The 61,098-nt window shown below is 45.2% G+C and overlaps 1 protein-coding gene across 1 annotated transcript; it reads left to right on the top strand.

Annotated features, from left to right (window-relative positions):
* Nucleotides 1–1,648: 1,648 nt before the first annotated feature.
* Nucleotides 1,649–37,431, top strand: LOC149455646 (cytochrome P450 2K1-like). Its single transcript, XM_089686037.1, has 10 exons — nt 1,649–1,790; nt 5,788–5,980; nt 7,659–7,821; nt 12,767–12,916; nt 20,651–20,811; nt 23,499–23,675; nt 27,957–28,098; nt 31,561–31,745; nt 36,100–36,241; nt 36,748–37,431. The coding sequence occupies exons 2-10, from the start codon at nt 5,807–5,809 to the stop codon at nt 36,924–36,926; spliced, it is 1,473 nt and encodes a 490-aa protein (XP_089542163.1). The 5' UTR covers nt 1,649–1,790; nt 5,788–5,806; the 3' UTR covers nt 36,927–37,431.
* Nucleotides 37,432–61,098: the final 23,667 nt, after the last annotated feature.

Genomic DNA, 61,098 nt, shown 5'->3' on the forward strand with positions numbered 1-61,098 from the left:
GGGTGAAGATTTTCCCTAGCGTGGCACCAAAGAGGGTTTAGGATCCCTAAAAATTCCTTAAAGGTCTTTTACTCACCAAGTTCTGGTGAGTGTATTCGATGTTGGTGTGTGCACTGGTGGAAGGTGAAAGTATTTTTTGAAGAAAAGAAGTTGGCACTTTTATTTTTATTTTTATTTGCATTTTTACTTCTACAATTCAATTATGTCTTCAGCACATGGACTTTTGGGTGTTTTTGTTTAATTTTAAGGGGAAACACGAATAATTTATGCACTTATTTTATATGATTTATTATACTGATTAATGATCTAAATTTGCGCTGTTTATTTATTTTTATATTGTGTAAGAAATATGCATAGACTTACCTATTTGCAGGCCGCTTTGGCACAGTCACATCCTGTATTAGCCAGTGCAGGGGAGAGGAGGAATACCAACAATGGATGAGCCATTGAAGCCTATGGGTAATGTCACTGCTTCAGGCATTCCGAGCCATTTCGGAGTGCTCTTTCCTCTCCCCTGCAGAGCCAATGGCAGACACATGGGAGATCATGTGACTAGACTAGAGTGGACTAAAAATAGGCAAGTATATACATCTTTCTTACACAGGGTAGAAATTATAGGTGTTAGGAGAGGGGAGAGGACAATTTTAAGATTAGTTAGGGTTAAATTGGTTCTAAAGCCTTTTTGCAGAGGATCCCCCCAGCCTCCCCTATACTTACCTGAGCCTGATCTCGATGCAGCAATGTGCAGAAGAGCAGCAGCTCTCACAGCTCTGTCCCTCCTCAGTGAGCAGATTGAAAGCAGCTAGACTCAGGAGAGACTTCCTATGGTGGAACACGGAGAAGAGGAGGAGCCCAGAACACCAGCAGGTGAAGAGGAGGATCAGGCCTGTTCTGCGCAAAACCATTACTCATAGCAGGTAAGTATAAAATGGTTGTTATTTTAATTGAAAAAAAATGGAAGCTTTATTATCACTTTAAGTTTTAATTCCACTTAAACTTGGAATAAGTTCTTTTATGCTTATAGGCAACAATACAAATATTCACATAGTGAAAAAGTATACCTTATGGTGCCACTCCAAGCTATGGATGGAAGGAAAAGGGTCACCCCACTGGCAAGTGAGAAGAGGGGAGAATGAGACCAAGTGACTCCAGTGTCAGCCAATACAAGAGAAGAGATGGATGCTGCTCAACCGAGCCTAGGAGTCCAATATTGAGGAATGGCCTCAGCCACCGTTCTGGCCACTCACTCTGATGACCTCTGTGACCATGCTTTGGTGGGCGGGGTGAAATGTAGAATGGTGGCTGAGGCCATTCCTCAATATTGGACTCCTGGGGTTGGTTGAGCAGCGCCCATCCCTTCATAAATATTCACGTTATTATATATACAACTATAGATTTCAACTAAGAAAAGAGAACAATAAAAACACATTCACCATATATATATATATATATATATATCTGACATTGCACACCTTGCAGATATAGAGAAACACTGTTTTCTTATAACTTTTATCAGATTTTAACATTTACAGTTTGAAAGGTTAAATAAAAATGCAGTAAAAAAAGAATGGAACATTAACCAATATTCTGCATGGCTATCTTCCTGTCTCTGAGGACACTATATAGCATGGTGTGTGTTTATTGCAGCAGGGGAGGAGAGGAGGCGTAGCCGTGGAATTTGTGAAGATATCAACAGACTCTGTAAAGCTCCATACACTGGTGTACAAAGCAGAATAGCAGATAAGGACATAAGAAGATACCAACCTGTTTCCAGAACACCAGCAGTGAAGGTTAGAATCTCTAAAATTGTTGCTTTTATTTATTTTTGTGTGTTTTCTATTCAACTTGTACATAGACATGTAACACTGTCAAATATGGATGTACTATGACTATCTTCACCTAGAAGATATGTTTTAGTTGTAATCTGTAACTCAGCTAGGGAGGGTTTCTATGTTACAGATGGATATTTGGGTAATGTTGTGTTTGCTGTAGTTGCTTTCTTCTATCTTACTATGTCATGTAGTACTGTAGATTTGTAAAGTGGCTAGGGGGGAGGAGGAAATGGGAGGGAAAACCGGTCATGCAGACAGAGACTGTAGTGTTTAAAGCTTTAAAGGACACCAGTTTTATAGGAGAAAACCAAGCTTCAACTGGAAACAGACATCGTAGAATTGCAATAACATGACAATGACAATCTTTGCAAGCAGCTTCTAAACTGAGAGCACTTCCCGGGTTTCCCCATGTAAGATTCAAGAATAAAGAATGTATTAATTATCATTCTATAATAAAAAAAATCATAAAATGAAATACAGATATAGTCCCATCCTGCATCCTACATAAAACATGCAATGTTACATACTAAAACAAACACAACTATATAAAACACACAACAAACACACTACAAATTAGAGACACACCCTGCCCAGTCTACGTCTTTATAAACCCTCACCCCCTCCCTCTGGAATTCAACAGCCGTATATCTCAGGGTTGCAAAAACTATTATGAAGCCTGGTGGTAATCAAGACACAGATCATAGAATATGGGTCTCTCGAGATGAACGATATTAGCAATAATTTTGCAGATTCTTACTTATATTCTGAATAAATTGCTGGTTGATCTACCACAGTCTTCCTTAACCCTCTGAACTTGTATAAACCTTTGAAAATGTTATGGTCTCAGGGAACCCATGCTACTAATTCCCATAACTACAGCTTACTGTAGTAATTGTAGTTCCATCAGGTACTTGGCTTTATAAAAGATGATCCCTGGGGGCTATATCCCCCATTGTTTCAGTCGGCCTCCCAGAAGTATTTTTCCTTTTGCCAGGCTGCACAGCAGATAAAAACATAAACCAGAGCTACATTTGTATGATAGTCATAGGGAAAAATGCTTAATACTTAAGATTGTGGTGATTGGTAGAAATTCTCCTCTAATGAATAGCTAAAAAGATCATTGGTGTCACTGGGAACATATCTGAGAGGAAGACATTGCTCCTTGGTCAAGGAATCCCTGGCAACCTGTGATGGAACCCTAGTATTCTACAGAACCTTGGGTGAGAAACGTTGATCTACCATGTTCAATTTGTAAATGGGGACCACAATATCTTGCTAATGTAATGAGAAAAAAATGTCTCTAAATACATCTAGAAAAAAAAAACCTTAGAAGGCATTACTAAAACTTTTAATTATTCCCATTGAATTGGATGCTTGAGATTTTACTAGCAGAAAAATGCCTTTGTCAATACAGTTATTGGTCATGGAGTTATAGGGGCAAAGAGAGAATCCTTATGCAAGGGAAAACTGGGAGCCTTTGGCTTGAGGAGGAAATACATTAAGTGGTCAAGTCTTGGCAGGGAAATGTGGGCTTAAGAAAGTGTATCACACAAAGGGGGAATTTACTAAAACTGGAGCACATAGATTTTGGTGCTGATTTGCATAGTAACTAATCAGCTTCTAAGTTTTATTGTCAAAGCTTAATTGAACAAGCTGAAGTTGGAAGCCTATTAGTTACTATAAACAGCTGCATCAGATTCTGTGTGCTCCATTTTTAGTAAATCCCCCCCAAAGCGTGCCTTGGTGCCTCACTGATTTGTGGGCAAGGCGAAAGGTAGGTGTTCCTGAAGGTGTATGGTGATACACCCTTCCACATCTTCCAGCATCAGCTTCCATTGTGGCTCTGAGCATTTAGTCACATGACATTATCTTTTAAGGAAGTTGGTGGACTTCCCCATGCCAGATGTTGGAATTACAGGTCTGAATGGGCAGGTATCTATATAATGCCCTGCATGTGTCACTGACTGTGGGTCCCCCTCTGATTGGTGTACTGCTATAAAAAGCTAAGGGGTTGATTTACTAAATGCAAATAAGCTGTGTACTTTGCAAAGTGCAGTTGCACTCTACAAGAGCAGTTGCTCCAGAGCTTAGTAAATGAGCAGACACTTTGTTCACTTCAATCATCCAATCATGTGCAACCAAAAATGCTGTTTTTTCTCTTTTTCTTGCATGTGATTTGGTATTCTTTGCAAGCGAAATGTAAAGTGCACAGTCTATTTGCCTTTGGAAAATCAACCCCTGTGACGTGCAATGAGCTTGGGTTTGCTCCAAATGGAGCCATATCAGGTCAATGATGTCACCAGCATTCCTTCCTCTTTGTGTACATACAGCTGCAGAACTGAGAATGCGTTAGCTGCAGTTGATTGGGAGACAGTGGGCAGGAGTCACAGCCTCCTTCCAGGTTTGCTATTTACTTACTTATTTACTTATTTAAGTTTACACCAAACCTGAGCTCATTCTTTGCTAAGACCCTGTTGGCTATTTATTGTTATCTGTCATTAATTATTTAGTAAACCGAAAGTACAAACAAAACCAGTGCTCAAATCTTCATGCAGACTAGGAGAAATATTGAATATCTGACGTTGAGGTGCAGCCCTTCAAAGATCGGGAAATCTTGATACTGGTTAACAAAAGCAAACAAGGGATCACTCTCATCGTGCATTACCATGGTATACCACGAATTTAATAAAAAATCATAAAGATGTATACTCACAAACCAAAGAGGATAAAAACAGAGAAGTTGTATCCGTAATGTCAGACCAATGAAATAATAGACCCTTATAGGAATAGGCTAATGTGTTTCAGGAGCCGGACTCTCTTCATCAAAGCTTTGATGAAGTGAGTCCGACTCCTGAAACTCGTTAGCCTATTCCTAGAAGGGTTTATTATTCCATTGGTCTGACATTACGGATACATCTGCTCTGTTTTTATCCTCTTTGGTTTGTGGGTATACATCTTTATGATTTTGATTAAATTTATGGTATACCACGGTAATGCACGATGAGAGTGCGCCCTTGTTTGCTTTTGTTCACCAGTATTAAATATTTAGTGCCTTTCCATAAAACTATTGCCTCACATATAATTGACCTCAAAAGCAAGTATATGCTAACAATCGCACATTGATCAGATATGTAAAAATATAATCTAAAAGCTAACCCCTTTTTAAAACCCTTTACGGAAACAGACACGTTAACCAGGGGTCCAATATTAAAGTTTAAGGTAGAGTCAGAAAGCGCTAAATCTTCTGTTAACTTTTGCTAACTATCTACTGCATTTGTCAGCATTTAGGAGATTCCTTTTTATTTCTAGTCTATGGTTTATCTGTTGGAAAGAACAGGAGAGAAAACCCTCTAATAGGGACATAGGTACTAATAAAATCACATTTTCTAGTAGCGTGCAGAAGGGTTAAAACCCTTGTCAGGATTTCACCTCACTTCCCACCCAATGGCTGGTGTCAGACAGATTAGGGTAAATTACCTCAATGTGGATAAAAACAACTCTGTTTAAGGTTTCAGTGACACCTGTGCAAGAAATGTGGTGTAGTTGTCATCTTGACAAGCCAGCAAAGATATCAATAAAAAAATATTGTGAGAAGTTCTGACCAAGTCTCACTTTACAAAAAAAAGTTTTATTTTATGTTTGTCTCCATCCCTATTGGATATTTTCTATCTCTATCTGTCCTAACAACAAAAACCTGACAAAAGCAGCAATTCTTCCCTGGTCTATCCAAAACAAAAAAAATGGCTGGAAATTACCTTAATATCTAGGCAGAAGAATCTCATCAATGGGATACTTACAGCATATAAAATATAAAAGGGTTCTAATTTTTCTCTGCTCTGTCCTAACCAAAACATATTTTTGGTTGTTTACATGCAAACAAGTAAACTATTTTTTGTGTATTATAATACGCTATTCGTTGTGTTAAATATTTATGTTGATTTTCTATGATCTCTAGACTTGAATACACATCTGCCATGGATCCTGTGACAATTCTTCTGTCCATCATATTCATCTTGTTTTTGATCAAAACTTATAATGACAAAAAACAACAAAAGTACAAAAACTACCCTCCAGGGCCAAAGCCTCTACCATTAATTGGAAGCTTGCATTTGATTGAAACAAAAAAACCTCACTATGCCCTTATGAAGGTAATAAAACAATTGCTCTGCTATTTTTGTAAATGGAAAAGTAAATGGAAAACATACAGATTGTGGTGGAAGCAACTGACAAATGGAAAAAGGAAAAAATATGGATTGTGGTGGAAGAAACTGAAAATACAAAAGCGTGTTGTCAAATTAGTTGAATTCTAATCCACATCGGTGGTGTTTTAGTTGAAGGCAGTACTATGACGATTGTAGAGTAAATTGCACAACAGCACAGCCACAAAAATACCAGTATGACTATGGTATATAAAAATGCTTAGTACGCACTCCAGGTAGACATTGTGTAGTTGGCAGCTGAACACTGAACTGGCAAAAAGTTGTCCAAACTTGTCTAAGTCCAGTTTTCAAAGCGGTTTAATTGCACTAGGTCTTCAAACTTGGAGGCCTCTAGGTCTTAGACTGGTATTTTTGGTCCTAAGCCAAAATAAACTAAAACTCTTTCCTAACCTCCACTACCTGCTGAAAAAATTGGATGAGGGTTCAGGATCAATGCTGCTCACCTTTAGGCAAGATGCACACAGAAACCTTGTTCCTTAGGCATTGTTTCTACCCATAGGAAAGCTATAGATTTAAATGGCCATCTGCTTTCTGAAAGTTTCATATAGAGTACAGATTGCTATATTACACTGCACAGCCCACTGACCTTCTACATGTGTACTGAGCAATTTGGCCCAGTACAATAAATTGGATCTAACATTTAGGAGGTTTTTATCAATGGTCAAGGCAGACCAGCAAATAATCAATTTTACTGACCATGTGAATTCAGTCATTGAGGACAATCAGTATCAGTCTCTGCTGCTGCTGTTCTGTCTTCCCTTTGTTTCCAGTTCAGTTGCCTTCATTATTTTCTGCTCTTTAAAATAATACTACTACTACTAAAAGGACTACACTATTTATGGGACTTTTATTGGTTTAAAATATTTTTTGGAATTTAATGTAAATTTTTTATCATATTGAATAGATTATATACACAGTTGTGTGGTAATTTGATGACACATATGAGTTTGGGGATATTAGTATTTTAAGGAGAAAACTCGGCACAATTTTTGAGTTTAAAGTGTTACTAAACCCAAAACAGTAAAATCAGTATATATATTCAGTAAAGCATACTTGTTATACTCACTGTGGAACCTAAGGGGTTAATCTTCTGCATTGTATAAAAAGGCTGTTTAATCCTTTCTTCTCTGTTCCTCCCCTACTTATCTCTAGACTAAATTGTAGGCATGCACATGCTCAATTTGGTGTGTATTGCTAGAGAGGTTTTTTTGTTTTTCTTGGGAGAGTGCATATGATCAGCACAGGGACAATCAGCACTGTCCAGACAGAGGTCAGGGGATTTTTATCCTCCTAGAGCAGAAAGAAAACTCCTAAAAGCTTTAGCTAGTGCTTGGCTGGATACTGATAGAAGTCACAACACTGTTCTCACTTCTGATGAGAAAAGGTATTTAACAGTTTATATTTACTAAAATAATTGCACTTCCATGTTCTGTGTACTGCGGGAGACCAGATATAGTGGATGCAGGGGCCTGGGTTTAGTAACTCTTTAAGACCTGACTTCTGCCTCTATTGAAATCCCCCTATGGGTACCTAACAACATATACGTATTATAGTTTCCATGATTGTTTCTGTATATCTAATTTGTTTTGTTGGATTGTTTTCATAGCTGTCTGAGAAGTACGGCTCTGTATTTAGCATCCAGTTGGCCATGGAGAAGATGGTTATCCTATGTGGTTATGACACTGTGAAAGATGCACTTATTAACCATGCCGAAGAATTTTATGAAAGACCAGATAATCCACTGACTGCTAGAATAGCACATGGAAATGGTAAATCATAGAATGTTTTAAAATGAATCCTTACAGTTTTAAAATAAGCAGATGAACTGCATGTGTTACATATCAGAAAGAACTCCATTCATAATAGAACTATCCAGAAAAGTTATATTATGTTGCATAGGCAGCTAAAGCTCAGCTCAAGCCAAAACTTTCAATTCCATTTTAGGTAATATTGTGATGAGGTTGAGCCTCTGTCGGGTTTTTATTACTTTATGTCACTCATTCACTCTGCTTGGGAAATTTTCCTTAACAGGTCCCTCCACTTGCTCCAGAATCCACTAAGTCTGATTAGTTCTTCAAGGCCAGTTGGATTTGGACCAAAGCTTTGTGAAGTTTTTAAACACTCTAGAATGGCACTTGTAATGTAGCAAAAAATAAGTGATAATAGTCATTTGGTGGGACAAAAGTTAGAAACATTGGTTTGCTTTCCAACGTATTTAACATTTTTCTGAAAGAGTTAACATTGGGGCTGATTTACTAAAGTCCAATAGACTTTTTATTTGCAAAGCACATTGCACTTTGCAAGGGAATTGTCCCTAGAACTCAGTGAATGAGGTTAAGTTCTCCTGATTTCCATCATTCAATCACATGCAGACAAAAATGCTGTTTTTTTAAATTTGCCGTGCACATGATTGGGCATTCTTTGCAAAGTGAAATTTCTCCACATTCACTAGGGAAAATACCCTTGCAAAGTGTAACTTCCCTTGAAAAGTGGATAGCCTATTTGCCTTTAGTAAATTAACCACATTATTTTACTCTCCATGTGAAACAGTAAATGATATCTTAGGGAGATATAAAGGTTGAAGATCTTATTATCGATTAGGATAATAAAGCAGCACATTCCAGCACAGATCTTGTGCACCTGGCCCATCCCAGTACAGATCCAATGAATATGGCACCTAAAAGAATCTGGGTAGAAGATGCCGCCACTAGGCCATTGAAGGAGAGTTAAGTACTGCTTACTTTAATTCCACTTTAAGGGTGGAGTACAGACAGAGGAAGGGCTTACAGTCTATTATGGTTTATTGAAGTAATACAGAAGGGGGGAGATATTACACTCTATTATGGTATATGCCCATGGACAACAAGTTTAAAAGGCTAAAAACTAAACCTATGTGGCTTATGGCCAAAGTTAAAAAAGCTATGAATAATAAGAAAATAGCTTTTATTAAATATATAAACGAAGGAACACTATCATTGTTTAAACATTACAAAGAATAGAACAGAATATGCATAAAGGAAAAAAAAGCTGCAAAAATTGAAAACGAATGACAGATGGCAAAAGATAGCAGGACCAACCCCAAAAAATTCTTCAAATATATTAATAGTAAAAAGGTCCGGTCCGAGCATGTAGGCCCTTTACAGATACATCTAGAGTGGGTGACTGGTGAGAGAGAAGGCAAATTTATTAAATACCTTCTTCAGCTCTGTGTATACAAAGGAGCATGGGGGAGCTCTTGTACATAATAAGCACGGTATTGACACAGGTCCAGATGATTCACATTGGCTCACAATTGATATGATCCAGAAATATTTAGACAGAATAAAGGTGAATAAAGCCTGGATGGCATACACCCACGGGTCCTTAAAGAATTGAGCTCTGTCATTTCAAAGCCATTGTTTCTAATTTTTAGGGACTCTTTAATGAATGGCATAGTACCACTGGATTGGTCTAAGGCCAATGCGGCGCCTATATTTAAAAAGGGATCAAAATTTTTACCAAGTAATTATAGTCCTGTTAGTTTAACTTCTATAGTTGGGAAGATACTGGAGAGTTTAATAAAAGACCACATAGATGAGTTCTTGCTGCTAAAAAATATTTTAAGCAACAGAAAGCATGGATTCATAAAAGGCAGAAGTTACCAAACAAATCAAATTTCTTTTTATGAGGAGGTAAGCAAAACCTTGGACAGAGGGGTGGTTGTGGACGTGGTATACTTGGACAGAGGGGTGGCGGTGGATGTAGTATACTTGGACAGAGGGGTGGCGGTGGACGTGGTATACTTGGATTTTGCAAAAGCTATTGACACAGTTCCCCATACACTGCTAATGTGTAAGGCAAAGTCTACAGGCTTGGAAAAATCTGTATGTAAATGGATAGAAAACTGGCTAAAAGATGGTATTCAGAGAGTAGTGGTTAATGATTCATACTCTGAATGGTCTAGGGTTGTCAGTGGTGTACCCCAAGGTTCAGTGTTGTGACCATTACTTTTTAATATATATATAAAGGATATAGGGTCTGGGATTAAAAATCCCATTTCAGTCTTTGCAGATGACACCAAGCTATGCATTGGAATAACGTCCTTACAGCATTTCTACAATTTACAAGCCGACCTCAATGCACTGTGTAATTGGGCAACCATGTGGCAAATGAGGTTTAATGTTGATAAATGTAAGGTTCTGCACTTGGGGGCTAAGAATATGCATGCATCATACATACTAGGGGGGTACAACTGGGGGAATCAATGGTGGGGAAGGATCTGGGTGTAGATCACAAGCTTAATAATGGCATGCAATGCCAAGCTGCGGTTTCTAAAGCGAGCAAAATCCTCTCTTGTATTAAAAGAGGTATAGACTCCAGAGAGAGAGATATCATATTACCCCGGTACAAATCATTAGTAAGACCTCATCTGGAATATGCAGTTCAGTTTGGGCACCAATTCACAAAAAGAACATTGGGGAACTGGAGAAAGTACAGAGAAGGGCAACCAAACTGATAAGAGGCATGGAGGAGCTCAGCTATGAGGAAAGATTAGAGGAACTGAATTTATTCTCTCTTGAGAAGAGGAGATTAAGGGGGGATATGATCAACATGTATAAATACATTTAGTGGTTCATATAGTGAACTCGGTGTAGAGTTATTCACCTTGAGGTCATCACAGAGGACAAGGGGACACGCTTTACATCTGGAGGAAAAGAAATTTAATCTCCAAATATGGAAAGGTTTCTTCACAGTAAGAGCTGTGAAAATGTGGAATAGACTCCCTCAAGAGTTGGTTCTGGCAAGCTCAGTGGTTTGCTTTAAAAAAAGCCTGGATTATTTCTTGGATACACAGAATATAGCTGGTTACTAACATTTATAGGTAAAGTGTATCCAGGGAATATCTGATTGCCTCTCGGGGGATCAGGAAGGAAGTTTTTCCCCGCAGGAGCAAATTGGATCATGCTTTGCTGGGTTTTTATGCCTTCCTCTGGATCAACTGTGGGTATAGGATTATAACTTTTTCTTATGGTTGAACTAGATAGACGTTTGTCTTTCTTCAGCCAGACTAACTATATAACTATGTACAAAGATGGAACAGCTTAAAATTTGTTTCAGAAGAGACTGTGGTCTATTGGGGTGTAAGAGAGCAATACAGAAGTTGAAACAGCTTACAGTTTATTAGGGTATAAGGCACTAATAGAGAAGGTCAATGAGCTTAGTATCTATTATGATACAAGGCAGTAATAAGGAACGTGGCAAAGCTTACAATTGATTACTTACAATCTGTTAGGATAAATGGTAATTAAAATAAATTACAAACCAAAGAAAATTTAATATATTTTAATTTACTAGTTCTTAGATGCGGTGGCTACTTCAGTTTTCCCTTCTTTTTTTTTTGCATACAGAAAAATACCTTCTAGAAATTCAGTGTCCTCGTAACTTCCTGTACGATAAATTGAAATCTCTAACAATGTTATTATCTTTTCCAGTACTCTTTTGCAGGTGACAACACTTCTTCTCTATAGATACAGTACAGTGAGTAAGCATTGTCACCCTAAGACAGGAAGTGTGTTACTGGCAGAATCCTCAATTGAACATAAAGGGAAAAAGCATGAATAAAACCAATGCTGCTACCACATCTAAGGACCGGTAAAATGCAACATATAGCATTTTTTGGGGGGGTTAACTATGTTTTATTATAGAAAATGGAGGAGCTTACAGTCTTTTGAGCTTTAACCTCCCTGGCGGTATTCCTGAGTGTAGCTCGGGGAAAGTTTCAGTACCACAAGCGGTAACCCCTTACCATGTGGCGCTGCTCACTGATCCCTCGATCTCTTACCTTGTCCTGCATGTCCCTCCTGCAGTGTCCCCGGCAATGTAATCTGGCGGATGCCGGCATCTGTCACCTGGGATCCGTCCCCTGCGAGCGTCGGGATGTATGGGGGACGGAACGGCGAGAAATTTGAAAATGACAAAAAGTGACATTTACTAAAATCACTAAAATCACATAGTAAAACATTACTGTATCAAACCATTTCACATACATTTTGTCCCGAGTGCTTTGTCCTGTGCCCTGCCTGCATTTTTACTGTTCTTTCTGCCTGGAAACTGAGAAATGTCCATGGTGTCCAAAAAGCGTCCTTTTAGGTCAAAAGCGGTTTTAGATCAGCTAGAGAACAGTGATAGTAAATTAGAATCACTTGCAGAATTGAGTGATAATGATTCGTGGGGAAATTCGTCATCAGACACGATTTTGCGACTTTGCTCAGTGATGTGCGAACTTGGCGCTATATTTCAAATTTCAGTGTTTTTGGTTTGATTATATTACTGAATTACATTTAGTATTATTATATTATTATTTTTATGATTATGTATTAAATTATAATTTATGATTTCGTGTTTCAAGTTTTATCCTACCTGGGATGTTTACTAGACTCTTGTTCAGACAGATTTCAGTGAGTTATTCCTAAAAATTACAGGCCTACAATAAAAAAAATACATATTTCCATGCAAAAAAAGTACCACTTTGAGCACAGAAATATGGACATATTCAGACCGCTAGGGAGGTTAAGGGATACAAAAGATGGAGAAATTTACAATCATAGAGTTAACAGTTTATTAGGGTATGTGCAATTAAAATAAAGGATACTTAGTGACTTATAAAGTAATTCAGTAAAGAGAACTAAAAGTTGCCTATCCTAAATTAATTGTTAAAAATGTAAATTCTTACAGGAATAATTTGTGCCAATGGAGAGAACTGGAAGATAATGAGGAGGTTTACACTTTCCACATTACGGGATTTTGGAATGGGAAAGAGATCTATAGAAAATAAAATTCAAGAGGAAGCACAATGTTTAATGCAAGAATTCAGATCCTACAAAGGTGAGTATATACCGGTATACCAGTCCTTTGTAATCCCAGTAAAGTCCCACTCCTAATCTGTTCCCCAGTGGGGAGATTTTCCTTCAGTTTCTTTTTTCTCAAGTTCATCATTGAAGTTACATTTAAAAAGCTCTCCAATCAACCCTCAAACAGTAGTTTAGCGTACTCAATTCCTACTTCTTCTGTTTTCTTCAGCTGCACCGTGCCTTTTGCACGCAATTTGGCAGTTCCCCTCTGAATGGACCACTGTTTGACATGGAATTACTCCTTCAGGATGAGTCTCTTGAGAAACCTCTATCAACTACAATTTTATGGTTGAACTGGATGCACTTTTGTATTTTTTCAGCCAGACTAACTATGTAACTATGTAACTACCTACAAGGCCTTGCAGCCTAATGTGTATCATGGTCTAGACAAACTAAGGTCTTCTTGGCTGGCAGAGCTGCTGGAGCTGCATGGCAAGGATTGAGAGGACATTTGGGAATACTCATTATCCCAAAATGTGTCTTCCAGGGATCAGCTGGTCCAGTTTAAAATCTTGCAAAGGTTCTATCTGATGCCCCACAGACTCCATAGGATTTATCTGAATTCTCCTCCACATTGATGGTATTGCCAAGTGGAGACAGCTGATCATTTCCATGTGATTTAATACAGCTCACACCTCCAAACTTTCTGGTCAATGGTTCTCCAATTTGTTACACAGTTAACTGCTATCCCAGACCAGGCAGATATATGGCTTCTTGGTCTGGAGGAGCTCTGGCCTCCACCAAGACTGTTTTTATGCTGTTGGGGTATGATTGTTTTATGTTAAAAAATCCATCGTTATTCAGTAGAAGTCAGGAACTGCTCCCACCCTGGAATTATGGAAATCACTATTGAATTCTGCTATACCCCTTTACAAGGAGACGTACACTATGTGTCTTGAGGCTGCCCAAAAACATTCCACAAGGTATGGGATATCTGGCTGGACTCAAATACTACTACTGTAGATCAACACTGCCAGTCTATCCTAATGATTGCCTATTTTTGGTCTCTAACTCGAATAATTCCAATTATATCCCCTTTCCTTGTATAGGTTGCTAATGTGCTGTTTTGCCCCATGGTTTACTGTGTTTTTGGACAGCGGGGGAGGGGACAAGGTATTTCAGGACAAACTACTCCTCCATTTTGATTAGTCTTCATGGCAGACTGTATGCTCTATGAGTAGCAAGGACATGTTTAACTGTAGTTCTACTTGTTCACTATTTTTGTTTTATGTGATTGTTATTGTATTATCTTGAGCTGGTCCAGAAGCTCTGATTTGCATTCATACCTTTTGATTGATTAAAAATCAATTAAAAAAAGCTTAAAAACCTAAAAAGAATCTGAAACCTGTCCCATGTTTGGCTGCTGCTCCATTCAGTAAAACGTTTACTTTCCTTCAGCCTCCACAGTACTGCAAGAGACGAACATTTGGTGCCAGTACTTGTCGTTTCAGTTGTAGTGCACTACTCATGCCAGGTTGCTCATTGTTCACTATGACGGAGCGTAGGCAGGACAGAACACACAGAGCAGGTGATAAACACACAAAGCTTTATTGAAAGATGACAGTCACTCAATTGGGGTCTGAAGGTAGCGTCCCAGTACTCGGTGCAGGGGAAGAGCAGGGATGGGGGCCCAAAACAATTGTAATCCGGCCCCGGGGGGCAAGGTTGGAGTCTCTGGTAAATTGTAATCCAGACAGGGAAGCGTAAGGGGGGAGAGTTCATGGACAGTCCATAGAGGGATAAAAACAGGGGTGCAGACACTCACAGTTCCAACAGGGATGTCCTGGCTCACAGCAGATGACAGCAGATGGGGCGACCCTTCTCAGCACACAGCAGAGGGTCCACACAGCAGGCACTAGTCCTGATACTCCAGCACACAGCAGCACAAGCAATCCTGGCCCCGCAGTATTTGTCAGTATAGCAGCAGGTAATCCTCCAGAGCCCCGAGTATTAGCAGAGTGTTCAGCGGGTGATAGTCTCCAATCTCCCTGGTGTATTGCCGAGTACTCAGCGGGTAATTATTATTATTATTATTATTATTACTACGAGTTTATATAGCGCCAAAGGGTTTGCTCAGCGCTGTACAATAGGGGGGACAATACATGGCACAGTACAACAACAACAAACAACGTACGAGGGGTAAGAGGGCCCTACTCTTACGAGCTTACAATCTATCCCCTGGTGTATTGTAGAGTGCTCAGCAGGTAATAATCCTCTATTCCCTGGTGTATCGGGCAGCACAGTGGCTAAATGGTTAGCACTTCCGCCTGGCAGTACTAGGGTCGTTGGTTTGAATCCCAACCACGGCACCACCTGCCTGGAGTTTGCATGTTCTCCCTGTGCCTGCGTGGGTTTCCTCTGTGTACTCTGGTTTCCTCCCACACTCCAAAGACATGCTGGTAGGTTAATTGGCTCCTATCTAAATTGTCCTTAGCATGTAGAGTAAAAGTGGTTCAGCAAGCGCTAAAGCAATAATAACATAAGCAGCTGATACACTAAAAGGAAACCATATAACCTCTCAAGCATACAAAATATGAAAAAGTGCAGCGTTAATAAACAATATGTCTATACTGGATCTGAGGCTGACCACAACCTCAAATAGACAGTATGAAGTCCAAAGAAACAATGTCCAATAATAGTGACAAGTGGATGAAATGGTGACTTCATTACTCCCAGTGAGGCACTCACTAAAAACCATGCAGGAAATATAGGAAATGCTCACTCACCAGATGCGCGATATGAAAAGGCAATAATATAAGCCAGAGGTCCCCTTTTGTCCTATGGAAGATGCAGCTCACACTGGGTAGGCTTTCCCACAATACTGGCGCCTTTAGAGGTCTTCTCTACTGGTGGAAGCTGCGGTGGGGGTCAGCACACATGAGTCACTCTCCTCTGGGCCTCAGGGTGGTCACCATAGGGTCCTGGGGGATTAAATGCTCGATGTGGAGCAGAGAATAGTGGCTATAGTGTAGTAGGTCAAAATCTCAGATTTTTATTAATAATTCAAAGTAGTGAACATACATAAAAAAGAACTTGGAGGCCTTCGCCAATCAAGTATATATAAGGCATACAGCAAAACCATTCAAAACTGTTCAGAACACTAACCATCTGGATAGTTATGGAGGCGACCGGACCTTCTTGATCCGGTGGCGTGACGTCTCAGGCGTGTGTGGCTCCTGTTTAACGCGTTTCGCACACAAAGTGCATTCTCAAAAAGGGGTGATGCCAAAACATAACTATCCAGCTGGTTAGTGTTCATCCACTTTCACTATTATTGCACATTGTTTCTTTGGACTTCATACTGTCTATTTGAGGTTGTGGTCAGCCTCAGATCCAGTAAAGACATATTGTTTATTAGCGCTGCACTTTTTCATATTTTGTCCTTAGCATGTGTATGTATGAATGTGACTTAGGGACCTTAGATTGTACACCCCTTGAGGGTTAGGGACTGATGTGAATGTACAATATATATGTAAAAGTGCTGTATAAATTGACGGCGCTATATAAGTACCTGAAATAAATAAATAAATATTGCAGAGTGGCTGCGGGGGTCTCGCCTCAGCGTAGACCTCCCAGCAGCTGGCAGCGGACAGAACAACCAGGAGAGCCCTGCATCAGCCTTCTTAAGGCTTTGCAGGACGCTCATGGTTGTCCTTGCAATGTCAGGTGGCGTGCCTCGTTGCCCAGGCAAGGCAAGCCCCCTTGACACGGGTCGTGCACTCGAGAGCGCGGCCTTTGTCTCCAGCGGGTGCAGGCGCGGGAAGCCTTGTGCCCGTGCCGCACCCGCCGGGGGGGAACGTGGCATCAAGCCGGCGGCCCTTTCCGGGCCGTATGGCCAGGAGAGGCGTGAATCTCGCCACAGGGGGTCATCTTCATTTTCAAGAGAACCGCGGCAGGGTGTGAGAAGTAACACTTCTCATCCTGTGCAGCCTGGCTTGAAAGGGCCATGACAGGATGTGAAGGGAGGGAGGGCGTAGTGACACAGGACACAGGCACTAGGAGGGGGGTGGGGGGAAGCTTCTGCAGGCACACCGTGACATTCACCTTTACCATTCAGAAAAAAAGAGGTATTTTTTTCACTGCATGCAAGGATTTCTGCGATTGGAGGCAGAGTCACAATCTCCCCCCCTCTGATTACAGAAGGATTGTTCTGAACAAAGGAGTTGTACAATGAGCAACCTGGTATGATCAGTGTATTGCAGCCAGAACTACAAGTCTTAATGCTACAGTATATATTCAGAGCATAAAGTACTGTGGGAGCTGAATGAAAGTAATAGTTATAGTAAATGGAGCAGCAGCCATACCTTGTCATGTGATCAGGAGGTCATTTACTTGTATACAGCAAATGGCCTAATTTTTTTTTTTTCAGCTTTAACCAATTGCCTATAGGGCACTTTTACCCCCTTCCTGTCCAGGCCAATTTTCAACTTTCAGCACTCTTGAATGACAATTGCGCAGTCATGCGACACTGTACCCATTTTATATTTTTTTTGCCACAAATAGAGATTTCTTTTGGTGGTATTTAATCGCCACTGGTTTTTTTTTTGAGCTATAAACAAAAAAAATTGCCAAAACATTAAAAAAAAAAGTTCTCTTTGTTTCTATTATAAAATTTTGCAAACAGGTAAATGTTTGTCCTATACTGATGTGCGTTGATGAGGCTGCACTGATAGGCAGCACGCTTGGGCACTCATAGGCTGCACTGATGAGGAGGCACAGGTGGGAATTGATGAGGAGGCACTGATGATGCTGCACTGACTGCCATACATGCAACAGTCACCCCAGAAAAGCTCCAGAACTTTTTTGGAGTAGCGCACAGTGCGTTATCGCAGTTTTTGGTGTGTTTGCCACACTTGGGGTGCACTTCCTGAAGACGATCTCTGACCAAAACATGTCGAGGTTTGATGATGCAACTTCTGTCAATGTCATGGAACGCACGCCACTCTGAGGAGTAACTAGTACAGCGGCTACCAAACAATAGGAGGAATAAGGCTGAGTACACCAGGTGCCGGGCACAAGCACTTTGTTTGTGAGTGAGCTTTTAATACATTTAACCCCCAATAAAATGCCACACGGTTTTATACTAGGGCATGTCCTCTTTCTTTGCTTTTTTTTGGCGACTCGCTTATCTAAATTTTTCTGGAGACAACTGGTCCATTGGGGAATGCCCCACAAGAATTACAGACCACTCTAGAAATAGATGGTCATTGGCTAAGGGTGAGTTTTAGTCCATGTGGGGCACCTTGTTGAGCACAGTGGAGCACTTGGAGATGAATGAAGAATCAAAACACTTTAATTAAGCTGAGCACAAGCACATGCACGTGTTTCACTATTTTGGGACTTTATGAATGGCACTTATGCTGTATGTCAAATGTTTGGAATATATGCACATGTTTATATGTGCGGTCCATTTGGATTTTGGTATAACTGCTGGGCACTGATGGGCATCACAGCTGGGCACATTTGGGGCTGCATGATGAAAGTGCTGCCAATAACCAGCAACTGTATTTACTTTGTGATCAGCTGTGTCATTGGACATAGCTGATTACATGGTAAAAGGCTGCTGTGATTGCCCTTTTACCTTGTCATGTGATCAGTTGTGTCCATAGGACACAGCAATCACAGACAAAGCCGGGTGCTTGCCGATCCCAGAGCTGGACAATCGCTCTGTAGCCGTCATTCAGTTATAGTTGTGGCTAATGGTGTATTGCTGCATTTATTTGTGCAGTTTATGTGCATTAAGTGCTTTCCATCCAGTCACTATATAAAAACGGTTGAGTGGGAGTGTCCTGAATTCAAAAGGGTATATTATAATGTCCTCCTGAATCCTTACTGAGTGCACATCCAGCAGCCCTGTATTATGTGATTGCTATGACCAATCACATCAATCATAGTAATTTTGGTGTGATGCGTGTTGCACCTTATTCTCTGCACGTTTTGCTACATTGGCAAAACATCTGCTTCTGTGTTTGGTGTACTGTAAACAATTAATTATACTGAAAGCCAACTAGGTAATTTTAGGTGTATAAAGGTGGCAATACACTATACAATCTGATTGTACAATCTCCGTTAGATTTACCCAAACTATATAATAGGAGGAGACAGCATCTAGCCAATCACTCAGCCTGAGCCCGGCTGAAGAGACGCTAGGGTAGCCAGGCAAATGCACATGGGGAGAGATCCTGGGGATGCTGTAAAAAAAATAGTTGATGGGTGAAGGATGTGTACTACTGAGGTCAGTGCAGGATGTGTGTGCTAATGAGATCAGCTGGTAATCTGCTTCCAGGGTCCTACTGGCACCTCTGTCCTCTGTCTACATTCCAAGAATTGAAAAAGCTTTCTAAAAAGCCAAAGGCTAAGGTAAGGCCTTTCTTTCCAGATCAAAGAGAGCTTGTATATTTTTGCAAGTGAGGTACATTAATGGTACACTGCTCAAAAAAAATTAAAGGAACACTTTGAAAACATGTCAGATCTCAATGGGGAAAAATCTCATGCTGGATATCTATACTGATATGGACTGGGGAATGTGTTAGGTACATAAGGATGCCCCATCGTTTTGATGTAAATGAAAATGATCAGCTGAATTCAAAGACATCCTGAAAATCAAAGTGAAAAAATGATGCAGCAGGCTAGTCCATTTTGCTAAAATATCATTGCAGCAAGTCAAAATGGTACTCAGTAGTTTGTATGGCCCCCCACATGCTTGTATGCATGCCTGACAACATTGGGGCATGCTCTTATTGAGATGAAGGATGGTGTTCTGGGGTATTTCCTCCCAGATGTGGACCAGGGCATCACTGAGTTCCTGGATAGTCTGAGGTGCAACTTGGCAGCGTTGGATTTACTGAAACATGATATCCCAGAGGTGTTCTATTGGATTTAGGTCAGGTAAGTGTGAGGGCCATTCAATGGTATCAATTCCTTCATCCTCCAGGAACTGCTTGAATACTCTCGCCACATGAGGCCGGGCATTGTTGTGCACCAGGAGGAACCCAGGATCACTACACCTACTGGAAGTCATTTTGTAAGACTCTGGCAGTGCTCATCCTGTTCCTCCTTACAAAAAGGAGCAGATATCGGTCCTGCTGATGGGTTAAGGACCTTGTACGGCCCTGTCCATCTTTCCTAGAGTAACTGCCTGTCCCTGGAATCTCCTCCATGCTCTTGAGACTGTGCTGGGAGACACAGCAAACCTTCTGGCAATGGCGCGTATTGATGTGCCATCCTGGAGGAGTTGGACTACCTGTGCAACATCTGTAGGGTCCAGGTATCACCTCATGCTACCAGTAGTGACACTGACCCTAGCTAAATACAAAACTAGTGAAAAACAGTCAGAAAAGATAAGTACGGAAAAAAAAAATGTCTATGGCTTCAATTTGTAAAACCATTCCTGTTTTGGGGGTCATCTCATTGTTACCAATCTAGTGCACCTGTTGTTAATTTAATTCATACCAAAGCAGCTGAAACTGATTAACAACCCCCTCTGCTACTTAACTGACCAGATCAATATCCCATGAGTTTAATTTACTTGATGCTATACTCTGATTAGAAAGTGTTCCTTTATTTTTTTGAGCAGTGTATAATGGTGCATAGGAGGACTGGATTTTATTTAAAAAAGAAAAAAAAGTAAACTTAGCCTTAAAAAACTAATTGTCTGGAATTTACATAAATCTAGTAATTTCAAATCTTTATCTCTTCTCTATTTAAGGGGAACCCTTTGAAAATATGACCATCATCAACCCTGCTGTAGCTAACATAATTGTGTCAATATTAATGGGTGAAAGATTTGAATATGATGATCCAATCATTCTGAAACTCATGGGTATAATTCATGAAAATATCAAGAGCTTTGGAAATGTTATGATTATGGTAAGTGCAACCATCTATTGAAAGGCTGAGCCTTATTTCATCTGTACAAATGTTCCTGGATTAATGTTTCATTGACTTTACAAAACATCAGGCCATGTTAGAACATTTTTCTAAAGATTAGATTATCCATAATACTAGAGGGCAGCCTGAAGTTACATAGTTACATAGTTAGTCTGTCTGAATAAAGACAAAAATCCATCCAGTTCAACCATAAAAAAAAAAGTTATAATTCTATACACACAATTGATCCAGATGACCAGTACCTCTGTACCCTTTGGGACACATAAAATCAATGCTCAGCTTGTCTTGTTCAAGGCAACAGTTGGTACAATTGGCATAGATTTTATAACCTGTTAGGTTGACTTCCCCCCAATAGATGTTTAGTGGGTGGTTGATTACTTATACTGTATATATCCACGTAAGCTCCGGAAGGTTTTACCCCCTTCATGACGAGGCCAATTGTTTGCTATTCAGCACTGTGCTACTTTAACTGGCAATTGCACAGTCATGCAACACTCTACCCATATGAATATTTTTATCATTTTTTCACACAAGTAAAGCTTTCTTTTGGTGATGTTTGATTACCACTGGGTTTTATATTTTTAATATGTAAATGAAAAAAGACAGAATATTTTGAAAAAAACACATTTTTATATTCCGCTGCAAAACACATCCAATAAAAAAAAATAAGATGTCTTCATAAATTTAGGATAACATGTGTACGCTACCCTCCTACCTGGAACTCCTGTGCACATGTGTGGGCTCATGGCTCAGCCAGTCAGCCAGCCAGAGCTCGTGAACCTGGAAGGAAGACCGAGTGAAGATGGATGCCCCAGGGAGCCATGATAGCGCTCCCCTGGAGGGCTTCGTTTCAAGGTAAGTCCTTCATAATGTGCTAGTATGCAATGCATACTAGCACATTATGCCTTTACCTAGCAGGGGATAGATACCTCGAAAGAAGGGAGAGTGCATTGCCTCTGCACTACCTTCCGTTAAATTTCTAGTGGAGGGGTTGACAGAGCTCAACAAGAATGTAGAGGTAAGTGGAAGGCATAGTCTCACTTTGTATACTTTATGAAATAGCAGTACAGAGATTGTGTTGGGACCATGCTCTCCACCCCAACAAAAACTATTCCCTTTTGCCATTTTTGAGAAAAACGTGAATTCAAATTGGGCTTGTGAATTTAAGTAGTGCAAAAAAAATTGCAATTTGGGGGTCTTTTCTCTTGCAGGCAAACATGAAGTGTGTGATAAAAGGAGCATGTTGGGGAAAAGAACAATTGATGGAGGGTTTGCATTAGTGAATGGAAGATGGAAGGAAGTTTCTGGAAATTTTTACGATGAGAGGTTAAATTAAGGAAGGTAGAGGTGGTTGAAGTTCAGATAGACAGAGGAGCCACAAGGGTAGATCTTGTAGAAAATGCTGGGACCTTAGACCAGAATGTTTGGGCAAAATAGGACATTTTTCACCACCGTCCCACTCTCATTTCAGGTGTTTATAATGGCTAAAAGGTGGGGTTGGTTGAAAGGATGATTGACACAGCAGCTTGGTGGTTACGTTGCCTTTGGGAGTCTGTTTCAATACTTGGGCCAATTTTGGTTCATGGGTTTTTCCAGGAGCTAGGTACCCTGAGGGAGAGTAATGCACAGGTTTGATAACATCCTTGAGCAGGTATGGTGTGACTGAGGATGAGGATCTAGTTCAATTCTTGTACGTTATGGACACTCAAAGACTTCTATTTGGTAACATTTCCCAAATCGTTTGGGCTACATTCAGACTGTGCTAAGCGTTTTCAGGCATTTTTTCACGTTTTTGTTTTTTTTCAGGGATTTTTGAGCTTTTTTTTTTTGCAGATTTGCAATTGTTATAGGCGTTATTCATTTAGGCATTTTTTCTTTGGCCAATAGAAAGCTGTGCAGATGTGTACCAGGGACATACAATAGGACAACCAGAATCAGGCCATGGCTGCTGTACACAGATGTTTTGTACCTTTCTCCTTGCTTTGGGGAGCAGTAAGTTTCGTGCCACTTCCTCCCATGCTCTGGTGGTTCTTACCGGGCTCCCTGGGCTCAGAGATGCAGGGGTGGCCACAAATGAGAGCAATGAATGTCTCAGCTTTCAGAAGAAGTCTCTCCCCCATTTTGATAACAAGATGTGTGTTTATAAGTTGTGTAGTGATGCTAGAAAAGGGGAGGGAAGCTGCTGTTTGAGCTTAAAACTCCTGAAAAAAAGAAAACGCTAAAAAAATGCTCATTTATTGCCATTCAGGTGTTTTTCATTCCTGTCTATGCAGACAAAAACTCTTAAATCTGTCTGAAAAGTAGCACATGTACTTTTTTGAGTGGCAGGTGTATTGCTAGCAACAAAACGATCAAATGTGAACAGGGGGCATTGAAATGAATGGGATTTTCCTTGTTGAGCGTTTCTGAGCATCAAGCTTTGAGCTGAAAAATGCTCAAGTAGGAACAGGGCCTTATTTTATTTTGTTTATGGTTTTTCATGTTTTTAAATAAAAGTCTGCTGCTGCCCTTTATGATCCCATCTAATGCAGTCAATGTTGTTATTTTTTGGATGAAAAATAAAGCCCAAAATTGAGCAATTCTTTAGTCCTGTACATTAATAATACATTTACATAAATTGAATTTTAAGAGAGAAATTCATTGTTTTGTTTTGTTTTTTTCTTAAGCTTTACAACGTGTTTCCAAGACTGCTAGACTTACTCCCTGGCAGCCATCAGAAAGTTTTTCAAAATATTGAATACACATATACTTTTATAAGGGAGGTATTTACCAAACAGAAGAAAACACTGGACATAAATGACCAAAGGAACTTTATCGATGCGTTTCTGGCAAAACAGCAAGAGGTACAAGTTCTGTTTAATCAATTAATATTAATTGTCATTTAACCACTTGCCCTCCAGAGGATTTACCCCCCTTTGGCCATTTATTGCAATACAGCGCTGCATTACTTTTCCTACAAATGGAGTTTTTTTTCTAGCGATATTTGATGGCCTCTGCGTTTTTTTATTTTTTGTGCTGTAAACAAAAAAAGAACAATTTTGAAAAAAAACCTGTATTTTTGACTTAAAACATCTCCAGTAAAAAATGTAAAAATCAAATTTCTTCATGAATTTAGGCAAAAATGTATTCTGCAACATGTCTTTCCTAAACAAAAATCCCAATTTGTGTAAATTTATTGGTTTACATGGAAGTAATAAAGTCTACAAATGGAGGTATATATATATTTTTTATATATATGTTCCTTGGCGATCGCCGGGTGCTGGTGATCAACAGCTGTAGCCGCCAATGATGGTACGGGTAGGGTGGTATGCGTGCCCCCTACCTGGAAATGCAAATTCACCTATATAGACATGATTTTGCGCAGCCCGGCAGCCCTGTAGCAGTATTTCTGTTATAGGGCAGCTGGGAAGCTGTTAATTAACAAATTGATCTACTACTTGGATATCGTTATCACTTTCATAAATGGGCATGGATAGTTAAATATCCACGCCAAATTTAGCAGGGTCCATATGCATCTATAAATTTGTATAAAACCACATGACTAGTTTGCCTTATTAAGCAATGTTTAGCTGTATTTTTTTTTCTCAATAATTTTTTATTAGGATTTTTATACGTTACAAGGAAGAAGGTACAATTTTAGACCAGAGAACTATATGGTCCATACAACGTATATATTTATACAGATCTTTTTGAGCACACCATTCTGCACAGTAAAAAAATGGGAAAAAAAAAACGAGAACAATAATTGTACATTGTAACACAGATCGTCATCCAAAAAAGTAGAAAAGAAAAAATAATAAAGTAAGAAATATGGTCAATGCTGCATGAAAGCATAAGTAGTAATCATAATTACAAGCACAAATAGAATGATGATTACAGTATAACCATATTGCATTTATACATCTTCAACTCTATTTCTATAGGTCCAGCTCACCCAAGGTTTCCATTGATGATTGAATCTAGAGACCTTATTCTTCCTAATAGCTAGTAACTGTTCGTAGACATAGTTTGTTTTTAGAATCTGTATGGATTCAGAAGGGTTAGCCCACATTGCCATTACTGTGTGCAGCGTTCATATGAATGGACTCCTGTGCCCGTGACACACAGGGAAAGAAGTCCCTGCACGTCTTCTGAAAACACAGCCCACACAGAAACCCAGTTCCCAGTACGGTTGCGTTTTCCAGTGCGGGCAGCGTGCCAGCGGTCTGCATTTCTCTGTGCAGATGGTGCGGCTGCACAGATTTTGGTGCGGATCTGCAGCGGCACCACCCACACAGATGTGAACCTAGGGTAAGAGATCCTGATTCCATCCAGGAAAAAATAAAATTATTTTTTTAAGAAACAGGAAGTAACTGTTTGGAGGGACTTCCATCTCTTTCTAGAGAAAAATGTAATCCTATTGTTTCTGTTCTGCTTGAGTCTTCTGATAAGTCGTTATTGCCTGACTGCAAAGATGGGTGCTCAGCTGATGGGTGAGATAGCTCGCTAGTGGATGGACCTGGAAGTGCTAAATCCCTTACAGCCTCTTAACCTCCCTGGCGGTATTCCAGAGTGTAGCTCGGGGTAAAGTTTCTGTACCACAAGCGGTAACCCCGAGCTACACTCGGGAATACCATGCGGCGCTGCTCCGCGATCTCTTCTACTCTTACCTTGTCCTGCACTCCTGCAGTGTCCCCTGTAATGTCCTCTGGCGGATGCCAGCATTTGTCATTTGGGTTCCGTCCCCTACGAGCGTCGGACGTATGGGGGACGGAACGGTGGGAAATTTGAAAATGAAAAAAAGTGACATTCACTAAAATCACTAAAATCACATAGTAAAACATTACTGTATCAAACCATTTCACATACATTTTGTCCTTAGTGCTTTGTCCTGTGCCCTGCCTGCATTTTGACTGTTCTTTCTGCCTGGAAACTGAGAAACGTCCATGGCGTCCAAAAAGCGTCCCTTTAGGTCAAAACCAGTTTTAGACCAGCTAGAGAACAGCGATAGTAAATCAGAACCACTTGCAGAATTGAGTGATAATGATTCGTGGGGAAATTCCTCATCAGACACTGAAGAGGATTTTGCAACTAAGCTCAGTGATGTGCGAATTTCAAATTTCAGTGTTTTTGGTTTGATTACATTATTGAATTAAATGTATTATTATTATTATATTATTATTTTTATGATTATTTATTAAATTATAATTTATGATTTCGTGTTTCAAATTGCAACATACCCGGAATGTTTACTAGACTCTTGTTTGAACAGATTTCAGTGAGTTATTCCTAAAAATTACAGGCCTACAATAAAAAAAATACATATTTCCATGCAAAAAAAATGTACTGCTTTGAGCACAGAAATATGGACATAATCAGACCGCTAGGGTGGTTAAGGAAGTTGAGATGACTATTGCGAAGGAAACGCTGCTACTAACTCAGAAAGCGAATCCTTCACTACTTTATTGAGCAAATCAGCCATCTGTTCACCTTCTGTTTCTCTTTCTGCGGCATTGTCCCTGAAGAAATTCTTACAAAGTAATTTGTCTGGCAAAGAGGTAGCTGTGATGACCAACATTTCTTGGGCCTTTGGCTTGGGAAATGCATAGAACACTGTTTTTATTGCAGAAGCTTGCCCTCCGCTCAATCTGTGTCTAGACCTAGACAATAGATCATGGACTGGACTGTCTTTGTTGGACTCTTCATGTCGCCCTGATATCTTTTTTTACTTCTTCTGGCATACAGGGCTGGAACAAAAATGTACTAGTGTTAGCACACTCATTTTTTATTAAGTACTTACAGTACCTAACTGAAGGTCCTTACCTCTCTTAAAGAGAGATCAAGGGTTAAAAATCATGAAAAAAGAGAGAAAATAAGTAGGCATGCAGGGAGGCTGGATTTCTGCAAACAGATTTGAGGAGCTCTCAGCAAAGGCAACCTCCACCAGGATAGAAGGGCGCAATACTAAAGCCCCAGGGAATATATATAAGGGAAAGTGGTGAAATATGAACAAAATATCCACCCCTTCCATGAAAAAAATGTAAATGAAAATGGAAAGGGTAAAATAATGGCTGATTTGCTCATAACAAAAGGTGTCTGCCGTGGCTTCCAGCTATGGCGTACATGCACCAAACTGTGGTACTTGGACCGATTGCCCAGACCGCATCAGCGATGAGATCCAAACACCGGCGCAAGCGCAGAATAAACACATAAGGAGAGCAAGGGATTGCAAAAGCTGTTGAAGAAGTGGGCACCACAGCTTCCAGCTGCACCGTGCATGCGCCAAATGGTGGAACTAGGACCGATTGCCCGGCCGCAACACTGACAAGTTCTAGATGCCGGCACAAGCACGGAACAAACACACAAGTAGGGTAAACGATTGCAAAAGATGCCGATAAGTGGGTGCCAACAACAAACAGGTGAGCTGGAATCGAACAAAAGGAAAGGGGGATCGGAGAGGAGAAAAAAGGGTACATGAAGGAAAAAAACACTAGAACTTGAATAGAGATATAGTGGTGGAGAGGAAAGCAAGAAAGGATTAAGAGATAATGCTGCTCTAGGTTCTGCGAATGTTACAAAAACTTGATAGAAAAACATGTTCCAAGTTAGGAGACATCTGCAGTTCCAAGAGACCCACAGAAGGGACTCCCTATCTTAACAGCGCATTTAGCAGCCCAAGAGTAGGGACTGAGTCTGGGAGAGGCTGAACCCAGGTGGAAGTTGCTCAGGGCAGAGGTAAGGATGTTCATCTTTCATGCACTAACCATGAGGTATGAGGAAAAAAATGGAGAATGCTGGGGTTATCTTTAACTGTTCTTTTTATAGTTTTCACTGGTCCTGAGGGAGGAGCTCAAGGCAAAGCTTCTCACAGGTATGCTGCCAGGGAGACACCAGTTTGCCTATAATTCTACTTTAGTGACAAATGTCCAGAAGCAGACATACCAGGGAACAAAAAAGTCATCATAATTTGTAAACTTTGAGGCATTTTGATGTCCTCTCTAATCCTGCTCCTAGACAATAGCCGATGAGGGTTTCATGGTAACTTCAGCCTTGACTATGACAATGTGATGTTATGGGATTTTGACTTTTTTAAGATAGGGTATTGATTTTCCATTCATTTTTCATCCCCCATTTCTGTTGGGCAGGGGAAGCCAGAATCTACTTTGTACTTCCACAATGACAACTTAAGCGTGCTGGTGAGTGATCTTTTTGGTGCTGGAATGGAGACAACATCCACCACTCTGCGATGGGGCCTCCTACTAATGATCAAATACCCAGAAATACAAAGTAAGAAAAAAGAATTCAAGATGTGTCAAATTACAATCTGTGATACAGTCTGGATTTTATTGTATTTTTTGCCTCTAGTGACATTCCCATCATAGAAAATATCATAGAGGCAATCAACGCTAACCATTCTATCTGAAACAACTTTGAGCTGTGGCATTTAAAGGTGAACTCTGGTTACAAAAACTTGTATTTAAAAATATTCCTTAATAACCATACAAGACATATATCAAGTTTGTGTGCACCAAATGTCTTGACAAACCCAGTATTACTGTCAGAACTTGTGCCATTATCTGGGTCACCTGCTGGTGGCACTGTGGTCACAAGAGGGTGACTTGCTCCCTGTACCCTGCATCTAGCTCTCCCGGTACCTTGCTCCCTACTCCTCTTGTTTCCTGCCTTAGGCTACGTTCACACTAGCGTTGTGTGCAGGCAGCTGAGAGGCATTTGGGAAGCGTTTTTACCGCTTCCCAAATGCCTTGGACAATTCTGCACATTGCAGCACATGGTGCTGTTCTAACGGGAGCATTAGCGTCGTATCGCAGGAAAACGGACGCCTCTGGTTGTGTCACGAGGTGTTGAAGCCTCCTATTCTAGTCTATGGCGTCACTCTGCAAATGCCTAGCCGGCATTTGTGGCGCGGTTGTGACGCAGTTGCGGGGTGTTTGTGGAGCGGTAACACCATTTGAACTTCATTATAGGTGTTTGTGGGGCGTTTGTAACGCTCGGCAAATGCCTAGCAACCACCGCTGAACCGTGCATGCGGCGTTTGCGGAGCGTTTTCCGAGCGTTAAAAAGTGCTCCACAAACGCCGGACCAGCGCTTGCCAAACGCTATAGGGGCATTTGGCAAGCGTTGATAAAACAGTCAAGTGTGAACGAGCCCTAAGTCCTGATCTTGCCCTGCTTGTATGTGCTCCCTCCATTTGTATATAGTTAGGTTATCATTTAGTTTGCTACAATTTCAAGTTTATTTTGTCATTTTACATTGTTTATGGTTTATTGGTGTTGGTATTGTAAGAGTGAGATTCATGTTAATAAACTTCATCAACATAAGGCTTCATGTACACGCGCCTACCCTGACCTTCGACAGCAGGAAAACGCAAATCGTGGAAAAACCGAGGCAACCATGGTACCACGTTTTTGCCTCATTTTGTGTTTTCCCACATTTGGCGGTCAAAACATTCCTATCCTGAATGTGATTCTTCCGCCAGCTTTGGCAAAATAAATGCCAAAAGCTCCAAAACTCAAGTTTAGGAGCTACTCGTGTACATGAAGTCTTACTCAGTTTTCTTCCAGATCTCCTAAGGTACAGCCCACTGATCTGGTCATCCTTGCTGGATGGCTGTGGTATTCCTGATAATAACTTTATAAATGTAGTAGTGACATCACTGTTGTGCTGCACAAAGCCTTCACAGAGAGTGGAGCTGTGGGAGAGAGCCAGCAGGAACCATCCACTATAGGCTGCCTGCACAAACCTAAAAGTGGGGGCAGTGACAAGACCAGTCATCTTGCACAGGGAGAGAGAGCATGTCAGGAAAGGCTTGCCCATAGTACAGATGATTCTCTAAGGTGAATATAGGTGCGCAGGTGCAAGACAGCAGTTGTCTGCACAGTATGAATGTGCACGTGCATGCCCGGGCGCACTTGTCACTAACACTGTTGCCAAATGGACTCTTTAAAATGGACTGTTGCACTGGCCTATTGTTGTCCGGTCTACAGCATTTCCCATGTAACCTGTTACTAGTTCCTGTACTTGACTCCTTGTCGCTGATGTGGCTTGTCTCTGACCCCACTTGAATACTGCCTACCTCGACCTTGGCTTTTCTCTGGATTCTGCCTCCATGTTCGGCCAAACCTGACCTACTCTACTACTGCTGACCTTGGCCTCTGTCCCGACTACTCTTCTGTCTAACGTTTATTCCTGGTCTGACTGCCTGTTGCTGACCGGTGTACCTGACTCTGCATCTTTTCTTATCCTACCTGCCAAGTATCTGTTGACTGGTTTTTCTACCTACCTGGTCCTTGCCAGCTTGCTCAGCACTGGTAATCTATCATCTGCCAGCCAAGCCTCTGTCAGTCTGCTGTCTGCCAGTCTAGAGTCTGCTAATATCCACCTGCTATGTACTGTCTCTGCCATATGGTTTATCTTTGGCGAAGCACCAGCTATCTACCTGCGCAGTCTGCTGGACAAGCTACAGCTGCTCATACCTCACAGTGCTTTTGTGACCTTTGTCTCACTGCCAGGGGCCCTTGAGTTGGAGCTATAAGAGAGGCCTTCCTTCTCACATCTGACTCCACCACTAGGTACGTGACAGAGTAGCAGTGACCGGTCTTTTTACAGGAAGCTCCTGCACAGAGGTCAAGTTTTCCACTTGATCACTGCACAGATCTGTTAGAAATACACAAAGCAAAACAAGAATAAAGTAAGAATACACAAAAATACACGTGCCTTCTGTATTTGGACAATATTTGCTTATCCTAGAGTTTAGTTTTACAGCATGCATATTCCAGGTCTGTGACTCAAAAACTGAGGGCAGACACAACCTGGAAACAAACATTTTTTTTTAGTGGCCATTTATGGCAGCCCCATAATACTGGGGCTGTCATAACAGGGTCACTCTATTCATTTTGCTACAGCAACTAATGCGAGAGCAGTAAAGGCACATAAACAAACTCATGGCTGCTGTATGTGATTCAGGTGGCTGTAAATGGGATTGTGGCACCCCCCTTCACCTTTCAAACACACCATGTATCCTGGGCCTCCATTACAGGTGTCTGAATGGAGAGCAGTGGAAGACCACCAAGCCTTTGTTTGTGGATCTCCCCCTTAAATTATGAACCAGGAAGGTCTAACCAGTGAAGCAACAGATCATACAAAGCATGTGTTTGATTAGCTGTAGCAGGATGTAAGGGTAACATTAGGGGTTAAACAGATGTCTCTTTAAAGAGGTGGGCATGTTCTTCAGGCTGTAGACTTTAATTTTGGTGTGAAGCCTCCAGCCTACATATGATGCTAAAGCTGACATAGTATTCATGTGATTGGGAAGTACTCTCACTGGCCCCTCTCTGTCAGTAGAAGCTGGAACTAAGGGCCAGCAGCTGCACTAGATGTAGGATGTTTGCTCTCAAGAAGAGGACGTGTGTTAACATATCCTTGGCATTGGGCATCATGCTGTGGAATGCTAATAAAAAGTTTTCAGGCAGAGAGTTAAAGAGATTGATTTTCCTTGCATAGTTTGCTTTAAGAAAAAAAAAGTATGTTTTGTATTTGCTTACTAAGCATGCTTTAGCCAAATGCTCTGTTGCTTGCTTCATATGTATTTCATTTAGGTGCACCTTGTGGATAACGGCAACAGTATAAAATGGTGATATTGTTGTACTAAAGTACCATTTTTTTTCTTTAATGTATATAGTTGCTTTTGGTGTTATTCATACATTTTTGCTGATATGGGTCTTTTTTCAGAAAAAGTTCAAAATGAAATTGACAGAGTGATTGGATCGGCTGAACCCCAAACGGAGCACAGGAAGCAGATGCCGTATACCGATGCCGTCATTCACGAAATCCAGAGATTTGCTGATATTGTACCTATGAGTGTGGCACATGCAACTGCTAAAGATGTCACCTTTAGAGGGTACAACATTCCAAAGGTGAGTATAATATACACTGTGTACTTAAAAGGCATGGGATCTGGATCTGATGTCCAGGAACATAGATTGTGGGCCCCTTTTAGTACATCCATTGCACAGCAGCATGACAGCAGATCAAGTTAGTAGGATAAAGCAGATCTTCAACCATACATTGGCCAAAATACAGACAGCTGACAGATGTTTGAGGTTGGGTAAGTAGGTCAGATCCAAAAGCAGATAGCATAGCCTGGATATCAGGCCGGCATTATCAGATAAAGAGTCAAGGTCACCACAAGCCAAAATTGTTAGCCAAATTGTGGTCAAAACACAGTTCAAAAGATTGCACTTCTCATAGTGTGCTTTAGAAATTGAAGTAAGTCAGACAGAGCCTGCCTCATCTTCTGGTTGGAGGACATCCAGCATCACCTTGCCCTTTCTTCTCCAACCTTACTGTCCCTTTTATTTATTAGATTTAAGTTATTGGGGCTCAGCACCACATGTGGGTGTCATCCAGGGTGGTCTAGAAGCAAATGCAGTCTTCCTAGGAATGTCCACTCCCCCAGACTGACATCTACCCACCAGATGTCTGTCAGAATAACCGGATACTACTACATAGATACAGTAGAGTGAATGGGTGTTGTCACCAGTGGAAATCTTTTAATTGGATTAAGTATTCTGGTGACAGGTGTCTAAGGTAAGAGATCTCTTTACTTTGGGGGGATTTCCTCTCCCTTCCTGTTGAGTTTCTAAGACAGGAACTAAAGGAAACTCTCCCCAGCAGGACACAGACTGTGAAAAACAACTTGATAGGGGTCTAACCTTTCCATCCTCTGTCCTAAGCTAGAAAAAGAATGTTTGGGCTGTACATACAAGGTTCCTAAAGCCAATTACCAAAAAATGGTCAGGGGTTACAAAGGGTATTATATAGACTGAAAGCCAAACTGATATCAGAATGCAGAGTTTGTTAGCTTTAATTAGGTACTGACTGGTGCTTTTTTTCTTGGACAGTTCAATGCTGTAGACAAGGGGTGCAGTAGGGTGTTAGGCAAGAAGTACATATCTCTGACAAACTGTATGTAGCTTTCCTAAAGTTCCACAAACAGCAGTGCCACCAACAGCCTAAAGGTTCTCCATCAGTGGACACTACGACTGTGATGTCTTTCCTGGACCCTATAAAGGATCTAATATGCAGGCTATAGTTCTGAACATTTCATGCAGACTGCCATCAAACATTTTTCAACTCTGCCAACTATGGCTCACATCCGCACAGTGGACTGCCCTATGTGCATTTCAATAGTTTGGTATAAAGACCTCTAAAAAAAATTGCCATTTAAACAAGAAGAAAATTGCACACCTACAAATTATGTAAATGATTTCTCTACAATTAAGTCCAACTTTAGGTGAAATGCTTCCAATGAGGTCCCAGGTGGGGCTTCATGTTTATTGTTCCCGGAACACAATGAGGGATTCTATGGTGTGCTACTGGTTCTTTTATTTAATCTGTGGATAGCCAAGGAGGTGACCCAACTCAAGGGGAGCTGCAGACATTTCCTTTCACTTATTAGGAACTACAAAATATAGAAAATCTGTAATTTAAGAAATGATCAGAAGGATACTACACCTACAAATTATTTTTATGAGTACATAGCTATTGCTTTTTATCTTAAAGTTTATAAAAGTCTATTTCACAGCACATTACAGGTAGTCCCCGAGTTATGAAATTTGAGTAACGAATGACTCGTACTTACGAATGGAGAGAGAAACAAGAAGTGAAACCAAATCTACCCCTAGGAAGGGAAATTCACTCAAGTAAGAGTTATCATTGGAAAAAGTTGTCTCCACTGAAGGTTTATCACCAATGATTCCACGACAACCCAACATTTTTAAAATCCAATTGTCATAGAGACAGAAAGAGAGATGGAATCTTCTGAACAAGAGCACAGGCTTTAAAACAAACATTACAGGGTTGATAACCCATCCCTATGCAATCCAGAAAAACGTAAAAATATTTATTTTGGCTGGAGCTACACTTAAAAACTCTACCTGTTCTAACTTACATACAAATAAAACTTAAGAACAAACCTACAGACCCTGTTGTGTTTGTAACCCAGAGACTGCCTGTAGTAATGTAAAGACAAAGAGTTAGACTAGGCCCCAAAATGTTGTTATGCTTGAAAGAGTGGTTTTATCTTTGAAGTACTAATATGATGTGAACTCTGATTTTTATACCTTTTTGGAATTTAAAAAGACCAATAATTATAAATTCTCAGCTCAGATCTTCTGGTATGCTAATAAAATAAGTACCTGCAACAGCCTCAGTCACCCAGGTTTTACTCTCTACCTCCCACCCCTTACATATTCTTAATGACCCATCACTATGATGGACTACTTCACTTGCCAATAGAAATATACAGAAGACAAGAAGTATCAGACGTCCAGAGATTCATTGTAAGAGAAGGGTTTAAGAGGCTCTTGCAGGCATGTGCTATTACCTCTAGAAGCCTCTTCTTTAAACCTGCAATAGTTTTCTCTTATTTCTAAATACATTTTTAAAGAAGGTAATTTGTACTTACCCATTGAATTAGAAGAAAAAGTAATTCAAGCCCAAAACAAAACAGGAAATGAAATGAAACAAAAATTCCCAGCTCACTTACCAACCAGCCTGCAACAAACCAAATTGACCCTTTTTAACAGTTCACATTAAAAACAAGGGGTTTAATTTGCACACATTTGCAAATACTTGCGTAAGATGCAGCGGCCATGTCATGGCACCCCAGTGTACTGCAGTCCTAACTCTATTCCTGAATGGAGCACATATATAATAAGGGATAGATTAAGGGCACGTATGCCTAGAAGGACAAAATTATATAAAGATAAGCCCCCCGCATTACCTGCTTATAATTATAGAAAAGGGGCAGCCATTACCTGACTATATTCCTAGATAGAACATAATTGAATACACCACTTTCTTTGTATTCAGTTATGCCTAGAAGGAGCCCTCCCCCCTCCTTCCTTAAATGTAAAGGGATGCACTGGACACCCAGCAAAAACACAATGGCAACAAAGGTATCCAGTGCGTATCCAAACCAAAGAACTACTATGTAGTTACTTGCAGCTTAGCTGTTATAGATGTGGCTGCATTCATTTCTTTCTTCAGGCTTCTTTCTTTATTTTCACCTGGTGATCCTGCCAGTAAAACACTTTGGGTTAGATTTACTAAAACTAGAACACACAGAATCTGGTGCATCTGTGCATGGTAGCCATTCCACTTCTAAGTTCAGCTTGTTCATTAAGCTTTGACAATAAAACCTGGAAGCTGATTGGTGTCTATGCAGAGCTGCACCAGATGTTTCACTCTCCAGTTTTAGTAAATAACCCCCTGTTTGTCCAATGGTGGATATGTTCAACCAGCAAAGGTAGAGAACACATGAAGCTATCAATTAACAAATCTAAATGGTAGACCTAAAGACCTCAAGACTTCTCTAGGTCCTCCCCATCCTCTGGAACTCACTACCCCAATCCATCAGACTGTCACCTTCCCTCCTCACCTTCAGGCGCTCCCTGAAAAACCACCTCTTCAGGGAAGCCTACCCCACCCTCACCTAACAGCCGTTCTCCTTCATTCCTCCTACCACTCCATCCCCCACAGCCACTTCCTCCTGTGCCACTACCCCCTCCCTCCTAGATTGTAAGCTCGAAAGAGTAGGGCCCTCTAACCCCTCGTGTGCTGTTTGTAGTTGCTGTACTGTTTCATGTATTATCCCCCCTGTATTGTACAGCGCTGAGCAAACCCTTTGGCGCTATATAAACTCGATGTAATAATAATAAAAGGAACAAACAAGAGAAGTTCATTGTTAGTGTTATAAAATCTCCAAACACACAGTCGCCAGCTTCCCTAAGATGAATAGGGTTTTAAAACTTTAATCAATATTGTACTGCTACTTGTGTCCACTGTTGAGATTCATGCTCTTCAATTGTCATGTTGACCATTGTTACAGAAACAAAAAGAGAGGAATTATCCACATGAGGCCACTTGTTACAGTGGTAACTGTTTGGGAGGGCCCCAGTGAGTAATTTTCTCTTTGCTCCTGTCCTGTTTTTCTTTTGTTCATTTTCTGTTCTGGAGATATGGCAGAAATAAGACAAAAATCCTCCCAACAGGACAAAGACAGGACAAAAATACTTGAAAGAAAATTAATATTTCTGTACCCCACCCAACACTGAAAAAGGTTTAGCTATGGATATATTTGAAAGACATTTTTTTGGTAGAAAATATGAGAAACATGTAAAGTGGTTTTCTACAAGAAATATGTTGCATCGTACTTATACCAAATGCCAAATACTTATAAATGAAATTATTGTGTTTTTCCCACAGGGGACCACTGTCATCCCATTGCTGACTTCTGTTCTTAGAGATAAAGCTTACTTTGAAAAACCAGATGAGTTTTATCCTGAACATTTCCTCGATTCAGAAGGCAATTTAAAGAAGAATGAGGCATTTATACCTTTCTCACTAGGTAATGTTCCTTGGGATCAGGTAATTGATGATGTAGTGTCATGTCAGGAAACAGTGAGGTACATTCACAAAAATCAGAGAAGTCTCACAGTATTTCAGGACTTTTCCAGTGTGGTAGAACGCAACCCTGTAAGGTAGCTAGTAATAGTCACCTTCGAGTGGATGTTTTCTGTAATGTTGAAGACATTTTGTAGCTTATTCAAACCACTTTCTGCCAAGTGGCAACCTATTCCCCCTCCCAGAGCTCCATCGCCAGTGGTCCCTAGGTTCACCTTTCTCCTGAGCCTGGAGCGGCATTCAGGATGGAAGGTGGAAGGAGATCCAGGAGCTTCCATCACTGATCTCATCTGCATTGCATAAATCAGGAATGGCTCAGTTTTGAGAACTTGGGGTCAGCATACCTCATGTCATTTCACACTGGTGCATCACTCTGGCAGCTTGCACTTTACCAGTATTCACAAATGTTAGCACTAAGCAAAATGTGTAATGTTTTCTTTCCTTCACTAGGGAAGAGAAGTTGTGCTGGAGAAAAGTTGGCAAAGATGGAGCTGTTCCTGTTTTTTACAACACTGCTGCAAAACTTCACCTTCCAGGCCCCTCTTGGTGCTGTGTTGGACCTCACACCTGCACTGGGGTTCACCAACGCCCCCTTACCACATAAGATCTGTGCTATACCTCGCAGCTAGGACATAGCCAAGACATCCGATGACCATGGTTGATCTACATGGAGAAAAATTTTTAATTTGTAAAAACTTTAATTGAAAAGACATTTGTGTTGAGAAAAATAAAAATGTGGTCCAAGTTATTTGCACCCATTGCATGGATGTCTGGAAAAGGTAATTGCAGATTCTTTCCTGCTCATGGTGATGTTCCGTGGACTATATTTTATTTATCTGCATCTGTAGCAGCTTTGTGCATTAGCAATCTGATTTAAAATACTTTTCACTTTTATACATGAAGCTGTTTGAGGTTTGTAGATTCTTATTTTTTCTTCTGTGTGTTAGTCTGCATTCCTCAAGTGCCAATCAGTGCAAAAGACTAAGAGTGAGCAGGATTGTACATTACAATACATAGAATATACCATTGTATAGGCGGACCATTTACATTTTCTTAATATGTCCGGTTGTAGAAAGTTGATTTTTTTTTTTCTATTTGATTACAGCATGTAGGATAAATGTGTATATATGTGTACATATGTTCTTTATTCTTATTATTACATTATCAAATTAATTTAGATCGATATGATATTAGGCATGTACAATTGTACAGATTATTTGTAACTACTTTAACCTCCCTAGCGGTCTGATTATGTCCATATTTCTGTGCACAAAGCGGTACATTTGTTTGCATGGAAATATGTATTTTTTTTATTGTAGGCCTGTAATTTTTAGAAATAACTCACTGAAATTTGTCCCAACAAGAGTCTAGTAAACATCCCGGGTAGGATAAAACTTGAAACACAAAATCATAAATTATCATTTATGATTTCATGATTATAAATTATTATTATAAAATTATTATTATGATTTCGATACGTATAAATTATGATAATTAATTATTTAATTAAATTGATTATTATTATTATTATTAGAGATGAGCGAAGTATTCAAAAATTCTATTCGACTGATTCGGCGAATTCGTGGAAAAATTTCGATTCGAGTCGAATATATTCGCTGTGAATTTAACTTAAAAAAGGGTGTTTCTAGGCTTCAGAGAGACTTAATATTAGTTCTGAACACTGTACCTTTAATTTAAATGCCCTTGGAGTCTGCTGGGGAAGAGAAATAATACTGTCAGGCAGTATGACATGCAGATGAGTGCCGTCGATCTTAGAATCACCGCACACTTCACTCATTTGGGCAGTCACGGGGCCAAAACCAGAGTGTGGAGCCACAGTGTGGCGGTGGAGGCAGCAGCAATGGGAGGCCATACAGCACCCTATGACAAAAATGGAAACCACCAGCAGTGTGAGGAGACCTGAAAGTGGCACATGGCAGAGTGTGGCGATAGAGACAGCAGCAATGGGAGGCCGTACAGGGACCCATGACACACTCTGGACCTGGCAGCAGCATGAGGAGGCGTTACAGGGGCCCATGGCAGATTACGGGCCTGGCAGCAGCATGAGGAGTCGGTACGGGGGCCCATGGCAGATTACGGGCCTGGCAGCAGCAATGGGAGGCCGTACAGGGACCCATGACACACTCTGGACCTGGCAGCAGCATGGGGAGGCGGTACAGGGGCCCATGACAGATTATGGGCCTGGCAGCAGCATGAGGAGTCGGTACGGGGGCCCATGACACACTCTGGACCTGGCAGCAGCATGAGGAGGCGGTACAGGGGCGCATGACAGATTACGAGCCTGGCAGCAGCAACTTGGACAGGAGGACGTTCAGCTTCTGCACCGTCTGGTGCGTGCTCGCAAACTGTTGTCTCTTGGAAACGGATTCCAAGAAAGACTGCTGACGGAATCCGTGAAGAGGAGTAGCAGGAGAAGGAGCATCTGAACGAGCGGAATATGCCAACAAGCGACAACAGGGGCCCATGACAGATTACGGGCCTGGCAGCAGCATGAGGAGTCGGTACGGGGGCCCATGGCAGATTAGGGGCCTGGCAGCAGCTATGGGAGGCCCGTAATCTGCCAGCACCCTATGACAAAAAATGGAACCCACCAGCAGTGTGAGGAGACCTGAAAGTGGCACATGGCAGAGTGTGGCGATGGAGACAGCAGCAATGGGAGGCCGTACAGGGACCCATGAGAGACTCTGGACCTGGCAGCAGCATGAGGAGGCGGTATAGGGGCCCATGGCAGATTAGGGGCCTGGCAGCAGCTATGGGAGGCCCGTAATCTGCCAGCACCCTATGACAAAAAATGGAATACACCAGCAGTGTGAGGAGACCTGAAAGTGGCACATGGCAGAGTGTGGCGATGGAGACAGCAGCAATGGGAGGCCGTACAGGGACCCATGAGAGACTCTGGATTTGGCAGCAGCATGAGGAGGCGGTATAGGGGCCCATGGCAGATTAGGGGCCTGGCAGCAGCTATGGGAGGCCCATAATCTGCCAGCACCCTATGGCAAAAAATGTAACACACCAGCAGTGTGAGGAGACCTGAAAGTGGCACATGTTTGGGGCATGATTCATGGCGGGTTTAGTCAGTTGTGTCAGGAACTGGTGGTTTGAAATCCAGACTAATCCACGCCTGATTCATTTTCACAAACGTCAGTCTCTCCACACTTTGGGTGGACAGTCGTGTCCTCCGCGGAGTTACAATACCTCCTGCCACACTAAACACGCGCTCCGATGCCACGCTACTGGCCGGGCATGACAGCCTTTCAAGGGCAAATTCAGCTAGTTGGGGCCAAAGGTCAAGTTTCGTTGACCAGTAGTCAAGGGGATTGTCTACCTCGGTTGGCAGGGTGCTGTCCAAGTAGGCCCAAGCCTGTTGTTTGAGGTCCTGCTCCAGGTCCACCTGATGCTGCTGCTGCTGCTGCTGCTGCTGCTGCTGCGGCTGGTTAGTAGTTTCCTCACTGCGCTGGTGAAGAAAGCTACTCATCATCGACTGCAGACTGAGGCAGCCGCTGCTGGTGGAGCTGCCACTGCTCCTACCACCCCACCCCTCCCCTGCTGCCATGGCAGCGGAACGCGAGCGCACAGGGCCCACAGTGTCTGAGGATGGACGTTGGCGCAGACAGGCAGAGACCAGCTGACTACATAGGTGGTTTTTATAGTACGTTATTTTGGCCTCCCTCTCAGCAGGTGTGAAAAAGGCCACCATTTTTGAACGGTAGCGAGGGTCCAACAAGGTGGACAGCCAAAAGTCATCCCTCTGTCTGATGGTTATTATTCGGCTGTCGCTACGCAAGCAACCGAGCATGCTATGGGCCATTTGTGCCAAGGAATGCGAGGGACTCCCTGCCTCCATCTCCACAGCATACTGCCACGGTGCGTCTGGGTCCTCTGTCTCCTCCTCCTCCTCCTCTACCAGATGCTCCTGCTCCTCCACTCCTGTCCGCTGAGTGGAAAAACCACCCATTTCACTCAATAATTCCTGAGCACCAATGTCCTCCTCTACCTCCTCCTCTTCTTCCTGTCCTGCCCCCACAGGGGTCATGTGGCGTTGAGATCTGTGCGCCATGTCTACCGCACCCTGACCAGCCATTGTTAACAGCATTTGTTCCAGGACGTGCAACAGAGGAATGACGTCGTTCATCCCATAGTCCTGCCGACTCACGAATAGCGTGGCCTCCTCAAAGGGCCTGAGCAAGCGCAGGTGTCACGCATGAGCTGCCAATGGCTGACATCTAAGTTACACAGGGAGTACCTTTATCCGCTTTTAACATCAGGAAATCTGTGATGGCCTTTCGCTGTTCGTAAAGGCGGTCTAACATATGTAGGGTTGAATTCCACCTTGTTGCAACGTCACAGCATGAGGAGTCGGTACGGGGGCCCATGGCAGATTACGTGCCTGGCAGCAGCAATGGGAGGCCCGTAATCTGCCAACACCCTATGTCAAAAAATTGAACACACCAGCAGTGTGAGGAGACCTGAAAGTGGCACATGGCAGAGTGTGGCGATGGAGACAGCAGCAATGGGAGGCCGTACAGGGACCCATGAGAGACTCTGGACCTGGCAGCAGCATGAGGAGGCGGTATATAGGGGCCTATGGCAGATTAGGGGCCTGGCAGCAGCTATAGGAGGCCCGTAATCTGCCAGCACCCTATGTCAAAAAATTCTACACACCAGCAGTGTGTGAGGAGACCTGAAAGTGGCACATGGCAGAGTGTGGCGATGGAGACAGCAGCAATGGGAGGCCGTACAGGGACCCATGAGAGACTCTGGACCTGGCAGCAGCATGAGGAGGCGGTATATAGGGGCCTATGGCAGATTAGGGGCCTGGCAGCAGCTATGGGAGGCCCGTAATCTGCCAGCACCCTATGTCAAAAAATTCTACACACCAGCAGTGTGAGGAGACCTGAAGGTGGCACATGGCAGAGTGTGGCGATGAAGACAGCAGGAATGGGAGGCCGTACAGGGACCCATGAGAGACTCTGGACCTGGCAGCAGCATGAGGAGGCGGTATATAGGGGCCTATGGCAGATTAGGGGCCTGGCAGCAGCTATGGGAGGCCCGTAATCTGCCAGCACCCTATGTCAAAAAATTCTACACACCAGCAGTGTGAGGAGACCTGAAAGTGGCACATGGCAGAGTGTGGCGATGGAGACAGCAGCAATGGGAGGCCGTACAGGGACCCATGAGAGACTCTGGACCTGGCAGCAGCATGAGGAGGCGGTATATAAGGGCCTATGGCAGATTAGGGGCCTGGCAGCAGCTATAGGAGGCCCGTAATCTGCCAGCACCCTATGTCAAAAAATTCTAGACACCAGCAGTGTGTGAGGAGACCTGAAAGTGGCACATGGCAGAGTGTGGCGATGGAGACAGCAGCAATAGGAGGCCGTACAGGGATCCATGAGAGACTCTGGACCTGGCAGCAGCATGAGGAGGCGGTATATAGGGGCCTATGGCAGATTAGGGGCCTGGCAGCAGCAATGGGAGGCCCGTAATCTGCCAGCACCCTATGTCAAAAAATTCTACACACCAGCAGTGTGTGAGGAGACCTGAAAGTGGCACATGGCAGAGTGTGGCGATGGAGACAGCAGCAATGGGAGGCCGTACAGGGACCCATGAGAGACTCTGGACCTGGCAGCAGCATGAGGAGGCGGTATATAGGGGCCTATGGCAGATTAGGGGCCTGGCAGCAGCTATGGGAGGCCCGTAATCTGCCAGCACCCTATGTCAAAAAATTCTACACACCAGCAGTGTGTGAGGAGACCTGAAAGTGGCACATGGCAGAGTGTGGCGATGGAGACAGCAGCAATGGGAGGCCGTACAGGGACCCATGAGAGACTCTGGACCTGGCAGCAGCATGAGGAGGCGGTATATAGGGGCCTATGGCAGATTAGGGGCCTGGCAGCAGCTATGGGAGGCCCGTAATCTGCCAGCACCCTATGTCAAAAAATTCTACACACCAGCAGTGTGTGAGGAGACCTGAAAGTGGCACATGGCAGAGTGTGGCGATGGAGACAGCAGCAATGGGAGGCCGTACAGGGACCCATGAGAGACTCTGGACTTGGCAGCAGCATGAGGAGGCGGTATAGGGGCCCATGGCAGATTAGGGGCCTGGCAGCAGCTATGGGAGGCCCATAATCTGCCAGCACCCTATGGCAAAAAATGTAACACACCAGCAGTGTGAGGAGACCTGAAAGTGGCACATGTTTGGGGCATGATTCATGGCGGGTTTAGTCAGTTGTGTCAGGAACTGGTGGTTTGAAATCCAGACTAATCCACGCCTGATTCATTTTCACAAACGTCAGTCTCTCCACACTTTGGGTGGACAGTCGTGTCCTCCGCGGAGTTACAATACCTCCTGCCACACTAAACACGCGCTGCGATGCCACGCTACTGGCCGGGCATGACAGCCTTTCAAGGGCAAATTCAGCTAGTTGGGGCCAAAGGTCAAGTTTCGTTGACCAGTAGTCAAGGGGATTGTCTACCTCGGTTGGCAGGGTGCTGTCCAAGTAGGCCCAAGCCTGTTGTTTGAGGTCCTGCTCCAGGTCCACCTGATGCTGCTGCTGCTGCTGCGGCTGGTTAGTAGTTTCCTCACTGCGCTGGTGAAGAAAGCTACTCATCATCGACTGCAGACTGAGGCAGCCGCTGCTGGTGGAGCTGCCACTGCTCCTACCACCCCACCCCTCCCCTGCTGCCATGGCAGCGGAACGCGAGCGCACAGGGCCCACAGTGTCTGAGGATGGACGTTGGCGCAGACAGGCAGAGACCAGCTGACTACATAGGTGGTTTTTATAGTACGTTATTTTGGCCTCCCTCTCAGCAGGTGTGAAAAAGGCCACCATTTTTGAACGGTAGCGAGGGTCCAACAAGGTGGACAGCCAAAAGTCATCCCTCTGTCTGATGGTTATTATTCGGCTGTCGCTACGCAAGCAACCGAGCATGCTATGGGCCATTTGTGCCAAGGAATGCGAGGGACTCCCTGCCTCCATCTCCACAGCATACTGCCACGGTGCGTCTGGGTCCTCTGTCTCCTCCTCCTCCTCCTCTACCAGATGCTCCTGCTCCTCCACTCCTGTCCGCTGAGTGGAAAAACCACCCATTTCACTCAATAATTCCTGAGCACCAATGTCCTCCTCTACCTCCTCCTCTTCTTCCTGTCCTGCCCCCACAGGGGTCATGTGGCGTTGAGATCTGTGCGCCATGTCTACCGCACCCTGACCAGCCATTGTTAACAGCATTTGTTCCAGGACGTGCAACAGAGGAATGACGTCGTTCATCCCATAGTCCTGCCGACTCACGAATAGCGTGGCCTCCTCAAAGGGCCTGAGCAAGCGCAGGTGTCACGCATGAGCTGCCAATGGCTGACAACTAAGTTACACAGGGAGTACCTTTATCCGCTTTTAACATCAGGAAATCTGTGATGGCCTTTCGCTGTTCGTAAAGGCGGTCTAACATATGTAGGGTTGAATTCCACCTTGTTGCAACGTCACAGCATGAGGAGTCGGTACGGGGGCCCATGGCAGATTACGTGCCTGGCAGCAGCAATGGGAGGCCCGTAATCTGCCAGCACCCTATGTCAAAAAATTGAACACACCAGCAGTGTGAGGAGACCTGAAAGTGGCACATGGCAGAGTGTGGCGATGGAGACAGCAGCAATGGGAGGCCGTACAGGGACCCATGAGAGACTCTGGACCTGGCAGCAGCATGAGGAGGCGGTATATAGGGGCCTATGGCAGATTAGGGGCCTGGCAGCAGCTATAGGAGGCCCGTAATCTGCCAGCACCCTATGTCAAAAAATTCTACACACCAGCAGTGTGTAAGGAGACCTGAAAGTGGCACATGGCAGAGTGTGGCGATGGAGACAGCAGCAATGGGAGGCCGTACAGGGACCCATGAGAGACTCTGGACCTGGCAGCAGCATGAGGAGGCAGTATATAGGGGCCTATGGCAGATTAGGGGCCTGGCAGCAGCTATGGGAGGCCCGTAATCTGCCAGCACCCTATGTCAAAAAATTCTACACACCAGCAGTGTGAGGAGACCTGAAGGTGGCACATGGCAGAGTGTGGCGATGAAGACAGCAGGAATGGGAGGCCGTACAGGGACCCATGAGAGACTCTGGACCTGGCAGCAGCATGAGGAGGCGGTATATAGGGGCCTATGGCAGATTAGGGGCCTGGCAGCAGCTATGGGAGGCCCGTAATCTGCCAGCACCCTATGTCAAAAAATTCTACACACCAGCAGTGTGAGGAGACCTGAAAGTGGCACATGGCAGAGTGTGGCGATGGAGACAGCAGCAATGGGAGGCCGTACAGGGACCCATGAGAGACTCTGGACCTGGCAGCAGCATGAGGAGGCGGTATATAAGGGCCTATGGCAGATTAGGGGCCTGGCAGCAGCTATAGGAGGCCCGTAATCTGCCAGCACCCTATGTCAAAAAATTCTACACACCAGCAGTGTGTGAGGAGACCTGAAAGTGGCACATGGCAGAGTGTGGCGATGGAGACAGCAGCAATAGGAGGCCGTACAGGGATCCATGAGAGACTCTGGACCTGGCAGCAGCATGAGGAGGCGGTATATAGGGGCCTATGGCAGATTAGGGGCCTGGCAGCAGCAATGGGAGGCCCGTAATCTGCCAGCACCCTATGTCAAAAAATTCTACACACCAGCAGTGTGTGAGGAGACCTGAAAGTGGCACATGGCAGAGTGTGGCGATGGAGACAGCAGCAATGGGAGGCCGTACAGGGACCCATGAGAGACTCTGGACCTGGCAGCAGCATGAGGAGGCGGTATATAGGGGCCTATGGCAGATTAGGGGCCTGGCAGCAGCTATGGGAGGCCCGTAATCTGCCAGCACCCTATGTCAAAAAATTCTACACACCAGCAGTGTGTGAGGAGACCTGAAAGTGGCACATGGCAGAGTGTGGCGATGGAGACAGCAGCAATGGGAGGCCGTACAGGGACCCATGAGAGACTCTGGACCTGGCAGCAGCATGAGGAGGCGGTATATAGGGGCCTATGGCAGATTAGGGGCCTGGCAGCAGCTATGGGAGGCCCGTAATCTGCCAGCACCCTATGTCAAAAAATTCTACACACCAGCAGTGTGTGAGGAGACCTGAAAGTGGCACATGGCAGAGTGTGGCGATGGAGACAGCAGCAATGGGAGGCCGTACAGGGACCCATGAGAGACTCTGGACCTGGCAGCAGCATGAGGAGGCGTTATATAGGGGCCTATGGCAGATTAGGGGCCTGGCAGCAGCTATAGGAGGCCCGTAATCTGCCAGCACCCTATGTCAAAAAATTCTACACACCAGCAGTGTGTGAGTAGACCTGAAAGTGGCACATGGCAGAGTGTGGCGATGGAGACAGCAGCAATGGGAGGCCGTACAGGGACCCATGAGAGACTCTGGACCTGGCAGCAGCATGAGGAGGCGGTATATAGGGGCCTATGGCAGATTAGGGGCCTGGCAGCAGCTATGGGAGGCCCGTAATCTGCCAGCACCCTATGTCAAAAAATTCTACACACCAGCAGTGTGAGGAGACCTGAAGGTGGCACATGGCAGAGTGTGGCGATGGAGACAGCAGGAATGGGAGGCCGTACAGGGACCCATGAGAGACTCTGGACCTGGCAGCAGCATGAGGAGGCGGTATATAGGGGCCTATGGCAGATTAGGGGCCTGGCAGCAGCTATGGGAGGCCCGTAATCTGCCAGCACCCTATGTCAAAAAATTCTACACACCAGCAGTGTGTGAGTAGACCTGAAAGTGGCACATGGCAGAGTGTGGCGATGGAGACAGCAGCAATGGGAGGCCGTACAGGGACCCATGAGAGACTCTGGACCTGGCAGTAGCATGAGGAGGCGGTATATAGGGGCCTATGGCAGATTAGGGGCCTGGCAGCAGCTATGGGAGGCCCGTAATCTGCCAGCACCCTATGTCAAAAAATTCTACACACCAGCAGTGTGAGGAGACCTGAAGGTGGCACATGGCAGAGTGTGGCGATGGAGACAGCAGGAATGGGAGGCCGTACAGGGACCCATGAGAGACTCTGGACCTGGCAGCAGCATGAGGAGGCGGTATAGGGGCCTATGGCAGATTAGGGGCCTGGCAGCAGCTATGGGAGGCCCGTAATCTGCCAGCACCCTATGTCAAAAAATTCTACACACCAGCAGTGTGAGGAGACCTGAAAGTGGCACATGGCAGAGTGTGGCGATGGAGACAGCAGCAATGGGAGGCCGTACAGGGACCCATGAGAGACTCTGGACCTGGCAGCATCATGAGGAGGCGGTATAGGGGCCCATGGCAGATTAGGGGCCTGGCAGCAGCTATGGGAGCCCCGTAATCTGCCAGCACCCTATGACAAAAAATGGAATACACCAGCAGTGTGAGGAGACCTGAAAGTGGCACATGGCAGAGTGTGGCGATGGAGACAGCAGCAATGGGAGGCCGTACAGGGACCCATGAGAGACTCTGGACCTGGCAGTAGCATGAGGAGGCGGTATATAGGGGCCTATGGCAGATTAGGGGCCTGGCAGCAGCTATGGGAGGCCCGTAATCTGCCAGCACCCTATGTCAAAAAATTCTACACACCAGCAGTGTGAGGAGACCTGAAAGTGGCACATGGCAGAGTGTGGCGATGGAGACAGCAGCAATGGGAGGCCGTACAGGGACCCATGAGAGACTCTGGACCTGGCAGCAGCATGAGGAGGCGGTATATAGGGGCCTATGGCAGATTAGGGGCCTGGCAGCAGCTATGGGAGGCCCGTAATCTGCCAGCACCCTATGTCAAAAAATTCTACACACCAGCAGTGTGAGGAGACCTGAAAGTGGCACATGGCAGAGTGTGGCGATGGAGACAGCAGCAATGGGAGGCCGTACAGGGACCCATGAGAGACTCTGGACCTGGCAGCAGCATGAGGAGGTGGTATATAGGGGCCTATGGCAGATTAGGGGCCTGGCAGCAGCTATAGGAGGCCCGTAATCTGCCAGCACCCTATGTCAAAAAATTCTACACACCAGCAGTGTGTGAGGAGACCTGAAAGTGGCACATGTCAGAGTGTGGCGATGGAGACAGCAGCAATAGGAGGCCGTACAGGGACCCATGAGAGACTCTGGACCTGGCAGCAGCATGAGGAGGCGGTATATAGGGGCCTATGGCAGATTAGCGGCCTGGCAGCAGCAATGGGAGGCCCGTAATCTGCCAGCACCCTATGTCAAAAAATTCTACACACCAGCAGTGTGTGAGGAGACCTGAAAGTGGCACATGGCAGAGTGTGGCGATGGAGACAGCAGCAATGGGAGGCCGTACAGGGACCCATGAGAGACTCTGGACTTGGCAGCAGCATGAGGAGGCGGTATATAGGGACCCATGGCAGATTAGGGGCCTGGCAGCAGCTATGGGAGGCCCGTAATCTGCCAGCACCTTATGTCAAAAAATTCTACACACCAGCAGTGTGTGAGCAGACCTGAAAGTGGTACATGGCAGAGTGTGGCGATGGAGACAGCAGCAATGGGAGGCCGTACAGGGACCCATGAGAGACTCTGGACCTGGCAGCAGCATGAGGAGGCGGTATATAGGGGCCTATGGCAGATTAGGGGCCTGGCAGCAGCTATAGGAGGCCCGTAATCTGCCAGCACCCTATGTCAAAAAATTCTACACACCAGCAGTGTGAGGAGACCTGAAAGTGGCACATGGCAGAGTGTGGCGATGGAGACAGCAGCAATGGGAAGCCGTACAGGGACCCATGAGAGACTCTGGACCTGGCAGCAGCATGAGGAGGCGGTATATAGGGGCCTATGGCAGATTAGGGGCCTGGCAGCAGCTATAGGAGGCCCGTAATCTGCCAGCACCCTATGTCAAAAAATTGTACACACCAGCAGTGTGTGAGGAGACCTGAAAGTGGCACATGGCAGAGTGTGGCGATGGAGACAGCAGCAATGGGAGGCCGTACAGGGACCCATGAGAGACTCTGGACCTGGCAGCAGCATGAGGAGGCGGTATATAGGGGCCTATGGCAGATTAGGGGCCTGGCAGCAGCTATAGGAGGCCCATAATCTGCCAGCACCCTATGTCAAAAAATTCAACACACCAGCAGTGTGAGGAGACCTGAAAGTGGCACATGGCATGAGACATTGTGGACCTGGCAGCAGCATGAGGAGGCGGTATATAGGGGCCCATGGCAGATTAGGGGCCTGGCAGCAGCTATGGGAGGCCCATAATCTGCCAGCACCCTATGTCAAAAAATTCAACACACCAGCAGTGTGTGAGGAGACCTCAAAGTGGCACATGTTTGAGGCATGATTCATGGCGGATTTAGTCAGTTGTGTCAGGAACTGGTGGTTTGAAATCCAGACTAATCCACGCCTGATTCATTTTCACAAACGTGAGTCTCTCCACACTTTGGGTGGACAGTCGTGTCCTCCGCGGAGTTACAATACCTCCTGCCGCACTAAACACGCGCTCCGATGCCACGCTACTGGCCGGGCATGACAGCCTTTCAAGGGCAAATTCAGCTAGTTGGGGCCAAAGGTCAAGTTTCGTTGACCAGTAGTCAAGGGGATTGTCTACCTCGTTTGGCAGGGTGCTGTCCAAGTAGGCCCAAGCCTGTTGTTTGAGGTCCTGCTCCAGGTCCACCTGATGCTGCTGCTGCTGCTGCTGCTGCTGCGGCTGGTTAGTAGTTTCCTCACTGCGCTGGTGAAGAAAGCTACTCATCATCGACTGCAGACTGAGGCAACCGCTGCTGGTGGAGCTGCCACTGCTCCTACCACCCCACCCCTCCCCTGCTGCCATGGCAGCGGAACGCGAGCGCACAGGGCCCACAGTGTCTGAGGATGGACGTTGGCGCAGAAAGGCAGAGACCAGCTGACTACATAGGTGGTTTTTATAGTACGTTATTTTGGCCTCCCTCTCAGCAGGTGTGAAAAAGGCCACCATTTTTGAACGGTAGCGAGGGTCCAACAAGGTGGACAGCCAAAAGTCATCCCTCTGTCTGATGGTTATTATTCGGCTGTCGCTACGCAAGCAAGCGAGCATGCTATGGGCCATTTGTGCCAAGGAATGCGAGGGACTCCCTGCCTCCATCTCCACAGCATACTGCCACGGTGCGTCTGGGTCCTCTGTCTCCTCCTGCTCCTCCTCTACCAGATGCTCCTGCTCCTCCACTCCTGTCCGCTGAGTGGAAAAACCACCCATTTCACTCAATAATTCCTGAGCACCAATGTCCTCCTCTACCTCCTCCTCTTCTTCCTGTCCTGCCCCCACAGGGGTCATGTGGCGTTGAGATCGGTGCGCCACGTCTACCGCACCCTGACCAGCCATTGTTAACAGCATTTGTTCCAGGACGTGCAACAGGGGAATGATGTCGTTCATCCCATAGTCCTGCCGACTCACGAATAGCGTGGCCTCCTCAAAGGGCCTGAGCAAGCGGCAGGTGTCACGCATGAGCTGCCAATGGCTGACATCTAAGTTACACAGGGGAGTACCTTTATCCGCTTGTAACATCAGGAAATCGGTGATGGCCTTTCGCTGTTTGTAAAGGCGGTCTACCATGTGTAGGGTTGAATTCCACCTTGTTGCAACGTCGCAGATCAGGCGATGCTGTGGAAATCCGTTCTGCCGCTGCAGCTCAAGGAGGGTGTGCTTTGCGGTGTAGGAATGGCTGAAATGCATGCAAAGTTTACGTGACATTTTAAGGATGTCTTGCAGTGGGATGGTGGATTTTAGGAACCGCTTGACAACCAGATTGAACACGTGAGCCATGCATGGCGCATGGCACAACCTTACTTGACGCAGAGCAGACACCATGTTCTTTCCGTTGTCGGTCAACATGGTTCCCATTTTCAGTTTGCGCGGAGACAGCCATCTGTCGATTTCTCTGTTCATTACACTGAGAAGTTCCTCCCCTGTGTGACTACGTTCGCCTGGACCTGGCAGCAGCATGAGGAGGTGGTATAGGGGCCCATGGCAGATTAGGGGCCTGGCCACAGCAATAGGAGGCCCATAATCTGCCAGCACCCTATGTCAAAAAATTCAACACACCAGCAGTGTGAGGAGACCTGAAAGTGGCACATGGCATGAGACACTGTGGACATGGCAGCAGCATGAGGAGGCGGTATATAGGGGCCCATGGCAGATTAGGGGCCTGGCAGCATCTATGGGAGGCCCGTAATCTGCCAGCACCCTATGTCAAAAAATTCAACACACCAGCAGTGTGTGAGGAGACCTGAAAGTGGCACATGGCAGAGTGTGGCGATGGAGACAGCAGCAATGGGAGGCCGTACAGGGACCCATGAGAGACTCTGGACTTGGCAGCAGCATGAGGAGGCGGTATATAGGGGCCCATGGCAGATTAGGGGCCTGGCAGCAGCTATGGGAGGCCCGTAATCTGCCAGCACCCTATGTCAAAAAATTCTACACACCAGCAGTGTGTGAGGAGACCTGAAAGTGGCACATGGCAGAGTGTGGCGATGGAGACAGCAGCAATGGGAGGCCGTACAGGGACCCATGAGAGACTCTGGACCTGGCAGCAGCATGAGGAGGCGGTATATAGGGGCCTATGGCAGATTAGGGGCCTGGCAGCAGCTATAGGAGGCCCGTAATCTGCCAGCACCCTATGTCAAAAAATTCTACACACCAGCAGTGTGAGGAGACCTGAAAGTGGCACATGGCAGAGTGTGGCGATGGAGACAGCAGCAATGGGAAGCCGTACAGGGACCCATGAGAGACTCTGGACCTGGCAGCAGCATGAGGAGGCGGTATATAGGGGCCTATGGCAGATTAGGGACCTGGCAGCAGCTATAGGAGGCCCGTAATCTGCCAGCACCCTATGTCAAAAAATTCTACACACCAGCAGTGTGTGAGGAGACCTGAAAGTGGCACATGGCAGAGTGTGGCGATGGAGACAGCAGCAATGGGAGGCCGTACAGGGACCCATGAGAGACTCTGGACCTGGCAGCAGCATGAGGAGGCGGTATATAGGGGCCTATGGCAGATTAGGGGCCTGGCAGCAGCTATAGGAGGCCCATAATCTGCCAGCACCCTATGTCAAAAAATTCAACACACCAGCAGTGTGAGGAGACCTGAAAGTGGCACATGGCATGAGACACTGTGGACCTGGCAGCAGCATGAGGAGGCGGTATATAGGGACCCATGGCAGATTAGGGGCCTGGCAGCAGCTATGGGAGGCCCGTAATCTGCCAGCACCCTATGTCAAAAAATTCTACACACCAGCAGTGTGTGAGAAGACCTGAAAGTGGCACATGGCAGAGTGTGGCGATGGAGACAGCAGCAATGGGAGGCCGTACAGGGACCCATGAGAGACTCTGGACCTGGCAGCAGCATGAGGAGGCGGTATATAGGGGCCTATGGCAGATTAGGGGCCTGGCAGCAGCTATAGGAGGCCCATAATCTGCCAGCACCCTATGTCAAAATATTCAACACACCAGCAGTGTGAGGAGACCTGAAAGTGGCACATGGCATGAGACACTGTGGACCTGGCAGCAGCATGAGGAGGCGGTATATAGGGACCCATGGCAGATTAGGGGCCTGGCAGCAGCTATGGGAGGCCCGTAATCTGCCAGCACCCTATGTCAAAAAATTCTACACACCAGCAGTGTGTGAGAAGACCTGAAAGTGGCACATGGCAGAGTGTGGCGATGGAGACAGCAGCAATGGGAGGCCGTACAGGGACCCATGAGAGACTCTGGACTTGGCAGCAGCATGAGGAGGCGGTATAGGGGCCCATGGCAGATTAGGGGCCTGGCAGCAGCAATGGGAGGCCCGTAATCTGCCAGCACCCTATGTCAAAAAATTCTACACACCAGCAGTGTGAGGAGACCTGAAAGTGGCACATGGCAGAGTGTGGCGATGGAGACAGCAGCAATGGGAAGCCGTACAGGGACCCATGAGAGACTCTGGACCTGGCAGCAGCATGAGGAGGCGGTATATAGGGGCCTATGGCAGATTAGGGGCCTGGCAGCAGCTATAGGAGGCCCGTAATCTGCCAGCACCCTATGTCAAAAAATTCTACACACCAGCAGTGTGAGGAGACCTGAAAGTGGCACATGGCAGAGTGTGGCGATGGAGACAGCAGCAATGGGAGGCCGTACAGGGACCCATGAGAGACTCTGGACTTGGCAGCAGCATGAGGAGGCGGTATAGGGGCCCATGGCAGATTAGGGGCCTGGCAGCAGCAATGGGAGGCCCGTAATCTGCCAGCACCCTATGTCAAAAAATTCTACACACCAGCAGTGTGAGGAGACCTGAAAGTGGCACATGGCAGAGTGTGGCGATGGAGACAGCAGCAATGGGAAGCCGTACAGGGACCCATGAGAGACTCTGGACCTGGCAGCAGCATGAGGAGGCGGTATATAGGGGCCTATGGCAGATTAGGGGCCTGGCAGCAGCTATAGGAGGCCCGTAATCTGCCAGCACCCTATGTCAAAAAATTCTACACACCAGCAGTGTGAGGAGACCTGAAAGTGGCACATGGCAGAGTGTGGCGATGGAGACAGCAGCAATGGGAGGCCGTACAGGGACCCATGAGAGACTCTGGACTTGGCAGCAGCATGAGGAGGCGGTATAGGGGCCCATGGCAGATTAGGGGCCTGGCAGCAGCAATGGGAGGCCCGTAATCTGCCAGCACCCTATGTCAAAAAATTCTACACACCAGCAGTGTGAGGAGACCTGAAAGTGGCACATGGCAGAGTGTGGCGATGGAGACAGCAGCAATGGGAAGCCGTACAGGGACCCATGAGAGACTCTGGACCTGGCAGCAGCATGAGGAGGCGGTATATAGGGGCCTATGGCAGATTAGGGGCCTGGCAGCAGCTATAGGAGGCCCGTAATCTGCCAGCACCCTATGTCAAAAAATTCTACACACCAGCAGTGTGAGGAGACCTGAAAGTGGCACATGGCAGAGTGTGGCGATGGAGACAGCAGCAATGGGAGGCCGTACAGGGACCCATGATAGACTCTGGACCTGGCAGCAGCATGAGGAGGCGGTATATAGGGGCCTATGGCAGATTAGGGGCCTGGCAGCAGCTATAGGAGGCCCGTAATCTGCCAGCACCCTATGTCAAAAAATTCTACACACCAGCAGTGTGAGGAGATCTGAAAGTGGCACATGGCAGAGTGTGGCGATGGAGACAGCAGCAATGGGAGGCCGTACAGGGACCCATGAGAGACTCTGGACTTGGCAGCAGCATGAGGAGGCGGTATAGGGGCCCATGGCAGATTAGGGGCCTGGCAGCAGCAATGGGAGGCCCGTAATCTGCCAGCACCCTATGTCAAAAAATTCTACACACCAGCAGTGTGTGAGGAGACCTGAAAGTGGCACATGGCAGAGTGTGGCGATGGAGACAGCAGCAATGGGAGGCCGTACAGGGACCCATGAGAGACTCTGGACCTGGCAGCAGCATGAGGAGGCGGTATATAGGGGCCTATGGCAGATTAGGGGCCTGGCAGCAGCTATGGGAGGCCCGTAATCTGCCAGCACCCTATGTCAAAAAATTCTACACACCAGCAGTGTGTGAGGAGACCTGAAAGTGGCACATGGCAGAGTGTGGCGATGGAGACAGCAGCAATGGGAGGCCGTACAGGGACCCATGAGAGACTCTGGACCTGGCAGCAGCATGAGGAGGCGGTATATAGGGGCCTATGGCAGATTAGGGGCCTGGCAGCAGCTATGGGAGGCCCGTAATCTGCCAGCACCCTATGTCAAAAAATTCAACACACCAGCAGTGTGAGGAGACCTGAAAGTGGCACATGGCATGAATACGCTGTAGTCCCAACATGGGCCCCCTGGCCACGCTTGACTTTCTGGCCACATAGTCGACATCCGGCTACGTTTACTTCCTCGGGCGGCTTGACGAAAAATTGCCACACCGCCGAGTAGGAAACTTTGCCCCCGATACTCCTCACTGGCTGACTGCTGCTTCCTCCGTGCACACCGGCACCACTACTGGCCGTGGTGGTAGGCTGCAGTGGAGCTGGTGCTCTACTCCGTGGCCGTTTGGCTCCACTGACACTGCTTCCACTGACACTGCTGCGACCCTGCTGCTGTCTCCTGGGCAACCCACCGACTGTTTCGCTCACTGCCAAGCTGCCACCCTCTTCTCCTGATGATGCGGAAGAAATTGCCTGATGACGACGAGGCTGCCAAGTGCGATCAACCTCCTCATCATCAAGTAGGGTCTCCGCCTCACTACTAGCCCCCTCGGCTGCGTCTGGGTCAGGAGACAGACCTGTCTCTAGACCGGCTACCGGGCCACTCTCCTCGCCACTACTTCTTCGCCTGGCTGCTGAAAAGGCGGATGTCTCCCCCCATTCCTGACCGCCCTCTGTTAGCTCTTCCTCACTGTACAGTGGGGCTGAGCCCACAGCATGCGATACTTCGCTTGGTGAGGGAACACCAAAGGACAGGGGCAGGTAGAGGACACGTGATTTCAGTGGGCTTGGTCCCGGGCCATGCCAACTAACGGTTGTGTCTGACGTACCCACCGACCGTTGGCTGTAGGTGTCAGAGGTGACCTGGGAAGAGGAAGACGACCGAGCCAACCAATCGATGACGGCAGGGTTGTCGGTGGAGACACGACCGCTGGATGACACCGGGAGCACTGGCCTCTGGCTGCGAATAGTGCTGCCTCGACCCCTTCCTCTGCTGCCACGTCTGCTCGCTCCTAAAACATTGCCTCCTCTGCCACTCCTCTGCATGTTGTCTGACATACTCTTTAATTAAACGATTATGTGTCCCTGAGTAACAATTCTGTGTCCCTGAGTAACAATTCTGTGTCTGTGCGAGTAACAATTCTGTGGCCCTAAGTAACAGTTCTGTGGCCCTCAGTAACAATTCTGTGTCTGTGCGAGTAACAATTCTGTGTCTGTGCGAGTAACAATTCTGTGGCCCTAAGTAACAGTTCTGTGGCCCTCAGTAACAGTTCTGTGTCCCTGAGTAACAATTCTGTGTCTGTGCGAGTAAGAATTCTGTGTCTGTGCGAGTAACAATTCTGTGGCCCTAAGTAACAGTTCTGTGGCCCTCAGTAACAGTTCTGTGTCCCTGAGTAACAATTCTGTGTCTGTGCGAGTAACAATTCTGTGGCCCTAAGTAACAGTTATGTGGCCCTCAGTAACAGTTCTGTGTCCCTGAGTAACAATTCTGTGTCTGTGCGAGTAACAATTCTGTGGCCCTAAGTAACAGTTCTGTGGCCCTCAGTAACAATTCTGTGTCCCTGATTAACGTTTCTGTGGCCCCAAGTAACAGTTCTGTGGCCCTCAGTAACAATTCTGTGTCTGTGCGAGTAACAATTCTGTGTCTGTGCGAGTAACAATTCTGTGACCCTAACAGTTCTGTGGCCCTCAGTAACAATTCTGTGTCCCTGATTAACGTTTCTGTGGCCCCAAGTAACAGTTCTGTGGCCCTCAGTAACAATTCTGTGTCTGTGCGAGTAACAATTCTGTGTCTGTGCGAGTAACAATTCTGTGGCCCTAAGTAACAGTTCTGTTGCCCTCAGTAACAGTTCTGTGTCCCTGAGTAACAATTCTGTGTCTGTGCGAGTAAGAATTCTGTGTCTGTGCGAGTAACAATTCTGTGGCCCTAAGTAACAGTTCTGTGGCCCTCAGTAACAGTTCTGTGTCCCTGAGTAACAATTCTGTGTCTGTGCGAGTAAGAATTCTGTGTCTGTGCGAGTAACAATTCTGTGGCCCTAAGTAACAGTTCTGTGGCCCTCAGTAACAGTTCTGTGTCCCTGAGTAACAATTCTGTGTCTGTGCGAGTAACAATTCTGTGGCCCTAAGTAACAGTTCTGTGGCCCTCAGTAACAGTTCTGTGTCCCTGAGTAACAATTCTGTGTCTGTGCGAGTAACAATTCTGTGGCCCTAAGTAACAGTTCTGTGGCCCTCAGTAACAATTCTGTGTCCCTGATTAACGTTTCTGTGGCCCCAAGTAACAGTTCTGTGGCCCTCAATAACAATTCTGTGTCTGTGCGAGTAACAATTCTGTGTCTGTGCGAGTAACAATTCTGTGGCCCTAACAGTTCTGTGGCCCTCAGTAACAATTCTGTGTCCCTGATTAACGTTTCTGTGGCCCCAAGTAACAGTTCTGTGGCCCTCAGTAACAATTCTGTGTCTGTGCGAGTAACAATTCTGTGTCTGTGCGAGTAACAATTCTGTGGCCCTAAGTAACAGTTCTGTGGCCCTCAGTAACAATTCTGTGTCCCTGATTAACGTTTCTGTGGCCCCAAGTAACAGTTCTGTGGCCCTCAGTAACAATTCTGTGTCTGTGCGAGTAACACTTCTGTGTCTGTGCGAGTAACAATTCTGTGGCCCTAAGTAACAGTTCTGTGGCCCTCAGTAACAGTTCTGTGTCCCTGAGTAACAATTCTGTGTCTGTGTGAGTAAGAATTCTGTGTCTGTGCGAGTAACAATTCTGTGGCCCTAAGTAACAGTTCTGTGGCCCTCAGTAACAGTTCTGTGGCCCTCAGTAACAGTTCTGTGTCCCTGAGTAACAATTCTGTGTCTGTGCGAGTAACAATTCTGTGGCCCTAAGTAACAGTTCTGTGGCCCTCAGTAACAATTCTGTGTCACTGATTAATGTTTCTGTGGCCCCAAGTAACAGTTCTGTGGCCCTCAGTAACAATTCTGTGTCTGTGCGAGTAACAATTCTGTGTCTGTGCGAGTAACAATTCTGTGGCCCTAACTAACAGTTCTGTGGCCCTCAGTAACAATTCTGTGTCTGTGCGAGTAACAATTCTGTGTCTGTGCGAGTAACAATTCTGTGTCTGTGCGAGTAACAATTCTGTGGCCCTAAGTAACGGTTCTGTGGCCCTCAGTAACAGTTCTGTGTCCCTGTGTAACAATTCTGTGTCTGTGCGAGTAACAATTCTGTGGCCCTAAATAACGGTTCTCTGGCCCTCAGTAACAGTTCTGTGTCCCTGTGTAACAATTCTGTGTCTGTGCGAGTAACAATTCTGTGGCCCTAAGTAACAGTTCTGTGGCCCTCAGTAACAATTCTGTGTCTGTGCGAGTAACAATTCTGTGTCTGTGCGAGTAACAATTCTGTGGCCCTAAGTAACAGTTCTGTTGCCCTCAGTAACAGTTCTGTGTCCCTGAGTAACAATTCTGTGTCTGTGCGAGTAAGAATTCTGTGTCTGTGCGAGTAACAATTCTGTGGCCCTAAGTAACAGTTCTGTGGCCCTCAGTAACAGTTCTGTGTCCCTGAGTAACAATTCTGTGTCTGTGCGAGTAAGAATTCTGTGTCTGTGCGAGTAACAATTCTGTGGCCCTAAGTAACAGTTCTGTGGCCCTCAGTAACAGTTCTGTGTCCCTGAGTAACAATTCTGTGTCTGTGCGAGTAACAATTCTGTGGCCCTAAGTAACAGTTCTGTGGCCCTCAGTAACAGTTCTGTGTCCCTGAGTAACAATTCTGTGTCTGTGCGAGTAACAATTCTGTGGCCCTAAGTAACAGTTCTGTGGCCCTCAGTAACAATTCTGTGTCCCTGATTAACGTTTCTGTGGCCCCAAGTAACAGTTCTGTGGCCCTCAATAACAATTCTGTGTCTGTGCGAGTAACAATTCTGTGTCTGTGCGAGTAACAATTCTGTGGCCCTAACAGTTCTGTGGCCCTCAGTAACAATTCTGTGTCCCTGATTAACGTTTCTGTGGCCCCAAGTAACAGTTCTGTGGCCCTCAGTAACAATTCTGTGTCTGTGCGAGTAACAATTCTGTGTCTGTGCGAGTAACAATTCTGTGGCCCTAAGTAACAGTTCTGTGGCCCTCAGTAACAATTCTGTGTCCCTGATTAACGTTTCTGTGGCCCCAAGTAACAGTTCTGTGGCCCTCAGTAACAATTCTGTGTCTGTGCGAGTAACACTTCTGTGTCTGTGCGAGTAACAATTCTGTGGCCCTAAGTAACAGTTCTGTGGCCCTCAGTAACAGTTCTGTGTCCCTGAGTAACAATTCTGTGTCTGTGTGAGTAAGAATTCTGTGTCTGTGCGAGTAACAATTCTGTGGCCCTAAGTAACAGTTCTGTGGCCCTCAGTAACAGTTCTGTGGCCCTCAGTAACAGTTCTGTGTCCCTGAGTAACAATTCTGTGTCTGTGCGAGTAACAATTCTGTGGCCCTAAGTAACAGTTCTGTGGCCCTCAGTAACAATTCTGTGTCACTGATTAATGTTTCTGTGGCCCCAAGTAACAGTTCTGTGGCCCTCAGTAACAATTCTGTGTCTGTGCGAGTAACAATTCTGTGTCTGTGCGAGTAACAATTCTGTGGCCCTAACTAACAGTTCTGTGGCCCTCAGTAACAATTCTGTGTCTGTGCGAGTAACAATTCTGTGTCTGTGCGAGTAACAATTCTGTGTCTGTGCGAGTAACAATTCTGTGGCCCTAAGTAACGGTTCTGTGGCCCTCAGTAACAGTTCTGTGTCCCTGTGTAACAATTCTGTGTCTGTGCGAGTAACAATTCTGTGGCCCTAAATAACGGTTCTCTGGCCCTCAGTAACAGTTCTGTGTCCCTGTGTAACAATTCTGTGTCTGTGCGAGTAACAATTCTGTGGCCCTAAGTAACAGTTCTGTGGCCCTCAGTAACAATTCTGTGTCTGTGCGAGTAACAATTCTGTGGCCCTAACTAACAGTTCTGTGGCCCTAAGTAACAGTTCTGTGTCCCTGAGTAACAATTCTGTGTCTGTGCGAGTAAGAATTCTGTGTCTGTGCGAGTAACAATTCTGTGGCCCTAAGTAACAGTTCTGTGGCCCTCAGTAACAGTTCTGTGTCCCTGAGTAACAATTCTGTGTCTGTGCGAGTAACAATTCTGTGTCTGTGCGAGTAACAATTCTGTGTCTGTGCGAGTAACAATTCTGTGTCTGTGCGAGTAACAATTCTGTGGCCCTAAGTAACAGTTCTGTGGCCCTCAGTAACAATTCTGTGTCACTGATTAATGTTTCTGTGGCCCCAAGTAACAGTTCTGTGGCCCTCAGTAACAATTCTGTGTCTGTGCGAGTAACAATTCTGTGGCCCTAACTAACAGTTCTGTGGCCCTCAGTAACAATTCTGTGTCTGTGCGAGTAACAATTCTGTGTCTGTGCGAGTAACAATTCTGTGTCTGTGCGAGTAACAATTCTGTGGCCCTAAGTAACGGTTCTGTGGCCCTCAGTAACAGTTCTGTGTCCCTGTGTAACAATTCTGTGTCTGTGCGAGTAACAATTCTGTGGCCCTAAGTAACAGTTCTGTGGCCCTCAGTAACAATTCTGTGTCTGTGCGAGTAACAATTCTGTGTCTGTGCGAGTAACAATTCTGTGGCCCTAAGTAACAGTTCTGTGGCCCTCAGTAACAATTCTGTGTCTGTCCCTGAGTAACAATTCTGTGGCCCTAACTAAAGTTTCTGTGGCCCTAAGTAACAATTCTCTGGCACTCAGTAACAATTCTGTCTGTCCCTGAGTAACAATTCTGTGGCCCTAATAACGTTTCTGTGGCCCTAAGTAACAATTCTCTGGCACTCAGTAACAATTCTGTCTGTCCCTGAGTAACAATTCTGTGGCCCTAATAACGTTTCTGTGGCCCTAAGTAACAATTCTCTGGCACTCAGTAACAATTCTGTCTGTCCCTGAGTAACAATTCTGTGGCCCTAATAACGTTTCTGTGGCCCTAAGTAACAATTCTCTGGCACTCAGTAACAATTCTGTCTGTCCCTGAGTATGAATTCTGTGTCCCTAACTAGCGTTTCTTTGTCCCTAAGTAACGATTCTGTGGCCCTAATTAACAAATCTGTGTCCCTGAGTAATAGTTCTCTGTCCCTAAGTATCGTTTCTCTGTCCCCAAGTATCGTTTCTGTGGCCCTAACTCTGTCCCTGTCCCTAATACAGAGCGGTCTGCCTCTGTTCAATGACTGCAGGCAAATGAAGAATTCCAAAATGGCCGCTATTTATAGCTCGACCATTACACAGTGCTAGCTGGCTGGCTGCTGATTGGCTGATGCGATCACATGTCGTTGAGGAATGCATTATGGGTCAGCGCGCCTTGTCTGCGCGCCTTCCCAGACATCCCCGCTCCGTCGCCGCACATGTCAGCCGCCATTTTCGGAAAAATTTTGATTCGCGCGTCCGAATTAGGCTATTTTTCGGATTCGGCGCGAATCGAAATTTTTCCGATATTCGACTCGAATTCCACTTCGGCTACTTCGATTCGCTGATCTCTAATTATTATTATAAATTTAATTAAATAATATATTCAAACCAAAAACACTAAAATTTGAAACAGAGCGCCAAGTTCGCACATCACTGAGCAAAGTCGCAAAATCGTTTTCAGTGTCTGATGACGAATTTCCCCACAAATCATTATCACTCAATTCTGCAAGTAGTTCTAATTTAGTATCACTGTTCTCTAGCTGGTCTAAAACCGCTTTTGACCTAAAGGGACGCTTTTTGGACGCCATTGACATTTCTCACTTTCCAGGCAGAAAGAACAGTAAAAATGCAGGCAGGGCACAGGACAAAGCACTCGGGACAAAATGTATGTGAAATGGTTTGATACAGTAATGTTTTACTATGTGATTTTAGTGAATTTAGTGAATGTCACTTTTTGTCATTTTCAAATTTCCCGCCATTCCGTCCCCCGTACGTCCCGACGTCTCAAGGGACGGAACCCAGATGACAGATGCTGGCATCCACCAGATTACATTGCCGGGGACACTGCAGGAGGGACATCGCGGGAACGCAGGACAAGGTAAGTGATCGAGGGATCGCGGAGCAGCGCCGCATGGTAAGCCCGAGTGTAGCTCGGGGTTACCGCTTGTGGTACTGAAACTACC

Source organism: Staurois parvus, unplaced genomic scaffold (assembly GCF_062004578.1).
Source record: "Staurois parvus isolate SC_StPar_1 unplaced genomic scaffold, SC_StPar_1.0 ptg000390l, whole genome shotgun sequence".
Lineage (NCBI taxonomy): Eukaryota > Metazoa > Chordata > Amphibia > Anura > Ranidae > Staurois > Staurois parvus.

Coding starts and splice junctions, on each gene's coding strand:
- LOC149455646 (XM_089686037.1), top strand. CDS start 5,807: ATGGATCCTGTGACAATTCTTCTGTCCATCATATTCATCTTGTTTTTG. Junction 23,676..27,956: donor TTCTGGCAAAACAGCAAGAG/GTACAAGTTCTG, acceptor TCTGTTGGGCAG/GGGAAGCCAGAATCTACTTT. Junction 36,242..36,747: donor ATTTATACCTTTCTCACTAG/GTAATGTTCCTT, acceptor TTCCTTCACTAG/GGAAGAGAAGTTGTGCTGGA.